The sequence below is a fragment of the Lampris incognitus genome, chromosome 14 (assembly GCF_029633865.1).
Source record: "Lampris incognitus isolate fLamInc1 chromosome 14, fLamInc1.hap2, whole genome shotgun sequence".
In the NCBI taxonomy this organism is placed as follows: Eukaryota; Metazoa; Chordata; class Actinopteri; order Lampriformes; family Lampridae; genus Lampris; species Lampris incognitus.
The window spans coordinates 36,622,041-36,675,297 of record NC_079224.1 but is presented as its reverse complement, the minus strand read 5'-3'; the positions used below and the strand labels follow the sequence as shown (position 1 = coordinate 36,675,297).

The following is a 53,257-nucleotide window of genomic DNA, read 5'->3' as shown; positions in this document are numbered from 1 at the left end:
CCTATTAGAAACCTTAACTGTCAGTCATCCACATTGTTGTTCAGTTCCAAAGTAAATCTAACCTCTATAATACTACTCCCTTTATGTCACTGACTCCATAATAATCTAATTTGTGGTGCTGATCTCGTAGTGCCTGTCTAAAAGGGGAAACATCAGTCTGAATTCGGTTTCTCCCATTTACGCTAATGATGTGATCAGACCTGTGAGACAAAATGTTAGCGTAACTTTCTGCTCTAGTGTAAATGCAGTACAGGACTGGAAACTGTTGAATCCCTCAATACTCTATGGGACTCTCAACATGTGTCCTCTGGATTTTATTTTTTATTTTTCGCCATCAGAGCCAATACAAGTTGCCAAGAAGATCCCCGACATCTCAGGATCCTTTTGGCCACCAGCAAACACACACAAAGAGCCAAACGGAACCAGAGAGAGTGAGACACATGTTTAAAAAAGTGTGACGATTAATGTGTGGACAAAGTAACACTAACAGTTTATTCTGTTTTCTTCATTGCCTTGTGTTTTATCTGCATTGCATTTTAATGTGTGAAATGTGCTGTATAATGATAGATAGATAGATAGATAGATAGATAGATAGATAGATAGATAGATAGATAGATAGATAGATAGATAGATAGATAGATAGATAGATAGATAGATAGATAGATAGATAGATAGATAGATAGATAGATAGATAGATAGATAGATAGATAGATAGATAGATAGATTGGTTGATTGATTGGTTGCCTACATTACATTACAGTCATTTAGCCGACACTTTTATCCAAAGCAACTTAAAATAAGTGCATTTAATGTAGGAAATCAGAACTACTAGTCATCAGAGGTCATAAGTGCATCTTCTCTCTAAACAAGCATCTAAGAGCAAAACTAGTGCTAAAGTAAAAGCACAAGAAAGAGTTTTTTTTTAAATGAGTGAATACAATAAGTGCTGAGAGCAAGTAACAGGGTAGTAGTTCTTGGTTGATTGATTGGTTGATTGGTTGATTAATTGATTGATTGACACATCTGTCTCTCCGGTCTTTGCTCTCTTCCTCCTGTCTCTCTCAGCTCTGTTTGCCATGGAGATCAACGTCGCTAAAAACATGCTCACCGGAGAGAGTAAAGTCGTTTCTACAGCGGCGGTGACCCCGCAGGAGCTAAACCAATGCAAGGGAGTCAAAGTGTATGATGACGGCAGGAAGTGCGTTTACGCTTTGGAGGTACAAAAGATATCATTACTTGTATTTAGAAGTACTGTGAGCGATGAAGGGTATTGAAAAGCATCATAAAACAGCTCCTAGCTATTTTACCCATCCTTTTTTTCTGCTCTTAGGAGTCCCATGAGCAGGGGTGTGTGTCCGAGCTGTCACCAAAGGAGGTGCAGCAGCTTCTGAGAGACGCCACGCAGCATCGCCATGAAAATATCCCAAATCAGAGCAGAAGAGAGCAAATGCAACACTCCAGCAACCACTGGGACAAGAAACATCACCATAGAAACCATGGAGAAGGGCATTACCATGGTAACAGTCACCTCAGAAACAACCATGGTGAGAAGGATCATTGTAATAATAACAATCTGAATAGGAACTGGAATATAAAACAGAGGGAGGGGCATCACTATGATGATCGTGAAAGACGCTACAGTGGAAAAAAAGAGAGAAACTACCACAACAACCAGTGGAATGGTCACTATCAGAGAAACCAACAGGTGGAAGGTCACAGCAATGGTGAGGATCATCATCACCGGGAGAGAAAGTGTCACAGCAGACAGGATGAGAGTTGTCAGTGCAGCCAACGCCAGTCCAATAACATTATAACAGGTGTCGGTTGGAATCAAGTGGCCAGAGCCAATGGCTGCCCTCCTCTCACGCTACATGATCAGAAATCGGTAACTGCAGACCGACCCGAACTCTGCTACACTCCCTCCAATCAAATTCCTCTGAGTGATTACGTCAGTGTGGAGGAGGAGGAGCTCTATCTCTCTAGCCCTCCCCCTTACCGTTCATTCAGCCAGTCAGAGAATAGTCTCAATGGAGACCGCCAATCCACTGCTCTGTTCTATGGCCCCGCCTCATCTGAACGAGCTCCCTCTCCACTCTATGAGGCAGATGTCCCTTACACGATCCTTAGCGCCATGGAAACCACCGTGCCAGTCACAGCCGTCTTCCTGGGTTTCCAGACCGCTCAGGATGATACTGGGTACGCCCAAGATTATGAGGGCTCATTGAAGGCAGAGCTGGTTATCATAGATGACAATGATGAAGACAATGGAGTGACAGTGGAGAAGAGCCACGCCCAGCTTGGTGTCAGCGGTCACCCAGCAGGCCTTTCAGCCAATGGGACTGCGTCACACACGGACACAGGCGAAGACAGGCGGACAAAAAGCCGGATGCGACCAGGTATCAGAAAGATCCAGAAACAACATAAAGCTTGCTGTACTGTATGCTAACCGGACTAACTAACTTACTGTATGCCTAACTACACCGACCTGACTGGCCAGTCATTAGAAAGAATAGAGTTATACAAAAATACCACAATTCACTGCAACTACTACTCTATTACTTAACTAACTGAATCAAGTTTCTACCTAAATTGTTGCTGCAAGATGAAGTGGAGGTGTTCGAGATGTACCATGCTTTATTGCAGTGTTTTGCAGAAGAAGCCTTGACTCACTTTACACAGTATTTGGTTAAAGACAACTTGGTTTCATTTACCGAGCAATAGTTTTCAAGCGCTGACTTTGAGAGACAGATTTGATGTCCTCGTGGCTGCCAGAAGGGGACATATCACGTTCCACACGGGGCAACCATACCTGCCAAAAAGACTTAGGCTCTTTTGTGTCGATGGAAACGCACTGTTGGCGAGCAGCTAAAAAACTAGTACGTTGAGTTAGACAGCAGTTCCATTTGAACTGCTCCCCTGTGACTCCCCCTGGTGGTTTAGTCCAGTTAGTACATATTGGCTTCATCTGAACTACTGCTTCTGCCTGCAAAGCTTTGTGGTCCAGAGTTTATTTATTTATTTAGCAGAGGTGGGCCTGATATAAAATGTAAAAACTATTATTATTGTGTTGTTATTATTAAAGTGACAACTCAAGGACTCTGCCTAAATATATCAAGAACCCTCTGCCTAAATATATCTTTAACTCTTGTACCACCATACATGACAGAGTTGTTAAACAGTGAGTTGATGGACCACATAGCATTAACGTGTAGATGATACTAACTTTTGATGAAACATGTGGAGTGCTTAACAGCTCAACTGATTATCCTCTTAACCTCAAAGCTCAGTACTGCTTTCTTCATGTAAATGGTCTTCCTTTAGACATTTTTACCTTTTCTAATTACAATGTGAATCCTGCATGGTTTGTCTTTTCAAGGATAGAAATGAAAGATAGTCATGACTTATAACATTAGGCTGAAAAGATTTTCTTTGGCTTATATGATTCTGATTTTTTTGATATTAATTTGTACGTTTGTACATGATGATGTGTGCATCTGTTTGCATGTGCCAAGCCGTGTGTGTGTGTGTGTGTGTGTGTGTGTGTGTGTGTGTGAGAGAGAGAGAGAGAGAGAGAGAGAGAGAGAGAGAGAGAGAGAGAGAGAGAGAGAGAGAGAGAGAGCCTAACATACAAAGGTTTTAATAAATTTGTGTTACTAACTGAACCTAAGGTCTTTTCTATCTCATCTGCATCATGAAAACTAACAAACCCGTTGTGTGTACAGTATGTATTAGTGTGAGTTTATTTGTGTGTATGTGTGTGTGTGTGTGTGTGTGTGTGTGTGTGTGTGTGTGTGTGTGTGTGTGTGTGTGTGTGTGTGTGTGTGTGTGTGTGTACAAGTGTCCTTGTTGCAATTTGTGTTCAAACTGGATTAAATGAATATTCTTTGGTACTTAGCTATGATCTACACTTAAAAGAACAGGTTGCCTAGTAACAGATCGACCACAGTAGTTGCGTGGAAACAATGACAGTGTGTGTTCTGGTTGAGGATGCCATATCTGAGTCAATACATAAACACCTTGTTACACTTTCAACTCTCTTTGCAAATGTCTGTGTGCACATCTGGAGTTAAGAGGTTTGCAGCTATTCTTCATTGCATCGTTTGCTCTGGCTCGGTAACAGCTACCCTCAAGTCCTCCAACACATTTTAAATGGGATTCCAGTCAGGGTCTTAGCTGCAAGTGGGATCTTCTGTGTTTCTGTCCAAATTATTTCCTGTCAATTGAATTGGCCATGGGTGGCATGGTGGTGCAGTGGTTAGCGCGATCGCCTCACAGCAAGAAGGTTCTGGGTTCAAACCCCGGGATAGTCTATAGTCCAACCTTGGGGGTTGTCCCGGGTCATCCTCTGTGTGGAGTTTGCATGTTCTCCCCGTGTCTGCGTGGGTTTCCTCCGGGTGCTCCGGTTTCCTCCCACAGTCCAAAGACATGTAGGTCAGGTGAATCGGCCATACTAAATTGCTCCTAGGTATGAATGTGTGTGTGTGTGTGTGTGTGATGGCCTGGCAGCCTGTCCAGGGTGACACCCCACCTGCCGCCCAGTGACTGCTGGGATAGGCTGCAGCAACCCCGCGACCCTGAGAGCAGGATAAGCGGTTCAGTGAATGGATGGGTGGATGGACGAATTGGCCACAAAGTTGTACAGACATCTTGGGGGATCCATCCCCATCCATTATCTGAATCGCTTATCCTGCTCTCAGGGTCACCGGGATGCTGGAGCCCATTCCAGTGTTCATTGGGTGTCAGGTGGAGAGACACCCTGGACAGGCCGCCAGGCCATCACAAGGCCGGTCTAATCTTCCATTCTTTTCTAGAGTACTAGAGAGAGTTGTGTATCAGCAACTTTTGACCCATATAGAAGAAAACTCTCTATATCAAACTTTTCAATCAGCTTTCAGGGCCTGTCTCGCTTGTGGGATATTCAAAGGAATTTGAACACCCAACGAGCAATCCTGAGTGTCCCTGCAAAGAGATGGAAGACTTACTGATATGCATAACTCTGCAGTTTTTCATTTTTGACACATTTCTCAAAAAATCCATTCATTCATTCATTCATTCGTTATCCAAACCACTTTTCCTGCTCTCAGGGTCGGGGGAGATGCTGGGAGCCTATCCCAGCAGTCATTGGGCGGCAGGCGGGGAGACACCCTGGACAGGCCGCCAGGCCATCACAGATAAAATAAAGATAAAATAAAACATAAAATATGGTAGAGTCCTAACAGGACCCACAGCAGACCTGCCTATTTCTGGGAGCGTAGCACTCGGGGATGGAGGGCCTATGTCAGATTCACTGTAGAAGCGTGTGAACGTGTCGGGGTGGGGATGGGGGAGTGTACACAGCATGTTCGTATCTCCGTTTGGCCGGAGCTGGCTCAGTCTCGGTAAACTGCACCACTTGCCGCAGGCTTTTATCTAAAGTGCTTACCAAATGCATGGGCGAATAGTCTTCACAGGGTCGCTCCGAGTGGGAGTTCGAGTCTGAACCCGGTGCTCTTATCCAGCTACACAGGAGCACAACCATAACCAGCGTTCATGACGACCAGCGGAGATGCTAACAACCTCCATAGCACTTGACCTTCTAGGAGTGTTAACAGCGGTTGGCAGGCTGGTCTTAGTTGACATGTCGTCATGGCTACAGAGGGGACTGTTTCCATGTACCACCATTTCAGCTAAATATCCCGGCTTCCCACCCACAGACACGGCCTACTGTGTCTGTAGGGACGCCCAACCAAACCGGAGGTAACACAGGGATTCGAACCAGCGATCCCCGTGTTGGTAGACAACAGAGTAGACCGCCACACCACCCAGACGCCCCACTTTGCATGTGTGAACATACGACATGAAGCTGGTGAAAAACACCCTCAAGTATACTGAACCAAACCACGTATGAAGACGTCACATGTGAGATGATCATCTCTTCCGTACGCAAACAGAAATACACCACGACTGAACACGTCACAATGCAATGCTAAAACTCGAGCATGCAGATTTTATTTTTTTGACATGAAGGTTGTTGCCTGCTTTTTCTTAAATACAGTTACATACAAATACATATTACACAAATTGTGCAGCCAAAAAGACGATGCGTGTGTGCGTGTGTGATGGATCTTTCTGTCAGTCTGTGTGTGTGTGTGTGTGTGTGTGTACATGTTTAACTATCCATCCACATTAGGATAGAAAAACCAGAAACCACCTACCTTGTGTGTGTGTGTGTGTGTGTGTGTGTGTGTGTGTGTGTGTGTGTGTGTGTGTGTGTGTGTGTGTGTGTGTGTGTGTGTGTGTGTGTACATGTTTAACTATCCCAATGTGGACCAAATGTCCTCATTAGGATAGAAAAACCAGAAACCACCTACCTTGTGTTTGTGTGTGTGTGTGTGTGAGAGAGAGAGAGTGTGTGTGTGTGTGTGTGTGTGTGTGTGTGTGTGTGTGTGTGTGTATGACGATCACAAAACCTGATGTGAGAAAGTGCGAATGTCCCCTTACTGAGTCACGCTGAATATCAGCGGCTCATCTTCTGCTGGGTGATAGATAACGTTACTCAAACCGAGCATGGGTTTTCTGTATGGGCCTTTATCGAAGAGCTAACATTAATTTTCTAGCAAGCAACGCGCCAGAAAAACGAAACTCTGGCCTCGTGGAACGCCTACATTTCTACATGGTGACCTCTGTGTATTAACTGTGCATGTCAACTCTTGTTAAGATTAGCTTTCAACTCGACAGTCGCCACGAAACTAGGAAATGATGTTGTCACCACGCTGCTGACTTCACGTGTATCTCTGTTCCCCCGGCTGACTGTGTGTGTGTGTGTGTGTGTGTGTGCGCGCGTGCGTGCGTGTGCGCGTGACACACAGCTGTCCAGATGAGGACTAAAGAGGAGGGTCAGGTCATATGAATCCCAACACAAACCAAGAGAAACACCATAAGATGAAGAAGTCGGAGTCAACAAACTAAAAAGATCAGCATCTTTTTGTGTGTGTGTGTGTGTGTGTGTGTGTGTGTGTATGTGTGGTTGAGCCGCACTCAGCAATGCTAAATGTGTTTTTTTTTTCTTCTGATTTTGATTTAATATCTTTAACTTTTGGGAACGTACACCCGTCTGAGAACTCAGTCAGGAGTCTCGGAATCTGGAAATGAGTGGTCTGTGGGCACAACCACCAGCATGTAGACATTTCTCCCAGCTCTAAAAGTGTAAACAGACCAACAGCCCGGCGTTAACTTGCTCGCTGGTCAACAGAAGACGTGTAATAGCAGCTAAAGAGCACGACCGGCAGCTAAAGCTGGGTGCTTTTCAGCGCTGTAAATGGTTTTTGTACTTGTATTGTTGCATGACTTTTGAAAAGTCTGTTTGCAGTTTGCGTGGATGTGTTATGGGTGTACACTAAAAGAAACTGTGCCTACAACGTGAAGACAAAGACCTTTTTGAGAAACCGTGGAGACGATCGAGTGTGTTGTAAGAGTGCAAGTTCGATCAGGGAGACCTCCTTTTCTTGCCATTTATCTTACCCTCCAGCCCAGTCCTCAGCACCCAGTCCTGTTAACTTTCTTTCCGGCCGGGAAGTCAATCATATTTTCCTGTTGTTTCACGTGTTGGAGCCATCTCATCGGGTGTTTCTATGAATGATCAATAGGACCCCTGTTCCATTACGCTGCAGTCACCTGTTGTCAATGACGCGCTCACCGGGCTACAAATACACACAGCTGCCAGCAGATGGCACTCTTTTTCCAGAGCCATAGTTTTACAGTCCGGTTTAAAATGACGTTATTTCGACCCCGCCCCCATCAGATATCTGACCCCGCCTATCAGATATCTGGACCCCGCCCAGTGTTCAGCCCTGCCCCATTCTGTGTGCCGCAGCAAGGGGTGCGTGGAAAGGGCAGGGAAGCCCCGAGGTAGCGCGAGGGATAACGCTGGATAAAAATAGTCCCCGTTAAATGTCAAGACATGACAAGACGTATGTGCTGATGCAAAATATTCCTAAACATGCGAGATGTTAGCCCGCTTGCCAAGCCTGGGTCTCTGGGGTGGCCCCAGAGAGAGATAGACAGACAGATCGATAGATTGATACTCTTACTTATTTGATCTTGCTCTTATTTTTGCCTTGTCTGGTTTTACCTTTTTTTGTTTTTGTTTTGTGAAGCACTTTGTAACATTGTTTTAGAAAAGTGCTATATAAATAAAATTGTTATTATATTCTTATAAATAGATAGATAGACAGATATACATTTTTCTGTCCATCGGTCTTTTTATCTGGACGTTTTGAAATATAAATGATATTTACATTGATTTTTCCAGAGTAGATTTTTGCCGAGCATGCACGTTGTTCTCGGTACCACCTTGTGTTCATAATTCATGTTTCCACACAAAAACGCTTCAACGTGAACCACTTGTGACTTGCTGCTCTTGCAGCTGCTCTTGGTGGTGAATTTGGCCAATTTACGTATGCAAGCTCAAACGTGCACACACACACACACACACACACACACACACACACACACACACACACACACACACACACACACACACACACACACTCATATATGCAAAGAAACACACAAACAGACTAATAGGCATGTGCATAAAAAGCCCACCACCTCAGTCACAAATGCAGAGAAACACATACACAAACAGGCCCATTGACATACGTGCACATTCAAGCATGCAGTTTTGCCCATTCTCCATTTCTGTGTACAAAAACCCCTTTCTCTCTGTGAAAACACGCACAGCCCATTCAGGCCTGGGCAGCCAGCGCTATATTAAGCGTACTGCTGTCACTTGGCTGGGTATCAAGGGCAGGAACCTGCTACGGTGGCAGTGGGTCTTTGATAACAGCACGGTCAGTGCTGAATCATTAAGACCTCACCAGGGACATGGGAAAACAGATGGTCCCCCTGAGGTGGACGAGAGCCTCGATTCAGAAAGCGTTTAGCAGATATAAAAATACTTAATCTTTTTTTCTTTTTTTTTTAACTATTATTTTTATTCCACAAATATATATCCAAAGTATTTTTCCACCAGATATGTGATTACAAAACAAGACAAAGACAACAAGAATTTGGGAGTGCATGCTGGGTAGTACAAATAAAAAATAAAAGTTCCATGCAGAGACACTCATATAAGATTCATTTATTTGATCTTGTCTTTACAAGTTTGTGCTTTTAGACGTTTTAACCTCGCAAATGTATAATTTAGGTATACCGGCGGGCAAGCACCCATTTCCCAGTAGTAGTCTAGAGTTGGCTTTCTTTTCTTGATTTCTTCATGGTCATTTTGTTCACAAGCCCTAGCTTTCATCATAACTTTAAAAAAAAACTCTTTTCTACACAATGATGTAAAACTAAAACTACTGTATATTTATGAGAGCAAAATGGGATAATGCTCCGTCAAAAGATACTGATGCTGGGATTTCATGGGGGTTATGAGGTACGAGCCAAGGAATGCAGGGATGGATGGAGAAACGGGGACAGCGGTATGCTAACATCAGGAGGCTGCTTTACACCGACCCATCTGTGCAGGAGATGTTTCTCAGTGATGATACAATTATGAAAAAGAAAACTCTTATTATAGAGTACATATTTTCTCTTTTTTTGCAGTGTGGAACATTTTCTGCCTTAATCTCAGAGATTTTCCATTAGTAAAACTTTCCCTTAATTTCTACTGCTCCACCGTGTTATATTCTTATAATTGTTCCAGCTCAGTTCTCATTTGAAGACCTAAACATTGAAATTTCACAGCTCCACTCAGCCCCCCCCCCCCGGACCCTGTGAATTTTGACCCCCAGCCAGTTTTCAAAACAACACATTTCTCATTATAATGGATCGCAGCGGATCTTTAAAAAGAAAGACAAGCATTTCGGCGGCAATTTGAAATAAATCACACCACTTCTGACAGAGTTATGACTGACACCGAAGTGTTGACCTTTTCCAGGAGGCCTGACCCAGTTAACTCCAACATTTTAATCAGGTCACCGTGGGGGCCATTGCACACCTTCTCTTAGAATTTCATGTCATTTTCTGCAGCTGCTTATAGTGACTGAGTGACAAACCAATGCAGTACATTAAAAGGTAGGCCTGGTGTAACTGTTATGTCAGACTGACTGTGGGCTCCCCTGCCTCGATGGGACTCAACTGGCGACGTCAGATTACATTAGTGTGCTTGTGAAAATTATAATTGTTCTCCACATCCATCACGGGTTGCAAGCAGAACGGTGCTGTTTCTCATTTATTTAGCCGAACACTTGCTTTCATGTTTCTCACGAAAGAAAAAAATCCACCAAGAGTGAAACACATTAAAGTTTCGCTCTCTACGGTCTCACAAACAAGAAGCTCTCAGAGTTTAGAGTATGTATGATGTCTTGATATTGCCTTGATTTTGAAATATGCAGGTTTCTTCTTCTTCTTCTACTACTACTCCTACTACTACTTTAGATTTTGGGCTGTTGACATAACTTTATTGTATATTATCAGAATCAGAATCAGACCATACAACATAACTGGTCTCACAACCACCTTGTAAACCTTCCCTTTAACTGTTGGTACCCTTCTGACTCATATCACTCCTGACACTCCTCTCCACCCACTCCACCCTGCCTGCACTCTCTTCTTCACCTCTCTTCTGCACTCCCCGCTACTTTGAACGGTCGACCTCAAGTATTTAAACTCATACGCCTTCGTCACCTCTACTCCTTGCATCCTCACCATTCCACTGTCCTCCTTCTCATTCACACATACACTCACCGGCCACTTTATTAGGCACACCTGTCCAACTGCTCGTTAACGCAAATTTCTAATCAGCCAATCACATGGCAGCAACTCAATGCATTTAGGCATGTAGACATGGTCAAGACGATCTGCTGCAGTTCAAACCGAGCATCAGAATGGGGAAGAAAGGTGGTTTAAGTGACTTCGAACGTGGCATGGTTGTTGGTGCCAGACGGGCTGGTCTGAGTATTTCAGAAACTGCTGATCTACTGGGATTTTCACGCACAACCATCTCTAGGATTTACAGAGAATGGCCCGAAAAAGAGAAAATATCCAGTGAGCGGCAGTTCTGTGGGCGAAAATGCCTTGTTGATGCCAGAGGAGAATGGCTAGACTGGTTCGAGCTGATAGAAAGGCAACAGTAACTCAAATAATCTCTCATTACAACCGAGGTATGCAGAAGAGCATCTCTGAACGCACAACACGTCAAACCTTGAGGCAGATGGGCTACAGCAGCAGAAGACCACACCGGGTGCCACTCCTGTCAGCTAAGAACAGGAAACTGAGGCTACAATTCGCACAGGCTCACCAAAATTGGACAATAGAAGATTGGAAAAACGTTGCCTGGTCTGATGAGTCTCGATTTCTGCTGCGACATTCGGATGGTAGGGTCAGAATTTGGCGTCAACAACATGAAAGCATGGATCCATCCTGCCTTGTATCAACGGTTCAGGCTGGTGGTGTAATGGTGTGGGGGATATTTTCTTGGCACACTTTGGGCCCCTTAGTACCAATTGAGCATCGTGTCAACGCCACAGCCTACCAGAGTATTGTTGCTGACCATGTCCATCCCTTTATGACCACAGTGTTCCGCTCTTCTGATGGCTACTTCCAGCAGGATAACGCGCCATGTCATAAAGCTCGAATCATCTCAGACTGGTTTCTTGAACATGACAATGAGTTCACTGTACTCAAATGGCCTCCACAGTCACCAGATCTCAATCCAATAGAGCACCTTTGGGATGTGGTGGACCGGGAGATTCGCATCATGGATGTGCAGCTGACAAATCTGCAGCAACTGCGTGATGCTATCATTATCAATATGGACCAAACTCTCTGAGGAATGTTTCTAGTACCTTGTTGAATCTATGCCACGAAGGATTAAGGCAGTTCTGAAGGCAAAAGGGGGTCCAACCCGGTACTAGCAAGGTGTACCTGATAAAGTGGCCAGTGAGTGTATGTATTCCGTCTTGCTCCTACTGACTTTCATTCATCTTTTCACCAGTGCATACCTCCACCTCTCCAGGCTCTCCTCAACCTGCTCCCTACTCTCGCTACAGATCACAATGTCATCCACAAACACCATAGTCCACGGAGACTCCTGCCTGATCTCATCTGTCAACCTGTGGCACTGACGAAAAGACAGGAGGTGGAGCTGGAGGTGGCAGAGTTGAAGATGCTAATATTTTCATTGGGAGTGATGAAGAAGGACAGGATTAGGAACGAGTACATTAGAGGGACCGCTCAAGTTGGATGGATTGGAGACAAAGCAAGAGACGCAAGATTGAGATGGCTTGGACATGTGTGGAGGAGAGATGCTGGGTATATTGGGAGAAGCATGCTGAATATAGAGCTGCCAGGGAAGAGGAAAAGAGGAAGGCCAAAGAGGAGGTTGATGGATGTGGTGAGGGAGGACATGCAAGTGACTGGCGTGACAGAGGAAGATGCAGAGGACAAGAAGAAATGGAAATGGATGATCCACTGTGGCGACCCCTAACGGGAGCAGCCAAAAGTAGTAGTAGATCAGAATCAGAATCAGAGAGACTTTTGATGCCATGTGCATTACATGCACTAGGAATTTTACTTGGCGTTGTTGGTGCGATTAAGAATACAAGGAAAGTACAGTCTTAAATCAAAGAAAGTCGAGTCAGTTCATCTGGACACAACGTTTATATGTCAAGATTTATATGTCTATAGTCTGAAATAAAATAAAATAAAATGTGTGACATATACTTAATATTTTTACATACACACACACACACACATATATATATATATATATATATATATATATAACGTACAATTTTAGATACAAAATGCAATATAGTTTACGTGTGTGGGATAGTGGCTGTCATGGGGGGGGGGCTGGGGGCCTGTTGATTGGTGCAACTGGGAAGAAACTGTTCTTGTAGTGTGAGGTTTTGTGGTGTCCAGGGTGGGAGGAGTCGGCAACAATCCTCCCTGCCCGCCTCAAGGTCCTAGAGGCATGCGGGTCCTGGAGACATGGGAGGCAGCAGCCAATCGCCTTCCCCGTCGAGTGACTGATGCGCTGCAGCCTCATTTTAATAATCACGATGCACCTGAAAGAAAATCGACTTTTTCGAGGTGATAGATCTATACTTTATCATTTTCCCAAAAGGTGGATTTTTTCCCTCAAATTCCTTCACAGACTTCATTGAATGGGGGGGGGGGGGCAATGATGGGATCCAGCAGAATTACAGAATTTAGAAGAATTTTCTATTTTTATGATCTACGTCACGCATAGTATGCGCGCGCATTTTGGAAGCAAAAGCGGCAACTTCTCCATCTCCAGTCAATGCAGAGTGCAAGTGGATTTTTGATCGATTGATATTTACATTTTTAAAACGTCATCTTGTTGTGTGGTGGGTTGCCAGAACAGGCCTAGCAAAACTAAAGGTATTAATTTCTAGATTGTGGCTACAAGCAATAAAACGAGTGGACTGGACCGCAGACATAAATGCACGCGTATGTGGCGTCCATTTTATATCGGGCAAGTCAATTCTGTTTTTGTTAACTTAAAATGGTGTTGCTTAAACTGGACGTTATATATTGGGAGAAGGATGCTGATTATGGAGCTGCCAGGGAAGAGGAAAACAGGAAGGCCAAAGAGGAGGTTTATGGATGGGGTGAGGGAGGACATGCAGGTGGCTGGTGTAACAGAGGAAGATGCAGAAGACAGGAAGAGATGGAAACGGATGATCCGCTGTGGCGACCCCTAACGGGAGCAGCCGAAAGTAGTAGTTAGCCAAAAAGGTTAGCTCGCTAGCTAGCTATGAATAGCTAACATTAGCTAGCTAGCTAACTTACATTAGCCTTGCAACTTAACTTTAACTTACCGGTAACGTTAACGTTAGCTAGTTCATCTATTCGTTGCATACAATGATCGTGGGTTGAATCCGTGTGTAATTTACTCTTAGGAGAAGCCTCGATGAACTACGAATGCCCCGATATTGTCCCTTCGGTGTTCCCTTCGGAGTACTCTAAACCAAGCCCGGGACCCGAAGCAAAATTGGAGAGGTAACGTTAAAACATGTTTGCTCTTGTTAGCGAACGTTAACTTATCAATAATGACATCATAGATAGCTAGCTAGCTAATATAACGTCACATGCACTAACGCCGGTTGCAAGCCTTGAGGGAGATGGCAGTCGGTGTCATTTTATTTTGACTTCTATCATGTGCCGTCTTACAGATTTCAATTGAGGAGAGATCTGTTAAATCACCTTCCCCATTGACTGCAGAGGAAGTTGTAATATTTGCTAGTAATATTTGATTTGCTAATGTCCCTTACGGCTTTCCGTAGCGCCACAACAAAGTCACGTGATGTACGTAACAACGTCAGGGGAATCCGGTCGGTGAATAAACACCCAGCACGAGAGAAGTCGTCCTTGCTTTATTAATGTTATAAGTTAACATAGCCAGAGGGCACAGATCATTACATGGTGTCAGAGTAGCGGAGTTTAAATACCCAATATGGATTCGTACGGCGTTCCAGCTCCACGGATGGACTGGGAATCGGCGAACTTACCTGAAGCATGGAGACGATTTCGACAAACAACGGAGCTAATGTTCACGGGCCCCCTGCGCGGGAAGAACGAAGAGGAGAAATGCAGCTACCTCCTGCTCTGGATAGGGGAAAAAGGGCGCGATGTGCACAACACTTGGACACTCAGCGGAGAACAAGCCAAGAAGCTAGAAACGTACTACGATAAGTACACTGAGTACATCACCCCCAAAGCAAACCCGATTTATGCCAGATATAAATTTCATGAAAAGATGCAGGGAGAGAGTGAATCCTTCGAACGATTTGTAACTGAGCTAAAGCTCCTAGTCAAAGACTGTGGCTACCCAAATGCCGACGAGATGGTCAGGGACCGCATCGTGTTTGCCACCAACTCACCCAGAGTGAGAGAAAAGCTACTTAGCCAGGGAGCTGAGCTAACGCTAGAAAAGGCCATAGATGTAGCCCGCTCACACGAGCTAGCAAAGCAACAGCTAACGTTTATGGGCCAGGGCAGCACACATGAAACGGTGCACGCAATAGGCAGAAAGACTTACAAACCGAACGCACCCAAAGCAGCTAACGCTAACTTCAGACAAAGGGACGTTAGCACCGCCGCCAGGGCGTGTAGCTATTGTGGAGGGCTACACGGCGCTAAAGCCACTTGCCCAGCTAAGGGTAAACAATGCATTAAATGCAAGAAGCTCAATCATTTTGCTAAAGTATGCAAGTCTAGCTCCCAGGGACAGACAAAGTACTACCGCGGCACAGTACATGCCGTCGGAGAGAACCCAGAAGAGTGCACCACTGACAGAGAACAGGAAGAACTGTACTTCGACAACATTACAGTGGAGAGCACCGCTGTGGGAGAACAGACAGAGCTGTACATAGACTGCATCTCAATAGAGAACAACGGAAAAAGCAACGAGCAGGCTTACGTAGAGGTTGGAATTGGCACACCTCCACAGAAGGTAAAGTTTAAACTAGACACTGGGGCACAGGCCAATACTATTCCCACCAACCTGTTCCAGGCGCTGTTCAAAAATGTGACACTGAAACCAGCAATACACAGACTCACTGAATATGGAGGAGGCGCGCTGAGCGTGAAAGGCACATGCAAACTCAAATGTAAGTACAGAGACAATGCAATTATGCTGGACTTTTACGTCATTGACACAAACGCCCCACCAGTCATGGCAATGAAAACATGCCGTGACCTAAACTTGGTAAAAATAGTGATGGCTGTGAGCGAGGAAAACAATGTCACATCACAGAGCATAATGGATGAGTATGCAGATGTTTTCCAAGGAATAGGAGAGTTCCCAGGCGAGTGCACCTTCCGCGTCACACCAGATGCAACGCCGGTCGTCTGCCCGCCACGCAGAATCCCCATCGCCCTACGCAGCAAACTGAGGGACGAGCTTGACAGCATGGAGAAAGGCGGCATAATCTGTAAGGTAACAGAACCCACAGAATGGGTGAACGCACTCGTCATTGTTGAGAAGCCAAAGACAGGCAAACTTAGAGTGTGTTTAGACCCCAGAGCTCTTAACAAAGTGATACAACGACCTCACTACCCCCTCCCCACGCTGGAGGACGCCACCACAAAGCTCGCTGGAGCTGAGTACTTTAGCGTGTTAGACGCGCGGTCAGGCTATTGGGCCATCAAACTGAGCACTGAATCCTCAATGTTGACGACATTTAACACAGTGTTTGGCAGGTATCGTTTCCTCAGACTGCCATTCGGAATCGTGTCCGCTCAAGACGAGTTCCAGAGACGCGTGGATGAAACATATGAAGGATTGGACGGTGTGACGGCCATAGTGGACGATATACTAGTGTTCGGCAAGACTAAAGAGGAACATGACCAGCGTCTCAGAGCGATGCTGAAGCGCACAAGGGAGCGAGGGGTGAGGCTCAACCCCGACAAGTGTCACATATGCGTGTCTGAGGTACGCTACTTCGGCCACACGCTCTCACACGAAGGCATCAAACCAGACCCACACAAGGTGAAGGCGGTCAAGGACATGCAACCCCCACAGAACAAAGCAGAGCTGGAGACAGTCCTCGGCATGATCAACTACCTCGCCAGATTTGCTCCACACCTCTCACAGATAAACTCACCCCTCAGACAGCTTCTGAAACAGGACAGTGAGTTTGTGTGGGATGCAGTCCACGACAAGGCGTTCCAAGAGATGAAGAATCTCATTACACAGCACCCAGGTCCAGTACTCTCATATTTCGACCCGCAGAAAGAGCTGCGACTCCAAGTGGATGCATCCAAAAGTGGCCTTGGGGCTGTCATGCTCCAAGATGGCAAACCAATTGCCTATGCGTCCAAGTCACTCAACAGCACTGAAGAAAACTACGCACAGATAGAGAAGGAGCTCTACGCTGTGGTCTTCGGCTGCAAGAGGTTCCACGAGTACATGTATGGACGAAAAGTGATTGTGGAGTCAGACCACAAGCCTCTGGAGGCAATACTAAAAAAGCCACTGGCAGCAGCACCACCCCGGCTGCAACGGATGATCCTGGCGCTCCAAAAATACGACATCCAAATCATCCACCGCCCCGGTAAGGACATACCGGTGGCCGACACACTGTCACGCAAGTCAATAGAACACCACGACAGTGACCCACAGGAAGGGATGGAGGCCCAAGTGCACACAGTCCTCAGCAACATCCCTGTGAGCGACACAAGACTCACAGAAATCAAGCAGGAAACAGCGCAAGATCCACAGCTCACCGCACTCAGACGAGCCACACTCACTGGCTGGCCAGACACAAAGAAAAAGTGCCCGCCCAGCATCCAGGAATACTGGAACCACAGAGCAGAAATCTCAGAAATGGACGGTATCCTGTTCAAAGGTGAGAGAATCATTGTCCCCCAAAAGCTTCGCAAGGACATGATACAGCGCATCCATGCCGGCCACCTTGGCGTGGAAAAAAGCAAATGCCGAGCAAGAGACTTACTGTTCTGGCCTGGCATGGGGAAACAGATCGAGGATGCGGTAGCAGACTGCAGCATATGCCAAGAACGGCGCAGCGCAAATGCAAAGGAACCAATGATGTCACACGCCATACCCGAGCGGCCGTGGCAAGTGATAGGCACAGACCTATTCACATGGAACTCACAGGACTTCATAGTCACTGTGGACTACTACTCCAGATTCTTCGAGCTAGAAAGACTTTACAGCTGCACCTCATCTGCCGTCATCATGAAGCTGAAAGCAGCAATGGCTCGACACGGAATCCCCGAGACTATCATCAGCGACAACGGTCCGTGCTACAGCTCTGGTGAGTTCCGCAACTTCTCACAGACATGGGGTTTCTCACACACCACCACAAGCCCCCACTACCCACAGAGCAACGGCCTCTCCGAGAAGACTGTCCAGACGGCCAAACGCATCCTGGACAAAGCCAAAGCTGAGAACAAAGACCCCTACATGAGCTTGCTGGAGTATCGCAACACACCGGTGGACAACCTGAAATCACCGGCACAGCTACTGATGAGTCGGAGGCTGCGGTCCATTCTCCCATCAACAGCAAAACACCTGCAGCCACAGATCGCCAGTCAGGAGGATGTTCACAAAAGGAGAGAGGTATGTCAACAGCGCCAGCAGGCATACTACAACCGAACAGCCAAACCTCTGCCCCACCTGCCCGCAGGCACACCAATCCGCTTCCGGCAGGAGGATGGATCCTGGAGACCTGCAACTGTGGAAAGACCAGCGAACACAGACAGGAGCTACCACATCCAAACCAAAGAAGGTCAGATCTACCGACGCAACCGTCAACACCTGCGACAAAGCAGAGTGAACACTCACACTACACACACACACACTTCACAGCAGACTGTTACCAGCGCTAACAACAACACACAAGCCCATCAGCAAGAGCATGCTGAACCTCCAGACACGAACAATCAGCGACAACCAGACACACAGCCTGGTTACACCACGAGGTCAGGTCGCACGGTCAAACCAAGACAAATCCTTGACTTATGAATGTAAAAAAAAAAAAAAAAAAAAGATGAAATGTTATTACGGTGTCACATTTAGACAGGGAAGGAAATGTTTTACACTACTTTGTTGCAGTCCAGTTATATAAGAGTTCCATTTTCATATTCTTTCTTATTAAGATTGTATTCGTTTATAAACGTGCTCAACGTGGTCTGTATCTCTGCAGAGAAAGCAGCACTTTTCAGAAAAAGGGAGATGTAATATTTGCTAGTAATATTTGATTTGCTAATGTCCCTTACGGCTTTCCGTAGCGCCACAACAAAGTCACGTGATGTACGTAACAACGTCAGGGGAATCCGGTCGGTGAATAAACACCCAGCACGAGAGAAGTCGTCCTTGCTTTATTAATGTTATAAGTTAACATAGCCAGAGGGCACAGATCATTACAGAAGTGCCGAACAGATCCATGCCCTGGTGAGACCACAACCCGTTCCCATTTAACCAAACGTATTGTAGTGAATTCGGGGGACAACGCAACCACAGGGACTGCCGCGGCCGGGAAGCGTACCCGTATCGCCCGCACCGCAGGACACATCGCTAACCGCTCGACTAAAGGATCAGACCCGCCAACTAGCGGCGAGCGTGTCTTCTTATCCATGCACGTTACAGTATCAAATGTGTTTAACTTGTGCAATTTAGTATTATTTGTGTTTTACATGTGGTCAGTACAACTTATAATTCCTGTATTAGTATTCACATGGTCTTACAGCTGAAGATGATCCTGTGGCCCCAGTGGAGGAGGATGCCATGGTTCCAAGGACTGAATACGACAGCCTTAAGCACATGTATGACTGCATTAATGTAGAATATGTAAACCTGCGCCAAGAGTTTTATGTCGTCCAAAGTGAAAACAAGAAGCTGAAAGAAGAGCTTCAACACACCAAATATTCTTACCTCTCAGGACTGAGAGGTAAGAATAATCACTGTCATCTTTGACTGGTTGTTGAAAAAAAAAAGGCAGTGTAGAAAAGTTAACTGAAATGCTCACCCTGGAAGATCACCTATTGATTGTGCTTATGAAACTTAGACTGGGTCTTCGTAACACTGACATAGCATTTAGGTTTAAAGTATCGAACAGCACCTCAGATTTCAGGACGCAGAAGTAGTTATTAAGATCGCAGTACTTTTCATCCTGGACACGTCCGCAGAGAACATGGTTGTATGCGTCCAGTGACTTGTATGCTCGCAGTTTATCCTTCGTGTAAACACTCTAGGTTTTCAGTGAGGTAGGTATAAATGTCCGGCCACTCGATAGCCGGCCATTTTGTTACGTCATCCACCCGTTCCCTTATTGAATATGGATCGGGAAGCCGGGCGCCATCACTTCAAGTTAATTTATTGAGGTAGCGTTCTTTCTGCTGCCAAACTAGGCGCGCATACCAAATCACGTGATCACTGTTCGCCAACTGTAAAAGGGTAAACTGACCGCAGGTATCCCCGCCCTTACAAACAACACAGTGGCATAATGCTAGAAATAAGTGATTGGTTTCATATGCAAATTAATAAGATATGAAACCAACCGTTGTTTTCTGTCGTATGCAACTGTATTGTTTTGTAAGGGCGGGCAGTCAGTGGAGACTGGAGAGGTCACGTAGATGAGTGATGAAACGTTTCTCTCTCAATAAATGTGTCCGGGTGAACTGATTCAAATTTCTGTGATTTCCTTATCTGGATTATTGAGCATGTATGAAGACTTTTCTATAAGTACTTTAGGATTTAGAATAGTTTCTGTACTTTAGGATTTAGAATAGTTTTCCATAAGTACCTTTGTAATTACTCATTAGAGTAGTTGTCTATGAGTACTTCGGAATTTAGAATAGTTTTGTGTTGTAACCTTGGTATTTAGAATGATTTTCTATAAGTACTTTAGTATTGTAGCGAGTAGTTTTCTGTAAGTACTTTGTTTAGAGTAGTTTTCGGTTGGTTTTCGTGCGCTCCGCATCCGTGTAACGGGCGAAGCCCCGCCCCCGTGTAGTCCTTCCTTCCTCCGGCGTTAAACTGGCCGGACGGCCGACATTTTAGCACAGCATCATCAGCGCTGACGTGGAAACTACGTGGGCGAAGGCACAGGCCATCCACCCCTACAGTAATTAGTGACGAGGCAGACTACGTAAAACTCGGGTAAGTTGTTGTAAAGCTGTCAGGGCCAGCGCGTGTCGCGGACCCGGAGGTAGAATAACGTCCAATACCGCCCGTGGAGACCAGTGACATAAATAAAACTTGCATTGCGAACTAACTGGCCACCGGTTTTAGGGGGATCGGCTCGGTGTAATATTGCCTTGAGCTGTCAAATGTTGAGCCCTCAAAAAGAATATGTATATGCGACGCCACAACATTTTACTATCTGCAGACAACCACATGGTTTTACAAAGTGACGAAAGTAAACGAATAAAAACTGCATAATGTTTTTGCTTTCGGTATGCTACTTCGTTTGTAAAACCTTGTATAGAATCAAATAAAGCAATAACAAAAAAACAAAACAAAAAACCCCCTATACAGGCTGCTGTTTTTTCCCCCTTATGTGAACAGCTTTTAGTGAAGTGGACGTTGTCGCGACGTCACGGATATCTGGGGGACATATTCTCTAGGGGATACAAAATTTGGCACACCGCGTCTCAGCTGGCCACGCTCGCTTCTGTTCCAAGCCGCCCCCGTCCGAGTTTTACGCAAGTGTGGCTGCTAAACTGGGACTTAAGCTCGTCGGAAGGATCGGATACTAACATTAAACTCTCCCGAGTGATTAGTGTGCACTGCCAACGCTGCGGGGAAATAAGTGTTCATTCTGACTGGGAAGATGACGCCTTCATCTGGGAGCCGTTTCCCCCATATAGTCAATATTGGAAAGGGCCATATTTTAAAAAGATGGTCCTGTCTTCGGACGACTTGAAGCAGTCCAACGCCCCCCTTTTTAATTTCTTGCAGACTTTGCTCAAAATATCCCATAAAGATTGTCGTAAAGATTTATATCTGCGTTATTTTAAAGTGTTACTGGGAAGTTGGGAAACACGGCTTGGTTAAGCACGCGGGGGAATTTTGCCTTCAGGGCTTTCTGTCAGTAAACTTCCGGTCCAGCAGACGCCTTCGGTCATGGGTGGGCTTGGGTTGACGGTTCGCTATCGTTTAGGTTAAGGTTGGGGTTAGGTTGAGACTAGGTTAAGATTACGTAAAGTTAGTTCAAATCAAGGCAAATTCAATGAATTTGGCGGAAAGCCCTTAAAGCTCTCTGGCAGAAGGCCCTGAGGATAAACGTTTCTTTGGCGTCTTTGGAAGCCCCTCACAGATAGAGTGGTATTGCTTACTGGGGATTACAGATGTACCGGGAGCTGGAGGCCGTTGTCAACAGCAAATGAATGAAATACAAAGTAAAGTATCATGTATGTTTAAGCATTGCAGCCTACTTGGCCATTTTTTGGAAAGAAGTGCCAGAAAGGTTTTTGGGCTGCAAATATCAGTGCCATCCCTTCAAAAGCAGCTCCAAAATATTTTTGCATGTATGTATTGACTTTTTTAAAAAAAAAATTTTACACAAGGATTGACATACAGGCGAAATAAGAGGTGGTAAAGTGCAATGATGCAGAGAATATATCAGAGGTGCTGAAATAGATGAAGAAAACCCATACAAGCAAAAACATTCAGTCTGTTTGATCATCCCCTCCAAGGATCTGTCTGTCTGTTTGATTGATTGACGACAGACATTTATCTCTCCACAGTTGGCCGAACATGGATGCCCCCGACAGCCGTTTAAAAGACTCGGTGGCCGAGAGGGAAGGCAGCCAGTGTGAGACCAGCCCACCTGCTGAAGCCCTCACTCAGGTAGACACTACCCCACTGTGCAATATTGTCCGTCATCGTGATTGCCGTTTAATGTCAATATCTGTAAGTCTCTCTTACCAGTCAAAGAAGGTTGAATCAGTTCATGTCGATACACCGTTTTATTGACAGATATGTTCACTCATCTAAGTGACCTCTTTGGTCTAAACTGAAGTCAGTAATCCCAACCCTTATAAACAATACAGCTGCATAACGACCGAAACCAATGACCAGTTTCATATGCAAATATGAGCATGACCATTAGTTTCAATGGCCATGTGTACTATTCACAGAGGATTTTGCAATCACAGCATCGTAAGATGGCGACAGATGCACTCTTAGCCCCCCCGTTCAAGGATGGTCATTCCCTGGATGGCACGGTGGCCCACTGGTTAGCACTGTTGCCTCACAGCAAGAAGGTCCTGGGTTCGAACCCCAGCCTGTCTCAGGTCCTTTCTGTGTGGAGTTTGCATGTTCTCCCCACGTCTGCATGGGTTTCCTCCGGGTGCTCCGGTTTCCTGCCACCATCCAAAAAAAACCACACAAAAAAAACATGCGTGATAGGGTCAATACTCCTGTCTGTGCCCCTGACCAAGGCAATGGAAAGAAGAGCTGGAGTTGGTCCCTGGGCGCTGCAGCTGCCCACTGCTGCTATACAGTAGGATGGGTTAAATGCAGAGAACCAATTTCATTGTAACCTGTACAATGGCAAAAATAAAGTGGTGTCTTTTTCCCTCTTAACATAGATGGCCTCTTTGACTCCCCATTCAAACCAGCGTTCTTCCCTATCAAGGATGTACACATCCTCATCCTTGAAAGAGTGCCACTGGCCTGTAGACTGAAGAGTCCTGGCCTGACACGTTAGCTCTCCTGCGTTGTGCCATTCTCTTGGCCAGCATCTGTTTGGTTCCCCCGATGTACAAGTCACGGCAATCCTGGCACTCAACAGCGTACACTATATTGCTCTGTTTGTGCCGGGGGACCCGATCTTTGGAGTGGACCAACTTCTGACGCAGCATGTTTTGGGGTTTGAAAGCAGCTGAGATGCGGTGTTTGGAAAATACACGTCTCAGGTGAATCGGCCGTACTAAATTGTCCCTAGGTGTGTGTGTGTGTGTGTGTGTGGGTGGGCCCTGTGATGGCCTGGCGGCCTGCCCAGGGTGTCTTCCCGCCTGCCACCCAATAACTGCTGGGAGGTTTGTATCCCAGACTCGCCATAACCGGTCACGGCCAGAGCGTCCACAGAGTAAGACATTCATTAGGCCACCCTTACCTGAGGGATAGTGGGTGTAGATCGGTGTAGTGTTCGGGGACTCGTCGTTCTCCAGCGACCCCTCTGGCCCATCCGGGTGCCTGCAGCCAAGCAACCGAAAGCATTCTCCCTACGCCTCCTTCGCAGCCTGAGGGTAATGCAATCCATGCGAGGCTTCAGCGTGTAAAATAGAGAGAGAGCAGCTGACACGAGTTTGAAGGAAGCTGGTGTTACGACTATCTCCTTCCTGTGGAAACATGAGCCAGGGGAGTTATTCGACAAGAGCTCCAGCCATATGCCATTGGGTTAATCGGGTGGGATAAGGGGAAAAACTAGAAATAAATGTATTAAAAAAATGCTTGAGTGATTTTAGACCTCCATAAATCTTTTTAGTTTATTTTGGGCTTCAAACTGATTTTTTTTTTTTTACCCGATGCAAGCCTACTAACATGGTGAACAGTTATGAATCCCAATGACTGGCGGTTTTGTTTTTTGATTTCAGTATTCAATAAATAAGTGTTTTTTCACAATGTACCGTGTGACATCTTTTTTTTTCAGCGTGTACTTTTGGCACAAACACACAAAAAAAAATTGTATGCACACACGCAAAAAGGACTACCCTTTTTCATTTTTAAGGGTTGGCAGGTCTGGGTTTTGATCATTATGCAACTGTATTGTTTATAGGGGTGGGGATACCTGCAGTCAGTTTAGACTGAAGAGGGTGCTTTAGATGAGTGATGAAACGTATCTGTCAATAAACGTATCTAGATGAACTGATTCAACCTTCTTTGACATTGCACTTTATCACCTCTTATCTTATCTAAATAAGTCAATACTTGTGTATATATCTGAAGATTGTTGTGTTGTAGTGTTGTTATTCTATGTTAAGTACTCTGAGAGAGCCATGAAACTGGAGTCCATGTATGTGCAAACCTACATGGCCAATAATCATGATTCTGATCTGATTTCTGATTGTGAAGTTTACCCCAGAAAAAGAGTGCATCTCTTCTCTACAGTATTGGTACTAAAAATATCCGCAGTCAGGGGTATTACATTGAAAAAAATAAAGAAATAATGAAGAAATAACAATATTTCCATGCAGGAATATTGTCCTGAAGGAATTAAGGGGTACATTTAGCCAATGACATTTAACTGGTGCACTAATCCAGAGCAACAGAGAAAACATGAGCAACTAGGGATTCAGTGCCTTGCCCGAGGGCACCTCAGGGTAGGTGGTGAAACTTCTGAGGCCAGAGAAGGGAGGTTGTAAGGAGGCTCGCCAAGTCAAATCCCCCGACTAATCAGAAATAAGGGGTTGAGGAAAATTAATGACGCACTTACCTCCCTGCTGCTCCAGCGGAGCTGCTCTGTAACCAACACTGGGAGACTGTGGTACTTTCCCTGCATAAAGGCCAAAGGTTAAACAAACCAGTAGCTCATCCAGTGACCCTTTCTCAGCGTCAGTATTTTTTCCTTTCTTTCTCTTTCTCTGAATCATTTTGCTTAGAGATTCTCTGGTAAAGTGTGTTCTTTGAAAAGTGTGTAGTCAATTGAATTTATCGAATTTATTATTCTTTACGATTACTGCCTTGCATGGATATTAGCACAACTAGTAACAGTATTACAAGTACCACTATCACCAGTTAAGTATCATTATTAATATTGGTATTAGCATTAGTGCTGTAATTAATGTGATTTGCACTGGTGACAGTGGAACAGTACCATTGGATAGTTGAAGACTACTGAACTCCTTTATGTATCAGTTGAAGTGCAGTGCATTCTGGGGTGAGGTCAGTGCCGCCAAAAATTTCCACAAAACCTTTTTTTATTAATAATAATTCACCATCTTATCTACATCCCGCATGTCCCATTTGATTTTCAAAACAGTTTTCCCCAAATTATAAATGTTGCTTTTCAGCCATTGACTATAATTTGTTTACATTTGGTATACTCATTTCCAAAGCCCACTTTCATCTATTGCTGAAAAGAACATGTTGTGTTTTTTACCAAAAAAATCAAAATTAGATGACCCAGATTATAGTTGCCTCCTCTTCTTTTTTTTTGGAGTATCATAATACATTTTCATGAGTTAACTGCACTTGATGTAAAATTTCGCCGATGTTGGATAGATCATTTTGTCATAAAACCTTTCTCAGGTGTCAGTGGGTTCCAGTGAGACCGGAGAGGCCGGGCTGACCGTGGTCCAGCTCCCTGATGGCCAGACGATGCAGGTTCAGGGGGTCATCCAGGCCACACAGCCCTCAGTCATACAGCCACCGCAGGTCCAGACTGTCCAGGTAAGGAGTCATTATGGGCTTCGGTTCTGCATTATATTGTATTGTGCTTGGTTTCTGTGATCAATCCAGTCACGTCAATGACAACATAGCAAAGCATGCAAGACTAAAAAGCCAGCGTCCGTGATTTTAACACTATCACCAAATTGCACAGTTTTAAATTCTGGTAACACAAAATGACAATATGGGATTATTTATGATTAACTGTGCAGCCTGAAGGTTGAACATGAAACTAACACAGCCAAGGTGAGATGGTGGGATTTCCTGTGTTTCTTTATAGGTAGAGCGTGGCACCGTAGATGCCAGGGTTAAGAGGGTTTCTTTCTCACTGAAACAGGTATTTTTTTAAGTCCACACTTGCGGTACTGTAAGGCGCTCGGTAGAGGACAATGTCCAACAGGTCCCTGTGTGTTTTGGCATTCCTCCTTGTCTTTGTTTGCCTCGAGTTATCTCAGAGCTCTCACCGAGCCTGAGTGACTAAAGGAGATCTCAGTGCCTGGTAACCAGTCAGCCCTTTCCAGGCACTTGGGATAAACACATACCGAGCTACTTCAATTCCACTTACTCATACTTAAATCAAGCTGAGGGCATGACACAACGTAACCTCGTCATTAATGATCTGCTCTTTACTCATAGCACTTTTCAACTGTCATCTGGCAGCGTTGTTTTTTTAATTTTTTTAACAATACTGTTTTAATAGTAAATAAGAACTGTAATAGTATTTTTTATATGAAAAAAAATGAAGTATGAACTTGCTGTGGACAGAAGTGGGGCGTTTAAGTCCTCAGTCCCCTACCAAAGGTGTGGTTTTATTGAACGGGGATGCTATATTATGATATGGTTTACTATGATATGATGTGTTATGATATACTGTAAGGAAGGGCTGCAGGATTATGGCTGAAATTACTTGTTTGCTTAATATTGGGATCACGATTATTTATCATGATTATACAATCATTTTGGACAACAGAACTGTTTTGTTGAGTGTTCTAAATCAACAGAAAACTGCCTTCACATTCATCACATACTAATTTATAAACCTATATATACATAAGCATTCAAATGTACAAGTCTTCACATCAAAATGATGCTTTCCCCACCCCAGAGTAAGCAAAATGGGGAAGTGGGAATAATCACCCCCTGGCCATTATCAATTAATTGTGGAAGCCAGTACTGAAATTGCAATTAATATACGATTAATTGTGCAGCCCTACAGTAAGGCATTAATTGGTGAATATAGGTGACACTTTGTGTATGGTGGAGATACACTCAAGCACCCATTTGCCAATGCAGCGCAGCTCTTAATAGGATTGGGCAGTCAGGGGAGATCTTTGTTTTAAGCTCATCAGTCTAACCTTCAGGAGATGGCGGTGGTTTGTCTGGAGCGCGGTGACAGGTCTAGTCAAACTCACTGCTGCAGATGCACCAAACAGTAATGACCCATGAGGTAATAACTGTGTGGTACTGACCCCCCCCCCCCCAAAAAAACCAAAACACATGTGTGATCCTTCCACGCGTCAGGTGAAAAGAAGTGGCTAGCGACTCCACATGTATCGGAGGAGGCATGTGGTAGTCTGCAGCGCTCCCAGCTCAGCAGAGGGGGTGGAGCAGTGACAGCTCGGAAGATGGGGTAATTGGCCGGATACAATTGGGGGGAAAAAGAGGGGAAATCAAAAAAATAATAATAATACTGCGATCCCTCTGTTGAATTCTGGTGGAGAATAACAAGAAAATATTTAGTAGCTTTCTCAGGTTAAACATAATAGCAGGCTTTCTCCAACATCTATCTTGAAATTGAGGCCAAAGATACCGCGTAGTCCCAGAAAACGAGGATTGCAAGATAATCTGAAACAACCTCCCAAGTAATTGCAAAAGAGATGCCTTTGTCCGTATCAAAGTTACGGCTGTTTTTCTATGAATCGTGCAGCCCCGCCGTGACGTCAGCAGAGTGTTTTGCAACGCTGACTAAGCACTCACTTGTTGTCAGTAAGATTTACAGTTCCTTTGTTTTGGTCAAGTATGTTGTTTAAAAGAGTTTCCTTTTTACAAGAAGAAACAGTTTGACGAAGGGATTACACTTGCACAATCCTAAATGGCACACATACCAGGACTGCAGGGAAACGGTTGTGACCTAGTTCAAGCTCAAATATTGAGTTAGGAGTACCTTGGTGAAAGAACAAAAGTACAGCGATCAAAGTACATAGATTAATCGACTTGATTAACATAGGGCTGGCAATATATCGATATCGCTGTGATATCGTGATATGAGACTAGATGTGATCTGGGATTTTGGATATCGTGATATGGTATAAGTGTTGTCTTTCCTGGTTTTAATGGCTGCATTACAGTAAAGTGATGTAATTTTCTGAACTTGCCAGACTGTTCTAGCTGTTCTGTTTTTTGCCTTTACCCACTCAGTTATTACTGATGATTATTTATCAAAAATCTGATTGTGTAAATGTTTTGTGAAAGCACCAGTAATCGTCCCCACAATATCATCACACTAGCGATATCGACACGGCACGCTGGCCCAGTGGATAGTACTGTTACCTCACAGCAAGAAGGTCCTGGGTTCGAACCCCAGGCCATCCCAGGTCCTTTCTGTGTGGAGTTTGCATGTTCTCTCTGTGTCTGCGTGGGTTTCCTCCGAGTGCTCCGGTTTCCTCCCACCATCAAAAAGACATGCATGTTAGGGTTAATACTCCTGTTTGTGCCCCTGAGCAAGGCAATGGAAAGAAGAACTGGAGTTGGTCCCCGGGTGCTGCAGCTGCCCGCTGCTCCTATACAATAGGAGAACACATTCATTGTAAGAATTCAACGTCGAATAAAGTGGCTTTCATTCATTCATTTATTTTCATCGAGGTAGTTGGTCCAAAATTATCGTGACAGTTGAATTCGTCCATATCGCCCAGCCCTCGATTAACATAATGTTAGCTATGCTTTAAAAAGTTGTGGAAACCTGTAATCTCTAAATGAATTTATTACATATGAAAACATGTGCAAGTGACGCTTTGCAAGTTTCAAGTTATAGAGTGACAGTCAGTAATATTTTTTTATCGTAAAAATAATCAGTAAGTTTCATATTTTTATCGGCTAAAAGAAATGGGGCCATGGGTAATTGCCTCCATTATTGGTATTGGTGCGGTCTGAATTCAGAGATTGAAGCGCTGTCTTTTCTTTGGCACAGATAGCCGTGGTTGCAGAGCGTGATGATGCAGAATCGGTCACAGACACACAGAAAAGACGAGAGATTCTCTCCAGGCGTCCATCTTATCGGTGAGAGGACTCAAAATGATGATTTTTCTAAAATGATTTACATTTTTTTTTTCTTCAAAACTCGAGTAGTCACAGTGTGTTAGAGACATAGAAAGTTGGATAGCTCAGGTCTGCTTCTGATGTAACGCTGTGCTGTCCTTTGTTGGTAGTTTGTTCAGTTATAATGAGGACCTTGTCACCAATGTGTCGTTGCATCAGATTTATTTGACTAATGTGTAGATGGTTCACATGTGAGCTAACACAAATGTTGATTAAATCTTTTGTTTTGCTTGCTCACTGTAAAGTTATTGCAAAGAAAGACTGCATCTTGGAATCAAACTTGCATTTAAGATTTATGTTGCTTCAGCGTAGTCGTTGATATGGTCAGGATGTTGCAGTGGTGATAAGAGCAATAACCACGCTGAAGCAACAAGTCATATGAAGAAGCTGACAGAAAACTGATGCTAGGTTTTGTTTTGACAATGCCCCAAATGGAGAAAATGGGAAACGCTTCGGTGTATTTGTGGAATCTCTAATGAGTTTTCCTCCCCCCCAGAAAAATCCTCAATGAGCTCTCATCTGATTCACCAGCCGTTCCCAAAATCGAAGAGGAGAAGACCGAGGAGGAGGTCGTGGTCTCCAGCGTTGCCTCAGTACCAGTGCCCACCTCCATTTATCAGACCAGCTCAGGACAATACAGTCAGTACACTTCCAGACAGAAATGTACAGCAGTAGAGGTTTAACCCGTCTAAACATAGTTCAACCACCTTTTTAACTGCTGACATTTAGGCCTATACAAATCTTTATAATGTTATACATTACACACAGACTAATTAAGATGATGGGTGTCAGAGAAGGAGAGGGTGTTTATAAGGTGAATATATATTAACTGATTTTCTCAAAGTGTAAGGTTTTTGCCAAATGATGATCCAAAAACAAGGTCATATTTTCCCCGCTTTTGATTTAACTCTGCTGCTTTTCTAAAGCTTTGAGCGTTAATCTCAACTAGGGTGTTAAGGAGTCGGTGTAAGATATGGGCATCCAGGTAGTGTAGCGGTCTATTCCGTTACCTACCAACACGGGGATCGCTGGTTCAAATCCCCGTGTTACCTCCGGCTTGGTCGGGCGTCCCTACAGACACAATTGGCCGTGTCTGCAGGTGGGAAGTCGGCTGTGGGTATGTGTCCTGGTCGCTGCACTAGCGCCTCCTCTGGTTGGTCGGGGTGCCTGTTCGGGAGGGAGGGGAACTGGGGGGGATAGCATGATCCTCCCATGCACTACGTCCCCCTGGCGAAACTCCTCACTGTCAGGTGAAAAGAAGTGCCTGGCAACTCCACGTGTATCGGAGGAGGCATGTGGTAGTCTGCAGCCCTCCCCAGCTCAGTGGGGGGCAGCGATCGGGACAGCTCGTAAAATAGGGTAATTGGTCGGATACAATTGCGGAGAAAAAGGGGGAAAAAAATCCACAAAAAAAAAAGTCATTGTAAAGCAAAATTGGGCTCATCAGTCATGCTAGACTCAAAATCTAATCGCTTGATCGAAAACTAAATCTACCAAAGTCTATTTTTTTTATGGCTTTACTTGATGAAAAATATTCTAGCGCATCTGGCGAATGATATAATTTAGTCTGATTTAATTACTTCTTAGACAGCTGCCTTATTTCCTCTTAAATCACCCTATTCATTGCTAGAGTGATAAATTCTTTGCAAACTGAGTTTTGAAAGTTAAAAGTTGCAAATATCTGGTGAAATTATGTCACTCCCTTTTCCCCCACAGTCACTCATCCCTATTCTTGACATTTTTTGGTATATTACCACCACATATTGCAGTATCCAGTCACCATGATTACTCTTTACCCATGTGACTTTATTCACAGAGACAAGACTAGGGCTATAACCAGGTTTTAACCCCTTACAGTTGCAATCTCCCAGGGTGGAGCCATCCAACTGAGTAGTCCTGGAGGACGAGCTGAGGTCCTCCAGACAGGCCAGACCCTGACCATGGCCAGCCCCCCCACCCCGCAACCCGGAGCCACCGTCTTGCAGTGTGCTGCCCAGCCAGGAGACTCCCCCCAACAGTTATACATCCAGGGAGGTCAGGTGCTCATCCAAGGTAGGAGGGTGAACGTTGGTTCGAGCAAATCTGATATTCTTTGGGCCTGTGTTAGTTCAGCAACTGTTCAACACCTCTAAAGCTCAACACTACTGCTGGAGAAAATGTTAAATTCAGATAACAGTACATGTTGGGTAGTTGAATATGTGATGCACAATATTTGACACACATTAAAATATGACACACAAGTTTTATAGTTCCCATGTTTGGAATTAGGCTGAAGTATTATAAAGCATTATAATTTTTTTGGTCAATGGTTCTGAATTGGGCGGCATGGTGGCGCAGTGGTTAGCGTGGTCGCCTCACAGCAAGAAGGTCCTGGTTCGAGCCCCAGGGTAGTCCAACCTTGGGGGTCATCCCGGGTCGTGTAGAGTTTGCATGTTCTTCTCGTGTCTGCGTGGATTTCCTCCGGGTGCTCCAGTTTCCTTCCACAGTCCAAAGACATGTAGGTCAGGTGAATCGGCCAGTTGTCCCTACGTGTGTGTGTGTCTGTGTATGTGTGTGTGTGGGCCCTGTGATGGCCTGTCCAGGGTGTCTCCCCATCTGCTGCCCAGTGACTGCTGGGATAGGCTCCAGCATCCCCGCGACACTGTGTAAGATAAGCGGTTTGGATAATGGATGGATGGATGGTTCTGAATTGCTGGGAATTGTGAATAGCTTTTCTAAACATTCAAGTATGACTCATTCCTTTTAAACGTCATTGCCCCGATCATAACTCACCAAAAACACCAGCGCTGTAGCATGGATCCCTGGGTTTCTGCAGCGACAGCAGCTTTCCTCATAGGTCCGCTCTTCGATGTTCATGGGGCATCTCATGCCAATTTTCAATCACTAAGACTGAATTGATTAAGTGATTTTAAGTAATTTGATCCTGTAAAAAAGAAGAATGAAGGGCTTAGGTGGCAATCTCCCTGTTTTGTAGCTGGTCTTATTCATCATATGTCTCACACTCATGCGTTAAATTCGTGACTTTAGATGTCAAGGGTCAGGAGGCGGCCAGGAGTGGCACATCGTGAGCCCATAGGGGTTCACTGACCTTAACGTCGTGGACACATTGGCTGTTGTGTGGATTGAACCCTTGTTTATTCCAGTGACAGAGATGTTTTGCTAACCACCAGGCCGATGTGATAGCCAGATTGAATTTCTTTCATTGAAAGTAAGACATGAAATTAAACATACCAATAGACACGTCAAACTCATGTCAAACCAACTGACATGCTGCGTGTGTCCCCCATCAACATCCAGCTCTAATGGTGATGTGAGTCGAGAGTCTCACTAAACTTTATTTCCCTTATAGGAATCAATAAACTATTTCATCATCGCATCTGTTACATTAACTTCTCTTGATTTTATTTGTGCTTCTGACATTTAACTGATGACGTCTATTTACAATGTAGTACAATAAAGTGTAACCATTGTGCAATAAAGGCTCAGTGTCTCTCTCAGGGAAACTTCTGGTTTTCATAAGGACAAGTAGCTCCATTATAGTAGGCCACTTGTAATATTATTCCCATCAGCCAATTAGTCAGCACTATAAGAGGGTAAAATACAGCAACAGAGGATTTGTGGAAAAAAAGGGCTGCCATTTAAACTTGGCAGAGCAGCTTACACATTAGGCAAAGCTGCAGCCTTGTGAAAGTGAGCATGTCTGCCAGTTCACATTTTAGTAAACAAGAATCTTGCTTTTGCAGCAAAATGGAAATATCCATTTGTGACTACCAAGTAAAAAAGTCGGTACGTATAAACAGCTGGCCATCGATTTCTCCAGTGTTTTAAACCTAGTGAACCTAGTGCTTTAAACCTAGTGCTTTGCCTTTTTAGTTAGCCTTTATCAGTGTTGACGAGAATTCAGGGGGTTGGGTAATTTAACCAATGACTCCTATTTAGTTGAGTTTAAAACAATGGCGGTTCTAGAGGCGGGCCAGGAGGGGCCAGTGCCCCCTAAAATTAAACCTAGACATCTCTTTGGCCTCTCAAACTGAACTATTTTTTTTCGCAAGGCAGAACAGAAAAAAATAATCAACTAAAAACAAGACCAGGCATTTCCACGAAACAGCTGGACCAAAGTTAGTGTAAAGACGTTGTACAGCAACGAATGAGCTGAACAGAAAGGTGCAGCAGCATCTTCTTCTTCTTCTTCTTCTTCACCGTCTTCTTCCTGCTGCTCCCGTTAGGTGTCGCCACAGCGGATCATCCGTTTCCATCTCTTCCTGTCCTCTGCATCTTCCTCTGTCATGCCAGCCACCTGCATATCCTCCCTCACCACATCCATAAACCTCCTCTTTGGCCTTCCTCTCTTCCTCTCCCCTGACTGCTCCATAGTCAGCATCGCTCTCCCAATATATCCAGCATTTCTCCTCCGCACATGTCCAAATCTTCTAAATCTTGCCTCTCTTGCTTTGTCTCCAAACCGTCCAACCTGAGCTGTCCCTCTAATATAGTCGTTCCTAATCCTGCCCTTCTTCATAACTCTCAATGAAAATCGCCGCATCTTCGCTCTGCCACCTCCAGCTCTGCCTCCTGTCTTTTCATCAGTGCCACCATCTCCAAACCATAAAACATAGCTGGTCTCACTACCATCTTGTAACCTTCCCTTTAACTCTTGCTGGTACCCCTCTGTCAAAAAAATCACTCCTGACACTCTTTTCCACCCACTCCACCCTGCCTCCACTCTCTTCTTCACCTCTCTTCTGCACTCCCCCCGTTACTGTGAACAGTTGACCCCAAGTATTTAAAGTCATACACCTTGGTCACCTCTACTCCTTGCATCCTCACCACTCTGCTGTCCTCCCTCTCCGCCACCTCTATAGACCCTTTGTATAGAGGAGCTAAATGAGGTTACCTTCACAATTTCATTGGAGGGAGCATAAATTCACTATCTAAAGAATGAACTATTTTCATCTGCTAACAGCATTTTATAACATTAAAGCTTAAAATATAGCTATTTTGTTATGTTTCTCTTATTCTTACGGAAGGCCTATATTGTATCATGTACAATTTATATATGGTTTTATATCTTGTCAATCTACAGAAGAATATTGCAGACTGACAGTTTGCAGGCATCGCCTCAAATTCACCAAAGGTGTATAGCTTCAACATGTCTTTTATGAGCGTTCTTGAGGCACTTACGCAGTAAATCATTTTTCCAAGCGTCATGGGGACTTTTGCCTGTTATTGCCTGAAATGTGGTAAGGAAAACATGCTTGTATTTATCTTCCATTTGCTTGGAGAACCCAAGGTCTAATGTACTGTAACTGAACCCAATAAAAACAACTTGCCCCCCCCCAGGTTTAAATGATCTCGAGTTGCCTCCTGCACAAAATATCTCTAAAGAGCCACAGAAGACATACGCTGGGAAGATGTATTTATTCACTATGACGGTGACTGTATAGAAACTCTCCTTAACTCAGCTATCTGTAATTCTTTGACCCAACCCACTTCTGCTTTCTGCTCCTTACGCTAGCAGAGACCTCTCTGAATGGAGCTGATAACCACAAAGATAAAGATCTCCTTGCATTTCTGCCACTGCTTTATCCGCAGAGCAATAAGTGCTCTCCATCTCCTCCTGAAGTGCCTTCACAACTCTCTCCCTGTTTAAGCTCTTATTATGGCATTTGTGTTCATCCAAGGGGCATAACATAGCAAATCCACTCACAGTCAGCACGGCGGTAAATTATCATCACTTCGTGATGATGCCAGCAAGATGTTCTTCTTCTGAAGCTTCATGGAGGCACCGACTAGCTTGTGTTTCTGTAACGGTAATACATCGCTATGATGTTGAAGGCGCTACTCACAGGAAAAGGCCCGACGTACCAGGCGGGACTTGTCGGCTTTAAACTTTGAGCTCGAACGGCTCGAACGTCAGTCCTTGTCCATTCTTCCATTAACACCTTGAGTTTTCACCAATTGAGGCCCCGGTATAAAAACGCGTCCACATCGTGATTTCCCGTCTGATCCTCTTCATCCCAACAACCTTTAATAAATAATACCAGAGCCTGGTTGTAGGGATAGTTCTGCAGGTCAGGATTGTGTAAATGTAAGAGTTGAGGTTTTGTGTACAGCGGTTCAGGTAAAGGGTCAGTGAACGCATGCAGTGAGTGAGATGTCCCAACAAGTGTGGTGTTGCAGACCTACGGTACATGCACAGACACGCATAGGTGGGTGACTGCCAGTATAAAGACGCATTAAAGATATCTCTTCGACAGATGGATGGGTTCGCATTGTGTTCATAATTCGCCGATAACATTGCTTTGCATGGTTCAGTTCTTCCGTCGCTGACTTACTTTCTTTCCAAAATAGGAAAAAAACATTGCAGTTTAAAAAAAAGTGCTGTACTTTGGTCACTTCTGCAGTTTGGTTGTATTGATAGACTTATTGACTTTCCCAGCTTGTCCTTACAATGTCAGAGGGACACTCTTAAATCCAATCAGGTTTTCCCCACATTAGAAAATCATCTCCAACTGCAATATGTGTATCGTTTTCAGAATCAGAACCAGAATACTTTATTCATCCCCGAGGGGAAATTGAGGTTTTGCGCCTCCTCCAGGTCTGGCTCCACCCCCCTCCCCCCCCCCCCCAAGAATTTCTTTTCTTATTCTTATTGGTATTTTTTTGTTTTTGAATTTTTTTATTGGAATATAAAATACCTCTCTCTCCCTCAATCTCTGTTTCTATAACCCTACACACACACACACACACACACACACACACACACACACACACACACACACACTAACTCCATCCAAGGTGCTTATAGTGTGCGAGTCTCTTGGGACACAATATCCTCTTGTTTGTCATGCGTCTCCGTGGTTGCGTCACAAGAACTAAAAATACACCTCCCTCTCCCCACCCATCCACCCACCCCTACCCACCCCCTCCCTTCCCCTTCCTCTACCCCACCCCACCTCACACTCCCCCTGCTCCCCCCTGCACAGCCCGTATCTTGTTGATTCACGCTGGCATTTGATCCATGCCCGGGAGCAAGCGGGTGAGCAAGCGAGGAAGGAGAGAGGAGGAGGGAGAGGGGAGGGGTGAGTGGGTGGCTGTAAGCCAGGGGTGTTCTTTTGACTTCAGTAGCGACAGAGTGATGTCATGATGATGTCAATGTCCTTAACCGTAATCTGACTGCAAAGCTGATGGTCGACCATTCTTGTGTAAGACGGAGAGCTGAGGAGGAGCAGGAGAGACAGAGGAAAGAGAGAGAGGGAGAAAGAGGAGAGAAGACGGATTCTGGTGTTGATTTAATTTGCTACCGTGGTGCTGGATTATTGGAGAGGAGAGATGGCTGTGACGGGGGATGACACTGAGCCAGGTAGCGTTCTGTTTTGTTTTGTTTTTTTATGTGTGTGTGTGTGTGTGTGTGTGTGTGTGTGTGTGTGTGTTTTTAACGTGGTTTTTTGTGTGACTCCTCTGAAACGCACAGCAACAGCATTACTGTACTTACAGAGATGCTTGTGTACTTCTGCATGCTTTATTTATGTGTTATTATTCCTCGTGTTTGGACTTTGTGAGTCTGTCTACAACGATCGGAGTGTAAATACAACGGTGTGTATGTACTGGAAGATTTTCAGGTAATTTGTTAGAGAAAATATTTTATTTATCCGAGGAAATCTTGGAATTAGAGTGACTTTCACTTATTTTCCTTCATAAGAGCGAAAAAAAACCTTACTTTTTAAACGTGCACTTTGTCATGAGGGAGAAATGAGCGGCTGCCGGCGGGGATCCAACAGTTTATACACGGTCCGACTTCCCAGTTACCGAAGTTAAAAGTTGACCAGACAAGAGAAGAATGTTTGGTTAGCTTGCTCAACTCCTGTCTCTGTCTGCACCATGTAACCTATTTACACACACACACACACACACACACGCACACGCACACACTCCCAACCCCACAGCTTGCACCTCTGAGAGCCACTCAAGTGGTTTAAAGGTTTAAGAAAAGAAACTGTGTGTGTGTGTGTGTGTGTGTGTGTGTGTGTGTGTGTGTGTGTGTGTGTGTGTGTGTGTGTGTGTTGGGGGGGTCAGAGGATAGTAGTTAGTTTGACGTCACTCCAGTTTCCTGGAACAAAGTCAGCCAGGGAAAAGAGAATGCAAACCGGTTGAGAGAGACGCACACACTGACGTCAGCATAGCGCAAGGCACTGTGTAATTACGGAGGGAGGGAGGGAGGGAGGGGGAGAGGGAGGGAGGGAGAGGTGAAGCGAAAGAAAAATCACAGCGGAGAAATGGAAGCATAGCGAGAGAGAGAACAGGGAGAGCACAGTTTAGTCATCCGTTCAAATTGGAAACAGCTCGTATATTTGGAAATGTGCTCGTTCGAGGATCAGATGGTCCGGATTTTGAATTTATTTGGCAAATGTTGTGAAGTAATATAATAAAACCACAGGAATGTTTCTGGGCTAAATTGGTGCTGAGCTGTAGCTGCACTACACAGTGTTTCCCAATACACACTGACGCACATGATGATATCAGGACAAGTTGCTATGCAGGGCTGAAGGCTCCATGCACGGTATGAGAAGTCAAATACACATACAATATCCATATAACTTCACAGATATGTCTGAGTTTTTATATATATATACTTATCCTGTTTCTTTTGAAAGAAAAAAAAACACTTCAAAGTTTGGTAATCAGTGGTATCATACCACATACCACATTTTGCAAACACATTGTTTGTTCACAGATTAAATAATTTCTTTTTTTGCCGAGAAGGCATAATGCAGAATTAGTTATTCTTACTTTTGCTAGTTTTTAAGGTCTTCATGGAGGCCAACAGTTTTGAACTTGTTCAGTCATATGCTGTCATCTTGACAGCAGTTACATCCCATATGCATTCAGGTTTTTACAAAAGCAGGATATTTTATTTTTAAGCAAACTTCTCCATTCGCATCCACTATCAGAGGCTTTATTTGTAGTATGGGTTGTGTTGTGATAAGTTGGTTGTAGGTTCTGGCCTGTGATCATAATAAGGACCAAACATGGATTTTATTGGCTGTGATAGCACAGTCGTATTGTGAGGTTGACGTAGACAAGTTTGGTTAGTTGATAATCTTTTATGATGGGCTAGCTCTCGTATCAGACTGACAGCAGGTTGGAGAGGTGCGCAGACACCCGAGTCTATAAAGGGTCGATAGCAGGTTTGATTTACGCAACAGTTGATGTGTGCATTTTTTCTTATCGTTTTTAAATAACGTTCTTTAGCAAGACACAAGACCCCAGCCAGCTCTCTTTACTGCAAGTTTCTTTGTATAAGAACGCCAGATGCATGTCTAACGTGTTGTGTGTCAATGGAAAAATTCTTTTGAATTCCCTTCCAGCCCAATTAAACATTAATATGGACATCCACTGGTGGTCAGATAAAGGTGTGGTGTCAGATTTGATTACCTGTATATAACTCGCATCGCTTTGTATGTTCTCTTTTGCTGCATTATGGATTTTAACCCAGTTACTGTCTGGCTGAGGCAGTTGTCTTTGAGTGGTATAGCGTTGACCCCATAATATATTGGCTGCTGTCACAGAGAGGTCAAAGGTGAGGTCACCAAAGGCATAGGTCTCTAATGTGTTTCCCTCTCTTTGTGGGTTAGTTTTCTGGTTGTGTGGGGTATGCTTTTCCCTTTGGTGTAATTTAAAGTAAGCTACCAAGGCTTTCAGATATGTGATATTGGGCCACATTAAATTACTGTCCCGATGATTAGCTTGTCATGCATATTGCTTCCCTTCTCAGTATGCCACTAGAAAACCATGGGGTCCTGAAACTATCAAAACCATCATACCCACAGTAGACCCAGTACAAGAACAACATGGTACACTTGCAAAGAAATAACACAGTGAAGGGTAAAATTTATGATTTAAAATTAGGTGAGTGCTCTAGCTAGGTCTGCACCATGTTATAATGATTCTCCTGGGTGTGCCGGTGTTCCTGACCACACCAAGCCAACAAATCGACTTGAAGCTTAGGACCCAGACACACCAAATCAACATAAGAGAACTAGCGGCGACGAAGGCCGACTGTTGCGTCTGGGCCAAAAAGTAGTGCTTGAACACACCGCAAAGACTACAGCCAATGGCCAACTAGCATGTATGTTCTGCGCCTGCATGAGAGGAAATAACTCTCCATACCAGCAGGTGGCGGTAGTCTGTATTCGTCATTAAAAATTTTAAACCGGAAGACCCAGGACTGCGGATATACAAACTTAGCAGCGGTTGCTTACCATTTTCACTCAACTCTCGCTCACTACAGACGGTGTCGTAATATAGCTACATCTAATTGAGAATACGTCTGATAGAAGGTTGCAAATGGTGTTGGCATTGTCAGCCCTTGGTCTTTTGGTTGTGGAAGAAGAAAGGGAGAGGCGGAGGCAAAAAATAAGGAGAAATCGCACTAAATGAGTGAAATCATGGATACTACAACGACAGGCTCAAGGGGCTTTCCCAAACCTGTTCCCGAACCTGAAATTTTCAGGTGAGATGAAGACAAAAAATTAGAAGAGCCTTCTGTGTGTGGCCTCTTGATTTCATTGTTTGTTTGCTTTCATAACTTGTTTCTCATCTTGTGCACTGATTCGCTAAGCTGAACAACCAATCATAGTGATCTCTCTCACCTACGGGTTCCGCCGCCGATTCAACGTGCTGAATCGGCCGAAAAGCTGCTGATGGGTCTGACTAGTGCCAACGGTGCGGGACACACTGCAAAAACAAGGGCCACAGACGCTCACCAACGTGTCACGGCCTTAAAAGAAGTTGATGTCTTAGACAGACACCTATTATGATTTATGGTAGCATCCCAATGATGTATTCCCAGTCACCAGTGCTGCCGTGTCAGCACCTTCCCCACGGTCGAACATAAAAACATGGTTGAACCTGAGTTTTATTGACTGATGTTGTCATAACTGTTGGTAAAGATCTTCTCTAAATCTGTTCTGCCATTATCAGCTTGTTATCCACCACAACTTGGATTCTTCTTCAAGCTCGCCACAGTCTGCCTCATTCTTCCAAATTCTGGCTGCTCTGATGAAGACATGAAATGTGTTGCACCGCACAATTTTTTCTGGGAAAGCCCTTCCTGACAGAAATCATTCAAATAAGTGACTTTTTATTTATTTATTTTCTATTTAACCTTTATTTAACCAGGAAGCTGAGATGACAGTTCTCTTTTGCAAGGGAGACCTGGTCAAGTTAGCATGCCATTACAGAGTTACAAGAGATAGAAACACAATAATAAGCAAACATACATAAGTGCTAATATTGTGGATATTCGTGGATCAGCTGTTGCCTAAATATACCATTGGTAGAAAGTATAAAAAAGACACAGTAGGGTTTGCATGCGAGTCTTCTAGACTTTAGCTTAAAGCTGTGCAGAGTTGCATATAATCAAGGCTCAGTGTTTTCGGTTTTTATTCTTCAAAGCCATCCAGCACGCCGAATTTCGCCACAAGAGGGCACTGTTACATAACCTCACATGAACAGGAACAACTTTTGGATCCATGGAAGCATAAAATCCGGGTGAAAATCAGTTTAAAAATCTGGGTATTTTTCAGTGAACATCTGTAAAAACTATAAACACGAACCTCCAGTATGGCTACAGACTAGAGCAGACGCATGGAGAGAGGCTCCGAGAACGATTTCATATACTCCCCACACAAAACGCTACGAGTAACAAAATTTTGACCCCGTTCAGCTGCGGTGAGTTAATTTGAGATAAGAAGCCAATTCACTAATGTCGGGCAAGCAAAAAGTGACGTCAAAAGTCAAAAGTGAAAACCGTCCCCGAGTCTACCAAGCTAGCGAAGCTAGCTAAAGTTGAAACAGCAGTGGTCAGGGACTCAGAAGAGGTCATGATGCTTTCTACCTCCGTGCTGAAATCTAAACTGGAGAAAAATCGGACGGTTGTCATGTCTGAGATTCAAGCCTCACTCTCACCCATTAACTTGTCACTGGATGCGGTATGTAAGAAGCTTGAAGCCTATGTCTGTGAGTGTTCTCATTCATCCAGGTCATGGTTATCCAAAGGAATTGAATCGAGTGCAACTGGACTTGGTATATATCCGTGAAGACGTTTCGCCTCTCATCCAAGAGGCGTCATCAGTTCATGCCTTTCTGACTAGACCAAACTAGTCTGACTGGCTGGTGATGAAACTCAGATATTTATCCTCTTTGGAGTCATTATCAGAGCTATTGATGCCCATGGCTCTTTGTGTTGCGATGTTTAGCAACGCCCGTTGTTATCAGAGGTATTGATATGCGTGGCTCTTTGTGATCTGATGTTAAGCAGCGATGGTCGTTGGGGGTGTTAGTTTCGACTTCGTTAGTGCTCCATTCAGTGGTCATGAGACGTTGGAGCCGTTAGTGACCGACTGTTGTTCTTGGAGGCTAAGCTTTTGAGTCTCCTGGGTAGAGATGAGAGGACGGCATTGTAAGTGGGAGATAGGTGGTGTCGCAGACCTCCTCCTCTGTTGAGGGATGGTTTTTCCAGTTTCACATAGATGGCTTCCTTCACCTCTCTTTCAAACCATCTATCTTCCCTGTCCAAAATGTGTACGTTGCTGTCCTCGAAGGAGTGTGTCTTCTCCTTTAGGTGTAGATAAACTGCTGAGTCTTGTCCTGACAAGTTTGGCCTTCTGTGTTGGACCATCTGTTTGTGTAGTGGTTGTTTGGTTTCTCCTATGTATAAGTCAGTGCAATCCTCATTGCATTGTACAGCTTATACCAAAACCACAACCCCTTCTAAAATGGCACAGACCTTATCACAATTCATGAACCAATGTGGCTGTGTCGACCCCTGGCGAGCTCTACACCCAACAGACAAGTAGTTCTCCTTTTTTTCACACGTTCATAAGTTTCACTCTCGCATGACTATTTTGTCATAGATAAAACGCTTCATCCCCTAGTAGTTTCTGCTGAATACGTGGCAAGGGTAAACTCAGATCATGCTCCTCTAGCTCTAGACTTGAATTTAAGTCCCAACCCAAAGAATTCCGTCCCTGGAAATTTGACCCCCCACTTCTCTCAGTCTCTAACTTTTGTACCTCTATTTCACAGACGATAATTTTGTTTCTAGAAACCAACCAAACCGATGATGTTAGCCCCAGTTTACTTTGGGAGACTCTGAAAGCGGTCCTTAGAGGCAAAATAATTTCATATTCTGCACATATTAACAGGACAATAAAGAAACAAAAGGAAGAACTATTAAAATCGATAGCTGATCTAGATCGCCATTATGCATTGGCTCCAACAGCAGAACTGTACAAAGAAAAAGTGGAAAAGCAGACAGAATTCAATCTTCTATCAACAAAGGAGACAGAGAGACTTTTGTTCAAAACACGGGGCACCTTATATGAGCACGGGCGAAAAGCAGGGCATCTTCTTGCACAGCAATTAAGGGGTAGGTTGGCCTTGCAATCGATTACTCAAATAGAAAACATTTCAGGTCAGATAATAACTGACCCATCTGGGATCAATGACACTTTCAGGTCTTTCTACTCCCAACTCTATGAATCAAAGTCACCAAGAGACAATTCTGAAATTTTTTCAAAACACAGCATGCCAAACCTATCAACAGAAGATAAAGACATCCTAGAAACCCCCATAAATGTAGCTGCGATAACCAAAGCCATTGCACTGATGCCTAGGGGGAAATCTCCAGGGCTTGACGGCTTCTGTGTAGAATTTTTTAAAACGTTTTCTAAACAGCTTGCCCCCCTCTTGTTGGAGCTGTTTAATGACTCTCTGCAGCAAGGCACATTACCACCCACTCTTAGACAAGCTACCATATCTCTGATACATAAAAAAGGAAAGGATCCAGATAAGTGTTCGTCATACCGTCCTGTCTCACTCCTCAATGTGGATGTTAAAATACTGGCAAAAGTTTTGGCACGCAGACTAGAAACTGTTCTACCCACTGTCATATCAGAAGACCAAACCAGGTTTATCAAGAACCGTCCCTCATTCACAAATGTGCGACGTCTCCTGGATATAATTTTCTCTCCATCCCCTACACCTGTTCCAGAGGGGGTCATCTCTCTGGACACCGAAAAGGCCTTCGACCGGGTGGAATTGAACTACTTATTTTTTTCCCTCTGCCAGTTTGGTTTGGGAGAGCACTTTATAGCTTGGGTGCATTTGCTGTATGTGTCCCCCCCAAGCATGTGTATGTACAAATAATATCAGGTCCACATTTTTCCCTTTAATGCGGGGAACACACCAAGGCTGTCCGTTGTCCCCCCTCCTCTTTGCTGTAGCTATTGAGCCGTTGTCTATTGCTCTTAAAACCAACAGACTCATTCTAGGTGTTATGAGAGCGGGCGTGGAGCATAAAGTGTCACTGTATGCAGATGACCTGCTAATTTATGTGTCGGACCCCAAAACAGCCATTCCTCACATTTTAGGGACACTCAGGACCTTTGGCATGTTCTCTGGATATAAGCTCAACATAGGAAAGGGTGACTTTTTTCCTATTAATTATATGGCAGGAGACATTACACAGTCTGACGTGCCATTCAATCTCTCCCCATTTGACGATAATTTTGCTGCACTCAACTCAAAAGTTAGGGAAGATCTTCAAAAGTGGAACAGCCTCCAGATCACATTGGCAGGGAGAATACAAAGTATTAAAATGAATATTGTCCCATGATATCTGTATCTTTTTCAATGTTTACCTCTCTTCCTACCCAGGTCCTTCTATTGCAACACTGACAGTGTATTCTCCTCCTTTATATGGAGCAATAAATCTCCAAGGCTTCAAAAATCCCTACTACAGAGGAGTAGATCAGTGGGTGACTTGAGGCTCCCAAATTTACAGCACTACTATTGGGCAGCCAATTTGCAGAAAATTGTGTACTGGGCTTTTTGTCCCGAAACTCAATGGTGCCAGCTGGAATCATACTCATGTCACTCCTCTTCCTTAAAAGCCTTGGTATGCCATGTCAACAGACTGAAACCCAAACAATACACAGATAATCCAATAGTCATATCCACATTGAAAATCTGGCAGCAAATAAAGGAACACTCTGGCTGGGACATGCTTCCCCTCAACACCCCAATATGTAATAATGAACTTTTCAAACCTGCAAAGCTTGATGCCAGATTCTCTTGTTGGGAAAAACAAGGTCTTAGCACAATGGGAGATCTATACAGTGGGGGTACAACTTCCAGCTTTGCTCAGTTGTGTAGCTCCTTTAATCTACAGCAAACTGATCGCTTCAGGTATTTCTAAATTTGGCATTTTCTAAAATCGAATATACCTTCTTTTCCAGATGTTCCACCGCCCTCTGGGATTGATAACCTCTTACCGGCAAAAAAATGACGAGGGGGCATATTTCGTTTCTATATGACCTCCTAGCCCTAGATGCACCTCCGGCTTTACAGAGGATTAAGACGGAGTGGGAGGCAGAACTTGGCGTTACTATACAGGATGATTGGTGGAATGAGGCACCGAAGGACATGAAATCCTGTTCAACTTGTGCGCGATTTCATTGATTCAATTCAAAATAGTTCATAGGGCACATTATAGTAAATCTAAACTTGCTAGAATATACCCAGATGTGACTGACACCTGTGACAGATGTTTCCAGCATCCCTGCAATCACACTCATATGTTCTGGTCATGCCTGAGACTAAAGGAGTACTGGAAGTCTTACTTAAAAGTCATCTCGGTGATATTAGGACAAGTGATAGAACCATCCCCCCAGATTGCTATATTTGGTGTACCTGAGGCAGGCAAGACTATGTCAGCGATCTCGTTCACTTCTCTACTAGCCTGCCGGAGAATACTTTTAATGTGGAAGAAATCATTGCATACTTCACCCACTTCATGGTTGTCTGATACAATGTCATTTTTAGAGTTGGAAAAGATCGAATTCTCCTTACAGGGCTCAACAAACAAATTTTACAGTCATTGGCAGAACCTTGATTGCTTATGTTAAGAGCCTGGCCTCCCTTTCCCCAGAATGACTGCTTCTACAAGCAGTTGAAAATAGTATAGCAGCTGAAGTATTGGCAATACATTAAAAATTTTGAAATAGATAGATATGCCATGCAAGGACCCATACACATATGCAATTTTTTCTTTTCTCTATTTTTACTTTTTTTCATTTTGTTTTCTTAATTTTTTTGTCATTATAATTATTATTATTGTCATTTTCATTTATTTAATCATCTTTAATACTCTTTTCTAAAATCTACTATTCACTATTTTCTGTATTTGTTTGTTGTTATCTAGGATATGTTTGAGTATCACTGTTATTATTGTAAACATTACTAGGAGCTGGGTGTGGGGGGTGGGGTTGTAATGACTCCTTAAAAAAATAGAAAAGCCAATAAAATGTGTCTATAAAAAAAAAACTGAAAACGCTGAGCCTTGCATATAATGTACCCTGAAATATGAGGTTACATCTCAAACTACAAATCACCCAAGTCTCTTAAGTTCTTGTCAGATTTCTTCCATAGGCACTTTCAACGGCGTTTCTTATAAGTTCTGGGCTCATGGCAGCTACCTGATCAGTACATCTGCCCTCACACTTCCTGATTCCTCATTCAGCTTCTCTGTTCCCACAGCTGTCAAACTGAAGAAAAAAGATGTTGGACTTCAATAAAATTAGCATAATTTACTTTTGATTTACATACTGTCTCACAATGAGCAGTGTGATGGTAGAAACATCCAGCATTTTGACAGCTTATTCAGTGCGATGTTGTCTGAACAGTACCTATTTAAATGGACACCAACGGTAAACACTCCTTTCCCAACCAAGCACGTGATTTACGAATAAAAGCTAGTCGATGCTGACTGCTCTGTAAGAAGAAATGTACGTCCGCGGTGGCGTAGCGGTCTAAGCATCGGCTTGGTGTCGATGCAGTTGCCCACTGGGGACTGGGGTTCGCGCCCCGGTCTCGTCAGATCCGACTATGGCCGGACTCGGTGAAGCAGCAATCATTGGCAACGCTGTCTTCGGGAGGGGGGCGGAGTCGGCTTGTGTTCGTCATGTGAATGCGTCTCTGTGTGTGTCGGAAAAACAGTGGTTCGGCTTGGATTCGCCTTGTCACGAAAGTGGGGAGGCGCTTTCCTTCGAGACTGCCGGCCGGAGAGATGCAGTTGGCGAACGCATGCAATACGAGGGTGGGTGTTTGAATTAAAATAGGGATCAATTGGCCACTAAATTGGGAGAAAAAAGGGAAAAATCAGAAATAAATGAAAAAAAAAAAAGAAGAAGAAATGTACCTCTTATAAAAGTTGAGACAGAAAATCTACATTCAGACCAGTAGGGTGGAAGGGGGGGGGGGCACGAGACTCTTCCAGAACCAAAGGGTGTCTGGTTTGAATCCCATTTCGTCTGTCTCTGATAAGATAAAATGTCCTCAAGCCAGACTGAACCTCCCATCTGCCCTACGATTTCTGTTCTTGGCTGTGTCCATCGTCATCATCAGCGGTCACTAGGGGTTGAGTATGACTGTCCTCCTAGGTCCTTGTGGGTATCCTTGCGGGAGGACGCCTGCGCGTGAAAGCTTTTTACATGGAAGGGCTGATGCGCCTGCAGCCACCACATGGTCCTTGGCAGGCGGTTGCCAGAGTCCAATGGCATGGAGAACCAAGATGATTGGGGACCACCCTCTGGTGCAGCCTTCATCCACCTTCATCCACCTTCACTGGTTTTGTCTTCCGTCAGTTCCACCGTTGAGTTCTTTGTTGGATCGCACTTCGTCTGGAACCTCCCCCTTGACCTGTCCGCCTTGGGTGACCGTACCAGGAGCCAAGCTCCAGATGGCATATATCTCTTCAGATCATTGGTACACGTGAGCTTCTCCACCACAGCAAGGTTGCAATCCAGGAGAAGATGTCTTGGTGTTGGCTGTGTCCACACATAAAGCACATTTTTAAAAAAACATGTTTCTCAGTAGTCTATGTGAACAGACGCGTTAAACCAAAGCGACTTTCAAAGCGGTTGGTATTTAGCAGGTAAAATTGTGCGTCTCCAGCTGGTATCATCGAGCAATACACAGTAACCATATGACAGCAAGAGTGCATGTAAGATCAAGTGCATTTAGTGTAAGTGCACATGAGGTCATCGAGACAGATTCAAATGAGGTAGATAATGACGCCTGTCAGTATCACACACTTATCAAACGGGTATTGAGAATGAGATAACGAAGGAATTAATGAATAAAAGAGAAAAACAAAATGAGGATTTCCCTGTATGGAATAATAAAGTACCACTTTAATATTGTAACTGGAAAAAATCATTCTTGACAAGGAAGGAAACTCACTAATAATTTGTCTGTGTTATCTGAACATGAGTATTGTGTATCTGACTATCACTACGAACAGAAATTATACGTATATAACTTTTCTATTTTACATGATGCTCAGAATGTGCCCTCCATCACATCGACCTTTATTTCTCCATATCCATTTGTGTTTTATGTTACTGTTGTTCATTAATTAGTTAACGATAGTTTTTCTACATTAGAAAAAGTTGTGTTATGTATTTCTGTCTTTATGTTAAGCATCCCACTAAGACAAAGGCTTGTATGTACTGTATAAACTCACTTGGCACTCAGTAAACTTGAGCTGAAACTCAATGTTTGATTTATTTTTCTTCTCTTTTTGGTTCCCCCAGCAGCCGCCACTGGAGACATACCAGCCTACCAGCTGCGGTCTCCCAACTCGGGCCTCACGCAGAACATTGTGATGGCGGCGTCCCCTGGCTCCATGCACAGCCCCGCCATCCAGCACGCCGAGGAAGTCACCCGCAAGAGAGAGGTCCGGCTGATGAAGAACAGGTGAGACGGCGGTACCGGTAGGAAGAGAGGCCACATAGGGACCCAGGAGAGTTGTTCAATTGAGTAAACCCGACGAACACCTCACCCCCCAGAGATAGAAATAGAGATGGAAGGATCCAGATGAACAGCAGGGGTGAAGAATGAGACATGAATCTCATCGCCAGGCAGGAAAATGGCACAAAAGGTTAAAAAGTAAGTCTAGAAAGTAAAGGAAGTCAATCAGAGGATTTAGAGACGACTGAGGCTGAAAAGAAACACAGGGGAAGTGAAAGTGTGTGTGTGTGTGTGTGTGTGTGTGTGTGTGTGTGTGTGTGTGTGTGTGTGTGTGTGTGTGTGTGTGTGTGTGTGTGTGTGTGTGTGTGTGTGTGTGTGTGTGTGTGTGTGTGTGTGTGTGTGTTGAAAGAGAGATAGAGTGTGAAGAATGGAAAAGGATTTATACTTCCTCAAATGTAGAAAATACCGGGAAGAGTCTTAAGATAGGGGGCATCCGGGTAGCGTAGTGGTCTATTCCGTTGCCTACCAACATGGGGATCGCTGGTTTGAATCCCCGTGTTACCTCTGGCTTGGTTGGGCGTCTCTACAGACACAATCGGCCGTGTCTGCGGCTGGAAAGCCGGATGTGGGTATGTGTCCTGGTCGCTGCACTAGCGCCTCTTCTGATTGGTCGGGGCTCCTGTTCAGGAGGGAGGGGGAACTGGGGGGAATAGCGTGATCCTGCCATGCGCTACATCCCCCTGGTGAAACTCCTCACTGTCTGGTGAAAAGAAGCGGCTGGCAACCCCACATGTATCGGAGGAGGCATGTGGTAGTCTGCAGCCCTCTCCGGATCAGCAGAGGAGGGGGAGCAGCGACCGGGACGGCTCGGAAAATAGGGGCCAAGTACAATTGGGGAGAAGGGGGGATCAGAAAAAAAAGAAGAGTCTTAAGATAGCTACTGACCTTAAAGATATTCCATGGTGATATTTGTTCTTCATATTTTACAAATATTAATACTTTGTATAATAATGATAATATTTGTAAAATATTATTGTGTCCCTAAAAGTTCCGTGTATGTAACAAAAGAACCAGGGGGACAAGCTCAAACAGAATCAGCCCTCTGGAAGATGTGTGACTCGTGTCACGCCTGAGGATTTAGCTTTGGACCCTTGTCTGAGAGGCTCAACGTTTTCTCCCCTTGTTTCCTGCAGGGAGGCGGCGCGGGAGTGCCGCAGGAAAAAGAAGGAGTACGTCAAGTGTCTGGAAAACCGCGTGGCCGTGTTGGAAAACCAAAACAAGACCCTGATCGAAGAGCTGAAGGCGCTCAAGGACATTTACTGTCACAAAGCAGAGTAGCAGCGACCGTTTCATGGTCAGGGGCACTCCTACTGAAGACAAGCACACACAGACACGTTTACAGACAGCTATGAGAAAAAAGAAAGAAAAAGAAAGGAATTAACTCTGGAACAAAAACTACTTTCACCGTCTTTGTTTCTTCTCCCGCTCGGGCCTGGTCACAGCTGAACTCTGGAAGCTTCCCAGGTGTCGTATTGGAAGCTTGGCATTTTGGCTTTTGTCCCTTATTTGCTGTTCTGCATGCGTTCACACAAGTGGCGTCACCGCTTTGCGCTTTTTGTTGCTGCCGTGCACACAGGGGAGGCCAGCACACAAGAGTCAGTGGAACAGAAGGGGGGAAAAGGAAATGGCATTAAAGACGGCTTCCTGAAAAATGTACTGCTCAATTTTGGGAGATTCGGGATGCCTCGCGGGGCACCCGGGGCCTCACAACCAGAAAGTTCCTCTTAGATATGGCTTAAAGGCGGTGCATGAAAGTTGTGTAGACCCACCACCACCAGCAACTAGCAAAGCCAGCCACATTTTCCGCAGTCTTTTTTTTTTTTGTCATATGTGTTATTTATGTTTTTATTGCTGGCTGTTTAAATGCATTCCTTCATGCAAAAAATTATCATTTTTGAGAGATGCATTTTGTTGGATATTGTGATTTCCAAACTCGATGTTTTAATTTTATATTGTAGTCAAAGTGGTTCCTCGGGGGCAGTCCGGTGGCTCACCTGGTAGAGCGTGTACCGCACAAGGCTGAGTCCTTACCGCAGCGGCCTGGGTTCGAATCCGGCCCAGGCCCTTTGCTGCATGTCATCCCCCCTCTCTCCCCTGCCTTTCCTGTCTCTCTACTATCACGATCCAATAAAAGGCAGAAAATGCCCCCCCCCCCAAAAAAAAGTGGTTCCTCGGGTCAGTTCAGCTTTTTTGGTTCATTCAAATGATGTTTAAGAAACCCGCAAGAATAATTTAAGTTAAAATTCTCTTAGCTTTGGCTGTAAGGTCATATGTTACACAGTCAGCGCAGCCGCATACCATGTGAACCCTTTATATTTCTCACTGCTTTCGACTGAAGTTGTCCAAATCACAAAACAGTCTAAGCCAACTGATCTTGTTGAATTTCCAAAACAGGCTTTATTTTTTCCCTTACTGCACTGAGCTGATTGTTGTACTGTATTTGCAATGGCAGGGCACTGTAAACTCTCCAGTCAAAGGACGGAAAGTAAATGGTAGATCAGTGTGGGTATTTTTGGACTTTGTATTCTTTTGTGCGATTGTATTTTAGGGTTTTCATTCCAAAATATTATCGGAAAATGAAAATACTACTCAAATACTGAGTAATTATTCAGTCTATATTTTATAAACACTGATGAATCAGTACTCGAAAACAATTTTGAGAGGAAGAAAAAAGAAAGAAATTGACTCAACATTACTTTAACATTAAAAAGTAAAGCAACATCAACATCAAATGCCCGTTGTCTCGTTTTGGAAAGAAACTCCTCATTTTCTGATTTTAATGGTTAGATTAAAAATGCTCTGTTTAAAGGGTGATGCCAATAATTTTATAATGTAAATACATATATGTTATTTTCATAATAATGCTGCTTCATGTGTTTTTCTGCTACGTTTCTGGTGATTTTTGCAACTTGCCCGCTTTTGTTTTGTTGGATCTGTTTACATAGTTGACACATCTGTTCCTTAAAATATAGTCAGACCCACAAAGGCACACGATAGAGAGGACGCTCCTTGGTGTTCCATGGCCATTGCCTGTAGTACACTCAAGATGGCTGCCACAAATTGTCGATAACATTGTCATGGACACAATTGTTCAGTTTCTTGACCATGACATTCAGAATGGCGGGATGTTTGTCATACTCCCCCCCCCAATATTATTTACATTCATACTTGTCATTTCACTATGATCTCCCTTCTTTTTTTTTTGTCTAGGGGTTAGATATTTTTTCAACATCTGTGGATTTGTGTTTCTTTACTTCTATCTCTTTTCTGTCATTGTTTTTCATGTTTGCCATAAACCTGAATAAAAATAGAAAACACAAGGGGGAACGTAGTTGCTACCAAAATATCCAAGTAAAAGCAATGCCTTTTTAACATATTGGATCGTCGAGCTAATGATATTATCAAAGATTGTACGGCAGCCATGTTGTAGCCTACCGGCCAAATGACCGTCAGGGAGTCCCATTCTGTTAAGGACGGTGGCCAACCCAGTGCTCTTTAAATCTGTGTTTTCAAAGATGTCAAATGAGATGAATCTCACTGCACTTAATTTGTGGCATTTTAAGTAGTTCTATTTCACTGTAGTCCCATATTTGTATTAAAGATATTAAAAGAAAAGTTTATCTAATAAAATTTCCAAGTGTTAAAGAGTGTGTTTCAAATTGATGCTTTTTCCCCCCCTCTTGTCGAGTTAAAGACTGTACAATATTGAGCTAGTTCTCCTGTGTAGGTGATTACCCACACTCAATACCACAACAGATTAATTACATCAGTTATTCGCCCAATAGAAAATAGAAAAATAGAATATATCTTTATTGTCCACCAGCACTGGTGTTACTGGCAATTGGGCATACTGGGACAAATCCTGGTGGGCCACCGCATTGGTGGGCCTGTGGACCGGCAAAAAAAAATCCACGACAGGCTGTGTGTGCCTGTCATTCGGGGTGCACATGAGTGCGTGCTGCATGCATGTACCGGGACTAGACTCACTGGCCAATCACAACCAAGTTATTTAATTGCGCATTTACATGCTAGACTAATGCAAAAGCAGCATGCAGCATTGAGATGGCCAACGAAAGCCATTAACAAGAAAATGTCAAAAGTAAAGGAAGGGCAAAAAAAATTAGAGAAAAAGGGAAGCAGGCACAAATGTAAACAAGCACGAAACCACACCACTGATTGTCATGAGAAACATGAATATCCATACTGACAAAACCCAAGCAGCTAACTTCCTGTCACTTCTGTTGTCATTTGACCTTAAACTTGTCTCCACCCATCCCACACACAAAGCAGGCAATACTCTTGATCTGATTTTGACTTGGAACTGCTCCCCAGCAAATCTGACTGTTACCCCCTACATCTGTCTGACCACTTCTTTATTCAATTCACGATCGCCTTACCGGAACATCCTCATGTTCCTCCACAATTGGTCTCCATCCGCGACAACATCTGGTCCCACACACCAACTCAACTTTCCAGTGAGGTCTTAGCTACCATGCGTCCTTATAATGACTCCTCACTCCCTGTCAATGAGGCTACAGACGCCCTCTGTTCCTCACTAGGCTCCTCTCTTAACCATTTCTGCCCTCTAATATCCAAACCTGCTTACCCCTCCATCCATGGCTCACTGAAGTCATCAGAGAGCAAATGGCAGAACTCACAGTGGCAGAGAAAAATGGCGTAAATCCAGAGAGCCCACTGACCCCCGTGACTATCAGTCTCCTAGCATCATTCTGCTCCAGTTTAAAAACTGCCAAGACCACTTACTTTCAGAACAAGATCTGTGGTGCCACAGACACTGAGAAAATGTTCTCTGCTTTTAACTCACTCCTCCTTCACCTACCACTCTGCTCACTGCAGACATGTTTGCCTCATTTTTACTGATAAGGTCTTTGCCATCAGCAACCAGTTCTCTGAGCCTGACCATCTTAGTCTGCAGTTGCCAGCTAACAGGGCCGCACTCTCCTCATTTCCCCCTCTGACCAAGGAGGAAGTTTCCAAACTTCTGTTGGACTCTCAACCCCACTACCTGTCCACTGGACCCGATACCATCCAACCTTCTACAGACCATTTCTCCCACAGTCACACCTATCATCAACTCCTCACTTACAACAGGTGTGTTCCTCACTGCATTTAAGCAAGTTCTGGTCACCCTGCTGCTCAAAAAAAATCTACACTCAACCCTGCCCAGGTTGA

General features: G+C 44.3%; 1 protein-coding gene and 1 long non-coding RNA gene across 4 annotated transcripts; one reads left to right on the top strand and one right to left on the bottom strand.

Moving 5' to 3' along the window:
- Positions 1-20,560: 20,560 nt before the first annotated feature.
- On the top strand, positions 20,561-51,711 carry crema (cAMP responsive element modulator a). Of its 3 annotated transcripts, XM_056293732.1 has the most exons (8): positions 20,561-20,638; positions 22,228-22,330; positions 25,736-25,876; positions 29,061-29,149; positions 29,685-29,827; positions 31,046-31,240; positions 47,851-48,010; positions 49,198-51,711. In XM_056293732.1, exons 2-8 carry the CDS (start codon positions 22,238-22,240, stop codon positions 49,340-49,342), a joined length of 966 nt encoding a protein of 321 aa, XP_056149707.1. In that variant the 5' UTR covers positions 20,561-20,638; positions 22,228-22,237; the 3' UTR covers positions 49,343-51,711. The 3 variants fall into 3 exon arrangements, with proteins under 3 accessions (XP_056149707.1, XP_056149706.1, XP_056149705.1); XM_056293731.1 differs by lacking the exons at positions 20,561-20,638; positions 22,228-22,330; positions 25,736-25,876; ... (1 more) ...; positions 29,685-29,827; positions 31,046-31,240 and adding an exon at positions 36,309-36,551; XM_056293730.1 differs by lacking the exons at positions 20,561-20,638; positions 22,228-22,330; positions 25,736-25,876; ... (1 more) ...; positions 29,685-29,827; positions 31,046-31,240 and adding an exon at positions 36,310-36,551 and having other exon boundaries at positions 47,848-48,010.
- Positions 22,441-24,934, bottom strand: LOC130124276 (uncharacterized). Its single transcript, XR_008811362.1, has 3 exons — positions 24,921-24,934; positions 23,601-23,826; positions 22,441-22,845 (listed from the first exon to the last, which is right to left on the bottom strand). It is a non-coding gene; the product is annotated as an uncharacterized LOC130124276 (long non-coding RNA).
- Positions 51,712-53,257: the final 1,546 nt, after the last annotated feature.

Excerpts from the sequence above, each read along its gene's own strand:
- crema (XM_056293732.1), top strand. The coding sequence starts at position 22,238 with ATGGATGCCCCCGACAGCCGTTTAAAAGACTCGGTGGCCGAGAGGGAA. Across the intron at positions 22,331-25,735 it reads CTGCTGAAGCCCTCACTCAG|GTGTCAGTGGGTTCCAGTGA; the intron begins GTAGACACTACC and ends AACCTTTCTCAG. Across the intron at positions 25,877-29,060 it reads CGCAGGTCCAGACTGTCCAG|ATAGCCGTGGTTGCAGAGCG; the intron begins GTAAGGAGTCAT and ends TCTTTGGCACAG.